At 50.2% G+C, this 65308-nt stretch overlaps 2 protein-coding genes across 2 annotated transcripts; both read left to right on the top strand.

Moving 5' to 3' along the window:
* Window positions 1–7634: 7634 nt before the first annotated feature.
* On the top strand, window positions 7635–18550 carry LOC119101305 (thioredoxin domain-containing protein 16-like). The gene is made up of 12 exons (XM_037224599.1): window positions 7635–7638; window positions 9103–9271; window positions 9859–9949; window positions 10254–10401; window positions 12283–12423; window positions 13308–13521; window positions 13807–14007; window positions 14316–14427; window positions 15999–16162; window positions 16728–16900; window positions 17325–17450; window positions 18318–18550. The coding sequence occupies exons 1-12, from the start codon at window positions 7635–7637 to the stop codon at window positions 18344–18346; spliced, it is 1572 nt and encodes a 523-aa protein (XP_037080494.1). The 3' UTR covers window positions 18347–18550.
* Window positions 18551–57123: 38573 nt separating this feature from the next.
* LOC119101294 (zinc finger C2HC domain-containing protein 1C-like) lies at window positions 57124–62723 on the top strand (the record flags this gene model as incomplete). Its single annotated transcript, XM_037224589.1, is given in 4 exon segments — window positions 57124–57150; window positions 59972–60154; window positions 60156–60200; window positions 62428–62723. Coding segments are annotated over 4 exon segments (546 nt in total), but the record flags the coding sequence as incomplete, so codon positions are not given.
* Window positions 62724–65308: the final 2585 nt, after the last annotated feature.

Below are 65308 nucleotides of genomic sequence, written 5' to 3'. Positions count from 1 at the left end.
ATATATATAACATACTCTCTCTCTCTCTCCTCTATTCTCTCTCTTCTCTCTCTCTCTCTCTCCTCTCTCTCCTCTCTCTCTCTTCTCTCTATCTCTCCTTTCTCTCTTCTCTCTCTCTCTCTCCTCTCTCTCTATATCTCTCTCTCCTCTCTCTCCTCTCTCTCTCTCTCTCTCTCTCTCTCTCTCTCTCTTACTCTCTCTCTCTCTCTCTCTCTCTCCCTCTCTCTTCTCTCTCTCTCTCTCTCTCTCTCTCTCTCTCTCTCTTCTCTCTCTCTCTCTCTCTCTCTCTCTCTTCTCTCCTCTCTCTCTCTCTCTCTCTCTCTCTCTTCTCTCTCTTCTCTCTCTCTCTCTCTCTATCTCTCTTTCTATCTTCTATCTCTCTCTCTCCCTCTCTCTCTCTCTCTCTCTCTCTCTCTCTCTCTCTCTCTCCTCTCTCTCTTCTCTCTCTTTCTCTATCTCTTCTCTCTCTCTCTCTCTCTCTCTCTCTCTCCTCTCTCTCTCTCTCTCTCTCTCTCTCTCTCTCTCTCTCTCTCTCTCTCTCTCCTCTCTCTCTCTCTCTCTCTCTCTCTCTCTCTCTCTCTCTCTCTCTTCTCTCTCTTCTCTCTCTATATCTCTCTCTCTCTCTCTCTCTCTTCTCTCTCTCTCTCTTCCTCTCTCTCTCTCTCTCTCTCTCTCTCTCTCTTTCTTCTCTATCTCTCTCTCCTCTCTCTCTCTCTCTCTCTCCTCTCTCTCTCTCTCTCTCTCTCTCTCTCTCCTCTCTCTCTCTCTTCTCTCTCTCTCTCTCTCTCTCTCTCTATCTCTCTCTCTCTCTCTCTCTCTCTCTTATCTCTCTCTTCTTCTCTCTCTCTCTTCTTCTCTCTCTCTCCTCTCTCTCTTTTATATGGTCGCGTTTCATTTCAGTGGTAACCTTATACTAATGGTAACTGCATCGGCTTAAAAGATTTCTTAGAAGTTTGTATTCACTGACAACCATGGTATTATTGCGACCTGCAGTGATTTTAAGAGGTATCTCTTTGCTTGTACTGAACAATTGGTTGTTCATTTTTCTACAACTGTGCGAAATTTTGCGTTGCCACGCCCTGTCGTTCTGGATTAAGGTTACCAAAACCACAGGAGTGACAAATTGACACCTGAGCGCGGTTAACTTTTGTGGACCGATCAATCCCATTGCTAAGTTATGTCGAGTCTCGCAGAAGTTCTCTCTAGTCATAAATCCAAATCCGTTCCGGTCCTATCCGATTAAAATCTGTTTTCATTTTAACATAACTTCATCTGCATGGAAACTGGGGCACCCATGTTTTGAATTGTGATTGTCATGACAGAATTGTCTTCCTCTTTGCTGTTTAAGCCTTCCGTGTTCCAATTTATTTGAGCTGGTCAGATCTCTAGCCCCACCGAGTCTTCAGGAGCATCCTTCATAATTGATCTGACCGAGCTGAGTCCGACTGATCTACAGTACGTGGATCGATCCTATCTGGGAAGACGTCTCCTTGCGACAGCGTCCGTCCAGGAGAGGCTCATCAGGAGATTTATCTGAAGGTGATACAGACAGTGCATGGTCCGGACAGACATGCTAATTGTCCGAGCCGAACCGGTCCAGGTCCGTTGGGTCCTCTCGAGCCAATCGAGCTGTAATACTTCCATCGGCCGAGACGTCTGCCGGGACCGTTCAGCGTTGGAAGCGAATCTATCCTAAGCTGTCGCCTTGAGGTCACGCCTGTCCCCGACCAGTTGAGTCCGAGACCGTGTCATTACAAGGACTTTAGCTGCAACCGCAGATCGCAAACTCACAATGGGTGTAATTTCCCCGTTGAGCGGCTGTGGCAAACCTTTCCGCTAATGAAACTTTCACGAGTCCCGCTTTGTCCGGAGTGGCCTCTGCTTGCTGAGTGTTCCCATTCGCATGCAGCCGGCCGTCCCAGTTTCGAAGCTGACGTGAGTACACGGTGCGGCCGTGACGACAGCCCATGCATGCGAAACATCGCCGGGAGGCTGCGCCAGCCCCCACCGCACCGCCAAAACGCCACGTCCATAATCATGGGAGACGCGAGTGGAGCGGCCTAACGCCCCGCGCCCCGCGCCGACATCCGCCGCGCCCAATCTGCGTAGCGCCTGGCCAGGTCCCCCGACCGCACCGCGTAACTGGGCACGGACGGCCGCCGCTGGCACGGCCCTTCACGCCGGGAGCCGGCTGGCTGAGGCCGACCCGCCCGCTGAAGCCTATGACAAGGATATGGGCCGGGGGGCAGCTCCGGGACAACTAATTGATCAGCTGGCCGTTCCCACGGTAAGCTGGCGGCGCTGTTCATGCCCGAGCTGCCTGCTATCGGGTGCAATTTGCTCCTTGAGTAGGCCGCTGGGATTGGTTCGCTGTCGCCTGTCTCGGGCGCCTCTGGCGGAATTTGCAGGAAAGCTTGACAAGTTGAAGCACTGGTGTTAGATTCGTAGCAAGTGGTCTAAGGACAGGAAGTGAATTTGCCACGTTAAGCAATCACTTATGAATTGCATACGCCGATGCCAAGTGAAATAACCTTCACCCTGATTCGCCATTTTTTAAACACGGATTCACAGGTGGGAGGCCATGCCACCCTTCCCCTAAACGTTTCCAAGCTAAACAGGATGCAGCCTCGCGAGAGCGAACAGCGGATTGGTCTTCAAAAATATCCCGGTTGGTGCTACTATGGTTTTGCTATGTCAATAACTCGCCCCACTATGCCAGGTCAAGAGCCAATTATTCCTGAAAGTCAACTTTCTCAGTTTGCTGGGGTTTTATATATATTTTGTATATATATATATATATATATATATATATATATATGTGTGTGTGTGTGTGTGTGTGTGTGTGTGTATAAGATGTGCCCTGTAACAACGCAACCAAACTGGCGGTTTTTGTTTAATTTGAGTACAGTGGTACGTAGTTGTTTGTTTTTTTAGTGTCTGTCGATGATTTAGGGTTTTCGTATTGTAACGGTGTTGGCCTGTTACGCGGGCCGCTGAATCGGCTGCCGCCGTGATCGCCACCCCGACCCACGCCGGCAGTGAATCGCCGTGCAGTGCTCCTGCATCTATAACGCAATGCACCTCTAATGCCCAAGTAGTTAAATCAGATGTTGCGGTGAAATGTTAACCGTGTCCCGTTTGGTGTTATGGCCAGGCAGACGTCAACTGATTTTCGATTACTTTTCCAGCACTCTATGTTTTCTCATCTCCACCCATGTCCACAAGCACGCATCACTTCATGTTTGGCTGAGACGTCAAAATAGACCGAAATGTTTCGAATTTTCCCTATGTGACGACAAGAACAGCAATGTGCGGATCACTTTCCGTTTGGTCTATCGTGCAGAGGTTTGCGCCCGTTGCAGCCTAAACGCCAAGAAAACCTGACTTCCCCAATAATATCGGCCAGTGATGTTGAAAATAGTGGCGTCTCCTGCTTATGCGATAGTCGTGAAACATTGTATCAGCCTCCACTCAACTGCCCAACTACCTGCACCCACATCGTCACACTACAAAGCAGCCCGCGCCGGAGCCTTAGCAGTGACCTGACCTGGTCCGACCTCTGACCTCCGCCGCCGGACAACACCACAGGGCGTCACGACCGTGCCCCTCCCGCTGTCTGCAGAGCACCGCCTGCTGCTGGAGGCGGTGCTGGAGCACACGGCGTCGGCCGGTGGCGGCGACGGGCAGGGAGAGGCGGACGACACTCGGCTGCGGTTCGCCATGACATCGGCGGCGGAGGCCGTGGTGGGACTTCCAGCGCCGCTCTATCAGAGCATTGAGGGTGAGTGATCATTGACCTTTGATGCTTTAGTGAATGAGGTTAAGCTGTTGTCGTCAGATAAGGAGTTTGCGATGTTCCACGTGGAGATTGGGTTCAATAATGATGTCGCCCAATGTTCTACTTAGCACATGAAACCTATAGAGAGGAATTGTGGGTGCGGTGCAAAAAGATTTCGCAGAAGGAGTGAGACCAGATTTATGCTAGGTCGTCAAATTTGCGATGAAATTCGCTGAATACTTAAAGTGCTGACTGAAAAACCCAGAGGGTTGCGATAACTTCTCTCCTTGGAGGCTGGTTAGGATGTTAAGGAGGGTTTTCCACATTTGAATATACTGAACCAAGTATCGGATATGATGAAATAAGCCCACTATGGGTACGACTTCATGCTTTTGACTAATAAAGACAGCTTTAAACAACAAAAGTTCTCCATTAGTACAAATGCTTTTTAATACGTCATTGTGGACGAATCGACAGTTGTATTTTTCTTGGCTTTGATCGCCGCATGGCCAATGAAATGACTGTATTTGAATGACGTTATTATAGCGTCATGGATGCCGGGGTGCCCTGAAAATAGTCTGCACGAATTAGTCTGCACATCTTTGCGGGTGTGTAGCTCGGAAGCTTTTACCTCTGTATGGGGTTTTACAGCGAGAGACGGCCATAGTGTAATACACTGTGACATGTCTTGGGATGTAAGTCCCAAAACCCTCCACTCCCTGAGCCTGATTGCAACTGAGTTGCTTTATTTCGTTTGAGACAGCGTCCAGTGCGACAGCAATAGCAATATTGATGCACAAGGATGTCATAACATCACTTAGAGCTAGAGCGGCACTTTGAGTGAATTGAAAGGTAGAAAACAAAACGTGATAAAGTTTGACCTTGCATACACAATTTGATGTCACCCACGCCAGAGTCGAATACAGTCGCGCATTACTTAAGATTGTAGAGACGTGGCGTTGTATTGCAAAATAATGGGGCTAAATCTTCTCCTAGCTTTCCTTTCCAATGTTCGCGTTTTCTCACAAGAAATAGCCGAATCATTGTCAGTACAGTCGTGTTGTTTTGTAACGTGTTGTGCGCTGCTAGGAGCTACGTTGCAACATTTTCACGTTACTCAGACTTAAGAATGCTAGTCCCTGGGTGAAATCCCCGAAGACCGTTTAAACGCAGTTCACTTTACCCGCAAAACCTCCTATTCTAGTTCAACATTTTTACTTGGCAGTTCTGCAGCAACGGGGCTTTTTAATCACCGAGCTTATGAGTATGCCTATTCCGACGATTTTCATTCCATTTCCTGGAAAACTATAACTTTATCTTGCAGTACACAGAGTACATGGAGTTTCAATTTGAGCTTAAAGTACATGTACATCAATAGAACTGAAACTGTTCCGCTTTTATCGACATTGACACCAACGGCGGCACTGGAAGGTCTAAAACATTACTTATTTTTATCAGCTAAGCCGATGGATGGAAGACGGTAGCCCCACGCAGCGAGATGGTGCGATTTTTATATTTCTTTTTTCGTCTGCCATGCTTTTTTATGAAGTATGACGTCAACAGTTATGACGTGGCAAATGAGGGTGTTTGCAGTTTGCACAACACATTTCTTTACCGCGCCATTATCCCGTTGTCTAAAGCCTGTTGGTCGGAGTTGTCGAGCGGGCACCCTTGACATGCTGTCCAAAGCGCAGCCTGCAGGGGCATGCCACACTGGTACGCCACAGCTGGTATGCCACACTGGTACGCCACAGCTGGTATGTCACACTGGTATGCCACAGCTGGTATGCCGCACTGTACACCACAGCTGGTATGCCACACTGGTACGTCACAGCTGGCATTGCCACACTGGTACGCCACGGCTGGCATGCCACACTGGTATGTCACACTGGTACGCCACAGCTGGTATGCCACACTGGTAGGCCACAGCTATAGGCACGGTCTACCGTAACTATCGCATCGTTTGTATCGTATACCGTATATCGTATATCGCATATCGTATATCGTATCGCATTGCATGGAAAAAGGCCGTGAAAAATGTTCTGTCTTTGCTTTTTTGCCTGCATAGCACACGCTTCCCGTTCCATGTATACTTGATGCCATGAGACACAAGGAAAACGGCAAGGGCCTGCTGTCTCGCGCAATCTTACCAGTCGTTATTTTGCCGATAGTGCTATCGATGTTTTATCGATCAGCGGCGGATAATCCCTCGATTGGAGTCCGACATATTGAGGAAATGTTTGAGGGGAATGAGGAAAAAGGGAAAGAAGGAAAACGGACCAGGAAAAAAGGAAAGGGAATGTTTGAGTCATCTGAAGGTATCGAAGCAAGCATCAGATATGATGAATCAGCTTAAAAGACTGCTCTAGACAACAAAATTATCTAGTAAATATGCTCCTCAATACGGTATTTTATTGCGTCATGGAACACTTGTTGCTGTTAAAACTGGCGTGCGAAATCTCACCCTAGCACGCACTTTCATCACTTCAATCTTCCGAGAGGTGGCGCGTGGCGACGCTGGAGGTGTTTGCTGAACCAAAATATTCGTGTGCTCGTGTTTTGAACGCCCTTTCTAGTGGCGTTCTTGCATTTTTATCTGTGAGTCTGAGGTGTTTACCTGCATTCATACGCTCGGTTGGGGCGCAGTTCTTAAATAATTCGACGGTATGTTTATTTCCATAATATCTAGCTTCCATGTCCAACTTCTCGTATTCTGTGACACAAAACGTGATCCCTGATATGATCCGACACTCTGATCCTCATTCTTGCTTTGTCCTGAATCCTCGCGAGTCCCCGTTTGTCCGGAGCAGACCGCGTGGTCCGGCCACGAGAGGGCTGAGAGGCCCCCGGGAAGGGGGCCCCGACCGGGCGCCCAGCGCACATTTCGAGGGGCCCCTGCGCGGACTGAGTCTCGGTGGTTAAGCCCCCAGGCGCATGTAGTCCTACCCCCACCGCTATCCATCCTCCTTCATCCCATAGCCCTGAAATGACCATTTCCGGCCGAAAGGCCTCTAATCCAAGCAACCAAACAACTAAATCGTGTTTAAATCTGGCAGTGCTCGCCCAGCGTTGATCAAGAGCCAATTGAATTGCATATTACTTGTAAGCCGCGCTCACGAACGCCAGGCATGAGCGACTCGACGATTAAATCATTGTTGGCCTTGAATGCCGCATGACCAATGTGCTGACAGGAATCGAATGACCTTTCTATGGCGTCATGCATGCCTGATGTACCTTGAAATAATCTGCACATCTTCGCGGGCGTGTGGCTCAGAAAGTAGGCGGTTCTAGGTCGTGAGGTCGGCAGGGCTGTGAACTGTTCCGAATGGTCTTCAAGTAAGCTATTTCAGTTCAAACCCCAATAAAAATGTGGAACATCCCCTTTAAATGGCATCAATGCCTGAATGACTGAATGTCATGCGTCACGAGTTCGCAATGTGCCGTGTGGCACCGGGGTCGGGGCTCAGCCCCAGTTAAGCAGCCCTAGTCCAGAGAAAACGAGACATTAGATCGGGCCATGAACTTAGCGCATAGAGACGTACTGATTCCTAGATTTAACTGCCGACATTGACAACCGCAAATGGAAGGCCGAGCCGGCGTCAGCGCCATCTAGCTTCCACCCGCGCGGCCCCGGATCTGTATCCCATCCGGCAGCTGACGGGCGGTGGCAGGTGCCGACAGATGGTGACCCCTGACCTCTGCGTGCAGATCAGACGGAGCTGGTGCAGCCTCGACTTTGGATGCTTCTGTGCCTGGAGACGGAGCCGCCGGCCGAGCAGTGCCGCCGAGCCAGCTTCCACGAGGAGATGGAGGCGGTGGAGCTGCGTCGCTTTCTGGCGGCGCAGACCCGGCCTGGATGGGTGAGCAGGTGTTTGGACCTGGCCTGGAGGGACGAGAGTGGGGTTCAGGCCGAGCCTGGAGCCAGTCCCATAAAGCAAAACAGTACCTGATTCACTTGCAATCGCAGGTTGTGGATATCCGTATCGCCATACTCATCAATGACTCATACAACCTTGCGGAAGTGGTGCTCTTCCCTTGCCGTTGTTTTGTGAATGTTTATTCTTACGTCGAAGGTCCCGCACCCGCTTAAGAAAGGGGCGCGCACTCGTGATACCTCCTTCCCCAGTTTTGCTACTTATCCGCCGTCAGTTTTTGTAAATTATCGGGGGGGGGGGCAAACCAAAGGCCCGACAGCCTACCCCTTCCCCACCCCCATTTCTTCTCACAGGACTTAGCCCACTTTATTTTTATCAAAAGTAATATTCTTTTGCAAGGGCAGGGCCCTCACAAAAGAATACAAATCGACACCCGTGTGCGTTTTTCCGTTGAGTAGCGGGAGGCTGAGCAACAGCTGGTCGCAGTAAGGAATTGCAACGCATTTTCAGCGAAAGAATCATGAAGGCACGGTTATAGGACAATTACTATTAAAAACGCCATGTGGATCGAGAACTAGCGTAATGTGTACGAGCAAAAATTAGAGTTTTGTCCTCATCTGCCTCAAAATGAGTGGCCAGCTGAACCCTTATTGCTTACCACACCAGTCAAAACATAACAGCGAGAACCCAGATAACAGACAAGAACGTTATTATGAGAACCCTGTAGCAGCTGATCCATGAGAGTATTTTATCAGTGTCGGCCTCGAGATCGGCCTCTCTCCCTCCAACCGTTGTGCGTACTGGCCTGTAGGGGTGCCTAGGAGCCCATGACACAAGCACCTCAAAGATTTCCAAATGCTTAAGCACATTTCATGTAATATGCATGCCCTAAGACTACGCTTGTAATATAATGAAATGCAATCGGTTTTATGCTTAATACATTTGACACACTTTGTAATAAGCCAGAGTTTTGGATGCGAAGTCGTACTATTTTCGTCCTTACCTATCCTTAAGATACGACAGTTGGAAAATTTGACCGCGTTTTTCGCGAAAAAAGTTTCATCGCATCCACAATGCTACTGTATCCCCCAGTCGCCCCCCAGTGGCGCTTCAAGCGCGTTCCCAGCGTCCCTAGTTCTCCTGGTCGCTCCAAGTGGTGAACCCACCGTGTTCCCCGCGTCCCTGTATTCTCCAGTCACCCATAGATACTGTAAGTGTATTTCCGGTGTCCCCGTCTACCCTAGTCGCACGCAGTGGTGCTGCAAGGCGTGCTCCCCAGCGTCCCTGTTTCCCCTAGTCGCCCCAATGACGCCCCTTGAAGCGTGCTCCCAGCGTCCCTGTTCCCTCTAGTCGCCCCCAATGACGCCCCTTGAAGCGTGCTCCCAGCGTCCCTGTTCTCTCTAGTCGCCCCCAGTGACGCCCCTTGAAGCGTTGTCCCGTGTGCCGCAGACGATTTGCGCCGCCGCACCCCTCCGCCATCGAGGTTGCCGTTCGACCTGTGGGAGACGCACGTGACGCTGCTGCTGACTGGGTCGGCCGACCTGGCTCGGGTCACGGCCATCGCGCCCACCCTCGCTCAGCTCTTCCGCGGTTCGGTCGGCTTCGTTGTCGTCAATCTGTGAGTCATTGTGCTGCATGCGGGATAGCCTCACATAGGTGCGTTTCGAAGCGCCCCGAGACATCACGCTCGCGAAATATCGCCTGGCTTGATTGATGATTCTTCGAAATATTTATAGAAAAAGGAACACCGCGGCCCCACGCCATATATCTACCAACAGCAAGGGCTGCTACCGCATGATGCAGCAGTCAATACTTTACGCCACGAGCGCTCATAGGTCAAGTTATCGTGCCAGTCAAGGAATAGGTTACCGAACTCGTTTCCCCCTTTGATTTCGAGTGGGCTAGCCTCCATTCATTTTTCAACAGGACATTTGTCATATGGATCATCAAATACGATCATCGGTAGCTGTTATTTTGGTCCGAGACGAGTACGCCGTGTCTGTAGAGCTATTTTTGTATGATGCTCACGAACTATTTGGCGCGGCATGGAATAGCCTCAGACACAATCAGAAAGGCCCTTGCGCCGCAGCGCACCAATTATGTGCTGGTCAATTGCTTCCAACTTAGATTATCGTCGACTGATTTATCTGCCTTTTACGTGCCCTGATAACTGGCCACTTTACTGAGTGAAGCTTTGGATTGCAGGGCCGTCGTACCCCATGCATCATTGAACCAGTTTGGGTTGGATGTGAATCGACTGTACCTGCCATCTCTTGCGTTCATCACCAAAGGCACGGTAAGCCGGCTCTCTTAAATCACCACATTTTGGGCCGGACAGTGATGCTAATGCCTGGTTCAGCGCTTGGTCGGTACGCACTGCCAATTAGGAGCCGGGCAAACATCTGCGTTATTACCGCCGCGTCGCGAAATTCGCAGCATTGAATTACAACGCTCTATGTAGCATGCCAGTTCATTTCAGTTCCGGTCCGCGCAAATGGAACCTTCCATTGTGGCTGTGTGTCAAGTCATCTGGGTATGTTGGTGGTGACGTTTGCGAAGTGTCGACTATCGCATACACCTCATGGTGCTTCCACTTCCAGACGACAGTCTCGGCGCTGCTTAACCAGTATGATGATGTCGTCGGCTTTATCAACGATCAGCTGATTAAGTATATGAAGGCGATGGAGAGGCACCAGAGAGAAGAGGTGGACTGGGAGGATCTCGAGGTGGAGATGGACAGTGTTCCCGGTTAGTAGGCTCTTGACTGTTTGAGCGATATTGGTACACTCCAGTGTTTTGCCGCAACTCATACCAAGTGTTATTCCGGACAAACGGTTTTCGCTGAATTCGCGAGCGTCGTTAGAAAAACAACGTTCATCATTCCCGCTACATATTTCCACTATTCCTATGGTATGTAGCATTACCATTTTATCGCCGATATATTTTGCAGACCTTGTTCTCCCCCGTGTGTTGTTGCGATTCTGGTGTGTGTCAACACGTAATCGGAAGGGTACGGGCCAATTTGATCCCCTCCCCCAAAGGTTTATATTTCAGAAAGGCATGGCGTGCTCCAAACTAAACGAAGAGCTGAAGGTAGTTAAAAAGTGAATGTTTTGGTGTAAAAATTAGATGTACGGGGTAAGGTCGCTAACCCATGGCAGGTCAGTTAGGCCGTCGCTGTCAGCGAAGGGTATTTCTGGGAAATCGTCCAATCTGATGCAAAAAAATCGAATGTTAGGCGAAGCAACACATCTGGGATATTTTCACAGGCGACAAAATAATTGAATTTAGGATTAACACAATTGCAGCAGCCTTGGAAAAGGTATCAAGGCTAGGCCGAGGTCAAAACCATCTGCTTTTTTACTTGATGATTTGCCTCTAGGTCAGAATTGGTTATTGACCTAACATGACCATGTCAACATTTCCTTTTTAGGAACAAACCGCCCAGCGAAGCCCTTCTTGACGCTTATTCAAATACAAAACACAAAGCAGCTTCGTAATAGTTTGGTCACCATGACATCATTAAGGACAATTAGGGTCGCTGACCTCGAATGACATCCTTTTTCTTATATTTTTCCTTAGAGCAGGTATCTAGGTTCAAGGCAGGTTGCATGGCTTGGTCTGGGTGCGCTTGGGACACCGATCTGGAGATACAGCTTTTTATCTGTCTGACTTCAAGCTGATTGCACCTATGTGCCTCAGATTTAACACAGATGAGTTCACATATAGTTTGGCCCATTCTGTAAATTTGGTGTTTCTAAAGTTATTGGTTTTTGAGATATCAGAGGATCAACCTAACTCTATCCCCACCTGAGCAAAGGGCACTCAGCTGGTCACCTGGGCGCGTGTTAATACAGCTTTGCGTGACCCATGAACAGGTTCAGGGGCGCTCCCACAGCCATGTGTTCACGGGTGGGTAACGTACCCATGCGTCACTGGAGGGATATTACTTACTCCTATCCCTTCTCCAGTGACTTATGGTTTGACTTCTGGGAGAATTGCACCAGCATCCGGAAGCTTTCAGTAACCGTAAATGAGTGTCAGGACTGTTGTGGGCCAAAATAGGGTTGATCATGCCATGTAGGTTATGCGGAAATAACGTCAAAGTCAGTATCGAAGATACCAGATTTAAAGTCTAATTGCCGTGCAGGCATTGTTTTGCACGCGACCAATTCCTCATTACGCTGGATTTGTTTACGCGTTAAACGACCATTAGAGATCCAGTGGGGCAGACATGATCTGCTGGGCTATCATCAATTGATATATTGTTTCAGCGGCTTCAGAATGTTTCGCTGTAGTGCCATGAAAAATATGCTTGATGCAACGGGAAAACGACGTTTATGGTTTTGAGGAATAGTAGCGAAGTTCATGAATGACCATCCTCATTAGCCCACGCAAAGATAATTAAATGTCAGGCCAACAAAGCTTAGCTTCATTAGTAGGCATAGGTTAGCTTGATATCAGAGATTGAGGGCGGAAGAAGATGAAGGATGCATACACTGCAGAAGTCTTGGGTGGAGGATTAGCCCAGCCGCCACCGATCTGAAAAGGACCTCCGCTTTGACCGGCACATCTTCCAGTGTCAGCCGACTGGCAGCTTGTGAAGTGAGATGTATTGTAACGTTTCAGATGTTCTGAAGCATGACGATGAGCTGGAACTATCACTACCCGAGGGAGACAACTTCGAATCCATTCAGGATTTATCTGCTGACGATTACACATCATCTACCAAGTCTCGGGACTTCTTCGCTGTGATTGCCTATCTACCCTGTGAGTCACTGTTCCCTGAAGCGTACACGTAATCACGAGCACTTCAAACATTTCTGATCACCGCTCTTTCCTGTAAGCTGAGTATTTATTGTACTTAGTGATGTACCTAGTGTACTTCTTTCCTGAGTACTAAGTGTCCTGCTATGTGCTTCACGGGGTCGTTTCACATCTCTTTCACCGCATTCTACTCCATAGCCCGATGACCCGGGGCTCCCGGCGCATCCCATCTGACTAATGGTCCCGACAACGTCATCTCATCCGACTTGAAAAGTCGTCCCATCCGACTTGTGGTGCTGTCAAAGTTATTCCGTCCCAATAATGGTCCTGACGACGTCACCCCGTCCGACCAATTGCCCTTACCACATTTGGTACATTGCGGTTGGCTTTTGAAAGTTCAAAAACCGATTGACTGCGCACATCAAACACCGAACGTCAAATCGTATGCCAAGAAGATAAGGGTCGTTCTGGCCGCCGGTGGTGAAGCATTCCAAAATGCATCTACCTTTCCCCCCCCCCCGCCCCCTCCCTGCGATCTTGCTAAATGAAACGCGCATGGAAACAGGTGCGTGTCAGTTGTAAATTAAATTCAGACCAGAGCCGCAGAGATGCTTCGTTGAAATTGTTGTTCCAATCGAAGACACCAAATCCTGGAAGATTATTACAGCATTATATTTCATCGGGAAGTGATGTCTGCACAACGCGAATCGCGATGGTACAATTTCTTCAATTTCCAGTCCTCCTACACTAAATCTTTAAATCGCAATGAGTGGTTATTGACAACGCAAAAGCAGTGGGCTCTTCGCTGCCTGTCCTTCGCATACGCGGCGAACAAAGCTGCCGCTGCGGATGGCCTTGCAGTGAGCCGCGACGGGCCTGTTCTGCAGGGGACCCGGCCAGTCGTGCGCTTCTGTGGGAGCTGGTGACGCTGTCGTCGCCGCTGCGCCGCCACCTCGGGCGGCTCAACTGCCTGGACTGGACGGACCTGTGCGACGAGCTGGGCGTACGGTCGCACCCGCAGCTCATCACCACCGCCGCCGGCCACGCCCGCCTCCACAGCACCAGTCCGACCCGGGCCCGCCTGCGGGAGCTGCTGTCCGTGTGAGCTTAGACGCTCGGCGGCGGCTGGTCGCGCGGCCTGTGCGCACGCCAGCCGCTGGCCGTCTCGGCGCTGGCTGGAGCTGCTGCACGCCGCGAGAGCACACAGCCAAAGCAGGTCACGCTCGATGTGCTGAGAGTCGTTGGCAGGAGGGAGTTTTGGCATGGCGGCCGCGGTCGGTGGTCGGCGGTCTTTATTAAATCGACGAACGTATACCGAGAACGCGTGGGTTTGGAGAGTTTTGGCATCCGCGACATTTTCTTTATCACTCGCTGTTTTCACTGCAGAGGCCCGGCACCTGTGCCTTTGGTCGTGGAGGACACTCAGATCGAACTCTGGACGACCGGGCAAGTAACCGGATCACCACTAGATGGCACCAGCAGAGCTCTGGTGCTTCCCACCAGCTTGCGGCTACCACCCAACGCCTTGACTCGCCTGAGAGGCACGATTCTGGTTGCCTCGCTGGAAGACAGCCAAGTTTTTTCAAGGTGGGAAGCAACTCATTTTTCCGTCCTCCACTGCGTCATATATGTGATTCGCTGAACATAGTCTGTCAATGAGCCAACAGTAATCTACTGCGGTCTGTCAGACCAAACGCGTGCCCATCCCGAATTGCGACGCAATGTGATCTTGGCATTCTAAGACCACCGCCACGCCTCACATTGCACATAACAGCGTATTTGACCGTTTTTATGGCTACGTGGCTCGCTGAAAACGTCATTTGACGTTAAATCTGTTCAGAGATTGGCTTACGACATCAACGGAGCTTTGAAGTTTGGTCTCGTCTCGCTTCCAGGTTTGGCAAGAACGCTGCACACTGTCTGAAGAGAAACGACCCTTTTCAACCGGCATTCGAAGTCGACTTGATCAAACTGGAGGAGTCGATAAGCCGATGCGAACCAGTACTGGTGAGCGGTTCATGTCCCATTCGCATCACATCCACAAACACCATCAGCATTCGGTCACAAAGTCCTCTCTTTGGGAAATAGCACTAGTACGGAGTTTTTCGGCGTGGTATAAACGAGACGTTCACAGACGTGACATTTGCCAGGTGTCATCATGTGGATAATGCACAAAACTGAGCTAGTGCGGCCATACACCTTTGGTAGAGGACATCAATGGGTTTCATCAGTGTGTTATTTTTCAGGAGTAGATCAATCGACTCACGCAGCATTCGCGCATCCATTCACAACTAACGTTGCTTCAAAATTTACAAGATATGGGACCAGTCAACCTTGACAATTTCCTGAACACCAAATCGGTGGCGAGACGATTCATAGCTTGTCAATGTAATCCAAATCATCGTAAAAAACGCAAATATTTGGGGTGGACGCTGGTCACGGCACAACCATTCCCAGTTTAGGATATAGTGTCTTGTATTCGAGATGGGTTTCAAGGAGGGTAAAACCAGCCGCTCTCCGGTCCAATGTTGCCACACCTAAAAGCCGCGCCGTTTTGAGTTACGACGGGTCGCGCAGCCGAGTTACCGGTCGTCGAGAATCGGACCCAACTTCGGTCGGTGGTCCTCAGCTTTTCTGCAATTTGAAAATGTTTTCTGTTCCGTGTGTTTCGTGTATGTGTTTCCAGGCGTATTTGGATGCTAGTTGAGTGGGAAATGCTTAATTGTGGTGGCATTAAAGTTTTGCAGGAAACGCCGCTCTTGTCAACAAGTGCGCACGCAGAAAAGCAGGGCAAAATGTTGCGCCTGCAGAACGTGACATGCAGCGTATGCGCGCTTAAAATTCTCGCCAAATGCAGAGTTACACAGATCTGATATGGTGCGAAAAAGATCAAACCCTCCCGAACCTAATCCCGAAAGAAGACTTAAAGGAGGGTGACGGACAGAGTCAGACAGATATCGCGCTGTGTTTGGAAAATGAAAAGGACGTCACTCCATCCTCCTGCAAAGGGCACACGATACATACGATTCCCTTCACGTACAATTTTGGGTGACATACCAGTACTTTACGATTGCAAGGGCTGCAACTTTCCTTAACTAGCTGTGTTCAAAATTTGCGAGTTGTAATAGCTACTTATATGGGTATGTCTAGTATTACGGCTTACCGGTTTTATTTCCAAGAGAGGAGTTGATAAGCTGTGTACGGAGACCGGTTTTAAATGCGTAAGTTCTGGTCTCGTGGGGTGATCTCGATGTCATTAATGACATGAGTAGTGAAAGATAAGTTTCTAAAGTCTCACGGCATCGACGCTACCATTTCATATGTCGTAAGCAAACATGGTCATACATTGTAAGAGACATGTCCCCCTGCAGCCGTTCCTGTAAGTGATTCGCCAGCGGCAGCACCGCGCGCTATCAGATCAGCGCCGACGTTAGTGTGATCAGCGCCGACGTTAGTGTGATCAGCGCAGAACTTTCACAGAGAGCCCATCGGCAGGGACTCGCTTGGGCAGTTCAGCTTTTCTAGTACATCCGCAGAGCCTCTTCTGGCTGCGTCGTTCAGGCGCGCCGCGCTTTCAGTCCCAACTGACGGAGGAAAACTTCGATCGTCTCCGACCGACGCAGTGGACATTCGTTCTGTTCTGTACGCCCCCGGCCTGTCCGCGACCGGACGTCACGGAGGCGCTGGTGCAAGCGGCCGGGCACGTGGCGCTCTCAGAAGCCGACTTCTACTGGATGAACAGGTGGGAGGATGAACAGGTGCTCATGACTCAAGTCACGAGCTGCGCATCTCTGGCGGGCTGGTTTGGTGGGCATTTCCAGCTGTCCGTGCGTTGTGTAATGTGTTCCACGCCCTGTTGTATGGCGCCATCAATGTGATGTATATGTTCTACGCGTCTGAGTCGCCGCATCTGTCAAAGTGCCCATGCTGGTGAAATGCCTTCGCTTTTCCCGCCCAATATTGGATGAATCACAGTGACCTTAAGATGGTGCTATCGGGTACTGCTTCGAATCTAACAGCCTTTTTCACGTCCCGCTGCGCTCTGCATAGGTCGCGGTGACGTCTTGTCAGATGGCTCGCTTTGTGCTCGGCTGCGCAGCATCATCAACGTAGCGCGAACAGGCGTACTTAATACCTTCTTCTGGAAACGATTTGAAGAAGTCAGTGATGACCAGGGAAGACCATACAAACGGAAAAGCACACCTCCGAAGCTGCACGCGAGCCATTTCGCCTGCTGCATCCTTCATCCTATCCCACACGGCGACAAGTCTCTACAATCAGTTTAGCGGCTGTCTTTTTGGCTGCAGCTCCGACCCGGTGGCCCGGCTGGCGCGGCAGCAGTACGAGGTCACCGCCGCGGTCGCCCTGGTGGCCGTCAACATGACCTCGGGTGAGGTGGTGCAGTTTTCGGGGCGGCCACAGCTGGACGAGCTGCAGCAGTGGGTGACCGCCGTCCGCGCCGGCCTCATCACCGGGAAAGGTCAGGACTGAGCCTCGCTCGGGTCAGCGAGAGCGCTGCACCGGGAGAGGAGAGGGCGTAACTTTGCGGTACGAAACGGCCGCTGGTGGTGAGTAGTTTCAGACATCAATTTACGGCAAGAACTTCCCTTCACGTCACAGGCTACCACGACAAATGTCCTCCTGCACAGATGTTGCAAGAGCCCACGCAAAAGCCATACGCATGAAAGGTCAACTCTGATATTAAAAATGACTTAATCATGCTCTTTTGTTTCCTTGGTTTTGACACTTTTATGAATCCGCGAGCTCATCAGGTGTTGGTGGGTACCACTTAAACGTCAATCACCCTGTCAGAAAACAGTGACGTCCAAGTAGACATCGGAGCTGATGGCACATTGTCATGTGATGTCCTGTGTTTCAAGTCCCGTCTGTTCTCCGGCTTTCAGTGCTTCTGAAGCCAGAGCAGTGGCATCCGGTGCTGCCACCTATCGACTTTGGTTCTCCGGCAGCGACTCTGGCTCCAGGGGGCGACGCTGCCGAGACGCTCGCTGGCTTTCAGGGTGCTTCCGATGGTGAGTGCTGCAGAACCTCCCGGCCGCGGAAGTCATGGCAGGCGTTGGTGTCGGTGGTGAGTGCTGCAGAGCCTGGCAGGCGTTGGTGTTGGTGGTGAGTGCTGCAGAACCTGGTAGGCGTTGGTGTTGGTGGTGAGTGCTGCAGAACCTCCCGGCCGCGGAAGTCATGGCAGGCGTTGGTGTCGGTGGTGAGTGCTGCAGAACCTGGCAGGCGATGGTGTTGGTGGTGAGTGCTGCAGAACCTGGCAGGCGTTGGTGTTGGTGATGAGTGGTGCAGAACCTGGCGGGCGTTGGTGTTGGTGGTGAGTGTTGCAGAACCTGGCGGGCGTTGGTGTTGGTGGTGAGTGTTGCAGAACCTGGCAGGCGTTGGTGTCGGTGGTGAGTGCTGCAGAGCCTGGCAGGCGTTGGTGTCGGTGGTGAGTGCTGCAGAGCCTGGCAGGAGTTGGTGTTGGTGGTGAGTGCTGCAGAGCCTGACAGACGTTGGTGTCGGTGGTGAGTGCTGCAGAGCCTGGCAGGCGTTGGTGTCGGTGGTGAATGCTTCAGAACCTGCCGGTCGCTGCAGTCATGGCAGGTGCCAGTGTCGACAGTGATGCGAAAATATGATTGAGCAATCTTTGCGGTACAATAGTCAGACATGACAACCCAAACCACCTATGCATGCACATGCTGGGTGCAAGGAAGGAACAGCAAATGTAGGATGACGCGCATGAAGAACGTGAAGTACACCACCATACGAGAATGACAATATGACTGAGGCACAGGCCGGCCAACTGATGTGTATAGTTCTGCGTTTGCTTTGTTTCATTAGCTCTTTAGAACAGCCTGCGGTTGAGATCACATGTTCTAAACGCATGTCATCTTCCTCAGGCTCTCACGGCCGCCGGGGGGAGCTGTAACGACGGCACATGTCCTCCGCGGCGTCGTGGTGCAGCAGCCTGCTGCTCCGGTCGGAGATCAGAACAGAACAGAGATCCGTGTACAGAGGTCTCCAGCATCCGAGTATGGCTTTCATGTGGCCGACAGTTTCCTCGGCAATGTGGATCTCCTCGGATTCTAATTAGACAGACAAGTATGTGTATTGCAATGTGCTCTCATGTGAAGATGTTTTCTTTGCAGGTTTGCGTCAATACATGAACGCACATATGTCTGCTAAATACTTATGTCCAATATATGCAGTCTGCCGGCTTTAGCTTGTCATTTCCACAGAAGAACCAAGTCTAACTCCGAATCCACCCGTTGATTGACTTCTATTCTAAACGTGTTCGTGCAACTCTTGATCAGTGTATTTTTAAGCATCTGGAAAAGACTCCGCTCGTACCTCTGGAATACTCGCCAGTCGGGGTTGCTTACCACGTTTGTCACGCTGGGGAATGTGGTAAATGTAGGTTTGCGTGTGGCTTAGTGTCGAATCGAATTCACATAACCATTGCAAATATCGTACACACTTACGTGACCCTCAGAACTAGAGGACTTCACGGGATGGGCAAAGCCATGGGTACCCATGTGGGCGGTAGCGGGTACATCGGTAGATCGCTATACGACACATGGATAGATTTTGGGTACATTGCGGGCACGGGTATGGTACTGGTAAAACGTTTACAAAATATCAGATAGATACTTCAGGAAATACTGCACAATATTACTGGTTACGCTTCTTTTAGTTACGATTAGAGCAGACTCTCAGGGGCGAGGCAAGAATTTTTATTGTGGGGAGGCGGAACTGGATGAGAACGCATCACGCTGATTTTGAACTGTTATTTTCGGCTAGCTGCTATTTAACCGCTATTTTGTGATTATTTAACTCCTATTTTCCCACTGGGGCTATTTATGGCGAAAAAAGACAAATGCAGGCCTAGGGGTGACGCCTCCCACGCCTTCCACCTGCCCACCTCCGCCTTTGACTGTGGCCTGTGTGTCACACCATGTTTGCAATCATTAGTGCGAGAGGATGAGTTTGGATGTAACAATTTCTGACAGCATTTTTTAATTCAGAGCTTAAGACCTCGGAAAATGTAAATGGGTGGGTCATGGGCAAATTTCACTGATTTGGAATGATCACGGGCGGATATGGGAACCGCGTCATGGCCGGTGGATCTACTGGGTAAAGGAAATAGAAGAAAGCAAAGGAAGTCGAAGGAAGCGTAGAAAGTGGAAGGAAGCAACGGAAGACCTCTAAGGCCTCAAATCCAAGCCATCATAAGTTGAGAGTTCTCACACTGACAGTGAGCAAACGAAGCTACGGCTTGGTGAAATGGCCTGAAAGCTAGTTGAAAATAGCATCCCCAGCGAATAAACTTTGCCAAGTGAGATATGTAAAATGGGTCGCAATCTAAAAATGCATATTGAGTCCAAATTTAGTTATCATTCCGAAAAGTCCAGCAATCGCCCTCAAACCATTATTTTAGGCCAAAAACACAAATATAATGTATCAAGACGAGTACAACTGTAGTTTCCAAAGACGCACACTGAAAAACATAGCGTACGTTGCAGCATCCTTTGCATCAATGAGCACTTCAATGAGATTTATCTGCTGCTACATTAATAACGCTGTCTTGTTTCTGTTTGGCATGACAGACAAGCATATAAATTCACGTTATGTGTTGGCGTCGAAAGAGGCATCTATGGCAGAGAGAGGCATTAATGCTGTATCTATGGCAGCGTTAATTCTGTTCTCATTTCGCACATCGATGATCATAGCAAAGGTTTTTGGACATTTCTGGTTTCGAATTGCTGAAAGTTAGTGAAAGGAACCGATCCTACGGTGCGGTCCTATCCTACTATCCTACTACTATCCTACGACAAAATTGTATGCATTGAATCGAGGATCCCACTCTTCAGTGCCTCCTCCGAAATCTGAAATCAAGCGCGGGCTGGTTGTCCTAGCGTTGCGTTTGCTGCGCATATCGCTCACGTTCTTCAAACACGCATCACAGATTATTACGTGCAGGGGTACAACGCGAACGAACCCGGTCCTTCCAAACTGTGACGTAAGCGGCTCACGCCATCCCGATTGGTTGAAGTCCAAGTTCATTGCCCTGAAGGCAGTATTTGTTTGAAGTGTTTGAGCCGTGCAGATTGACGCCGAAACTGCAAAGTGGTTGTAGAACAGTCCATGGGTTTATTTCCCAGCCTGGCACTGAGCTGCATCTTTCCCGCGCTGCAACATGTAGTGTAACATTGCGTTCACCCTTGGTTCGCATGCGACCTTGCCGTTGATGCCCTACTTAATCTGCAGTCATTAATCTGTGTTAGGTACCAGCCGTGCAAGCAAATGCAGCGCACATAGTCTTGATTCTAAGGACACCTGTCTTTTGTTTTTCGCATCGTTAATATCAGCAGCCATAACTAAAAAATATTGATCACGCTGGCTAATGGCGAGCAAATCACCTTCTAAACGTCGTGACCAAGATTGTGCTGCTTGAACGGCCCGGCCAGACCAGTAACCCCTTTTTCAGGCCAGCAGCGTGCTGTATTGTGTTTGTTACTTGCATCACTCATCCCATCCCACATCGCTGTCATTAACCCAGCCGTTCAGCCGCGCTTGGTGCCCTGTGCCCTGTGGCTGCCGGCTCCTCAACCAGCAGCCTCTCACTACCCGCGAGCCCAGTCCTGCCTTCTTTGCCTGCGTTTCTTCCGCATGCTTATCCTAGATAACCCGCCTCCATGCTATGCATTGAATTATTACGACGGGCCGGTTAAAAGTCGCCTTGCGTGCTGGCTTGAACGCATGAATTGTAAACGTAACGTTAGTATTTCCATCCAAATGATCAGATATTGGCGGAGAGAGCTTTTATGTCTCGATACACTTTGATCGTGGTATGAATAAATTTTCCAAGGTATGGCTGTACCCAGACAGTTTGCATGCTCTGGATCCGGTCTTCTGGATCCAACCGCGAGAAAGCCTTCAACTTGATCATCCCGGTTGAGCCGTCACCTGTTTCAAGAGTTCGACTGGTGCAGCCACATAATCATTACTTTCCATAACAAGCCACTCATTGCGTAAAGGGAATGTGTCACAGTTGCATATATTGAGGCAAGCATCAGATATGATAAAACAAGGTCACTTATAACTACTGGTATACTTTGCAAGTAGAAAAGACTGCTCTAGGCAGCACAATTATCTGTTTTCATCGTACCTTGCGCAATATTGATTGAGAGCCAATTGACGGCCGTTATAACTAGAAATCGTGCTCACAAACGTCAGATATGAACGCCTCGGCAATTTTATTTTTATTGGCCTTGATCGCCACATGCCTTATGGAACGGCAGAATTTGAATGACGCAATTATGATGTCATGAATGCCAAGTTGACTTGAAATGCCCCTTCCGAAATACACTTCCATTTTCGGGGGCGTGTAGCTCAGAAACTGGAGGGCTTTGGTCTTAAGAAAGGCTGGGTTGTGAGCAGCATTGCAAGGTTTTCAAGATGACCATTCTTGTTCAAAATCCCAATAAACGTGATACACTCCTTTTAAACATTAGACTGCAATGCATTCATATACGAGCCTTTCAAGACGTGACTTTTCCGCAGTATTGCAATGTTAACCAAATCCACCTTGCGAGCTTCTCAAGTCAAATCGCTTTATAGCCAAATAACGAAATTATCAGCACGATACACTGAAACCTGTTCGCTACTAACAAGTTGTATAACACGGATCTAAACATGTGCCTGATCTCGAAACCTCTCCATCGTAGCGACCTGAAATCAGCACGGCTCGAAGAGAAGACAACGGTCAATGATGCCGGCTAGGCGCGGGATGGTGTGTCCAGCCAGCCAGGCGCACTCGACATCACGCCATTGATGGGGCTTTTAACGTACTTAAATGAATGCCAGATTTTGACAACCGGAGCAAACATGTGAACCCAACTGAGGAGTGTAGGCAACTGTACTGCATAGGGCTATTGGCCTCATGAACCCTCCATTGATCAAGCTGGGAGCGGCCACCATCACGCTTTCGAAACCTCCAGCGTGTCTGGAAGCTTTTTACTCACCCGGCGCTGACCGGTTGGTGACCACCGGAGGCATATTTCGAGATTTTGGAGAAGGTTGGCCGAATCACCTACCCAAGAATTCATGAGGCGATAGAATATAAACCTTTCTACTGGGTCATTCCGCAACAACACAACACACCGGTGCTGAGGCACCCCCCAGATCGACATCGTTTGTTGGAAGGTCAGCGTCATGATCCGAGGTCACCAGAAAACTTGGGCTCATCCGTCTGTCCGAGGGGGGCACGAAGCTGACCACGACGTGCCGAGGGTCGGACCGGACGTCACGGACGAGATTTTGGTCCGTTGCAACATGCTCATCAGCCACGAATGTTGAAATCCTTCGTCTTCGCCTTCAGATGGGAGAGTTTAACAAAGAAAGGAAGCAAAGGACAACCAGCCATGAATGGTTGGAGGGAAAGCCACAATCAATGCAAGCACATCTAAGTAGCACTTCAACTCGTCCAATGATATATACAGTATGCCTCCCCTCAGCCTCCTCTAAGAGGCATACTTTGGTGGCAGGGCGCAGGGAAGTGCCTCCTCCCGCTGGCCACAACTCCACAGAACGAGCGACGCCGTCTGCACCCGGGAAAACTCTCACGACTCGAGCCAATGGCCAAAATCCTCGCGGGCATCTGATTCATCATCAATACAACGTCCCCCACTCGAAGGTGTCTGACGTCATGGAGCGACTTCTGACGATGCATCAATGTAGGCACATATTCTCGTCTCCACCTCTTCCAAAAGTGGTTTGCCAGGACTTGGGCTTGACGCCAGCGGCGTCTGCTGTTGATCTCCTCGGGCTGGAAAACTCCTGGCGACTTGTTGACGCCGGCACATCCGAGCAGGAGGTGACTCAGCGTCAGCGACTCAGATCAGTGGCGTCAGAGCTGACGCATGTGAGGGGTCGTCCGTTCGCCACGGACTGCACTTCTCTGTATGCTGCTGCTTTCTGTGGTTGGCGCAGCAGGCTCTTTTCCAGGGATCGAAGTCGGCTGATTGCCACTGACTTGTTGTTCGACAAGGTGACGCCGTCACTCTTTGATGAAAGTCTCGTCTCGTGTCTATTGTCCAGCCTTCACGAGGTGCTTTCTATGATTTGTACTGCTCTGATGTCGTCTTGTGATCTGAAGTCTTCATCATCGAACTCACTCCCAAATGCTTCAGTGCTCCACCATTCTTGGAGCATTGCTGACATCTCATTATCAGCTGTCATCTTGTTGATGAACATCATTTGGTGCGTTCTCTCTGGTACGAAGTCCTTTACAAAACCAATTATGGTCCATCCAAAAGCGGTTCTGAAGCCCACTGGTTGACCGGCTTTGCCCTTTCTTACCTCAAACTGAAGAACAGCTTCAGTCACATTGGCACCGAGCAGAAGCTGCACTTTCTTCCCTGCACAGTCTAGGAGATCAAGCTTCTGAAGGTGCTTCCATTCGGGTTTCTTTTTCTGGAGTCGGGGGACTGTGACATTAATATCGTTCACCGAGAAGACCTCGGGAACATCATTTAACATCACACTATCACAATGGAACATCACACTATGGTCAAACAAATCCTGGTACCATCGTCTCCTGATGTCGCAATCTCCAGCTTCAGTTTCGTCGAGCTCTGTCCAAAACCATGTCCTTCAACAGTTTGCAGACGGAGTGTTTGCCGTTCTCCACGAAGATCAAGTTGTGTCATCACATCCTCTGACATCAGGGATGTTTGAGAACCAGGGTCAAGTAAAGCACAGACTTTCATGGACTTGCCGTGACTGCCGATGATGGTGACCTGTACAACCTGCAGAAGAGTTGCTACAACATCGCTTTTCAGTGAGGCTGCAGCCACCACACGACTATCTTCAGGTTTTGGACACAAAACCTTACGGTGGGTCCGAAGGGTCACCCTTGTGTTTCAATGCAGCACATGGTGGTGCCTCATCTTGCAGTTATCGATACCACATAGCTTTGTGAAGTGGCAATTTCGAACACCATGTCCCTTTTTCAGGCCAAAAAAGCAGCAGCCAGAGCTGGCAATGAATCATCATCGACCGTCATCTGCACGACGGCAGGACACACGCTTACTCCATGCTACCCGTTGCAGCTTGCACAGATCCTGCCAGCGGCCATGGCCTCCGTGACCAGAGCAGTTCGCTCGACTGCCTTCTTCTCACTCTGGCACCGCTGCATGTGTCTCATTGGGTTCCTCTCAGCTCAGCATTAAGCTCTTCCAACTTTTCTAAAGCGTGATCAAGTTCAGAACTGATGGAAATTTCCTGCGGTCTACTACCTCTACTGTCGATCAGCACGGAAGCTCTTCTACGAGCTCTTGTCAGGACACTGAGCAACCTACCACGTTTCTGTTTCAGCTCCGTAACCGACATTGTGGCCAGAAGACAAACAATAAGTAGAGTGCAGAAACAATGGAAGTAACGTAACAGTAATTCACTTCACCATCAAACTTCAACGTCCGAATTGCGTGCTTCAGGAACGTTTTGTTTAACACGGAAGCATGGAGACTAACTGAACCGCACTGCTGCACTGTGAACCCCTACCAAGGTCCTGTGACGGACTGTTGCTAGCAGGCTTACAAAACTGAAACAATCCAGCGAATCGAAACCCTGAGAAACCGATTTGCACGACAGCATTGGCGGAAGCGACAATATCATGCGACCTGTGCCACAGAAACATAGAAAGCAGTGAAACAGCAGACTATGATCAAAAACCCTCACACTCGAGTCTTACACTCTCTCACATGCGGGTCTTAACCGTTTCGTTAATTTTGAACATGCATGTTTGCACTTTACGAGCTTTCATCATACCTTGGGTACATGTGTTGCATTGAATGTGAAAGGAAATGGCAAATTAACATGGTCCATGGGAGATAGTTATTGAGGGCAGAAATACAGGTGGACACAGGTAGCAAGTTTGAAACTGTCATCGACAGCGGAAAAAAAGACTTAAAGACATTTGTCTTTTCTCTTAAATACTTCTTTTTCTTTTTGTTTCTGAAACAAACACAACATTGTCATCCAGTGAAGTAAGCACGTTGGCATACGGAGCCAGAACACAGTAGATCTAGAAGTGACAGCAACGTTATCGTTCCATATCACTTGTAAACACATCGAATACTAAATTATGACAATGCATCTTGACCTAAGTAAATGCACACATAAGATGATACACTAACTAAATACAGCTCTCTTGCCAAGTTGCTCCTACTATCGTCGTTACCGAAGCAGGCGGCTTCCAGAGTCGCACGTCAAACCTCGCGCCAATCGCCATGCCATCTGACCCCGAAGTAAAAGGGTTTGCTCAACTACACAACGGCCTCCCAGCGAGGCAGCGCCACTTGCCGGTAGTCCTTGTCGCTGCACCATCTATCGTCCCTGTTCGGATGTCATCTACGGAACACGCAGACGCAACCGTTGTGCACGCAACAAACAGGATGATAACTCCGCGACCATAGCACATTTGTTAATAAGAAAACGGCACTAAGTAGGCAATACAATGATGCTCTGCGTTGGAAATGAAAAGGAAAGTTGAATTACAGTCACCTTCATTGAATAACTATGATGATGTCTAGGATATTTCATTTGTTCGACCGCAGCAACGTAATTTGTTCTTGAGTTGACGTCTCTTTCGAACCATCAGAGGCTGCAATGTTCTGAATCAATGTTCGATTCTACATCGAACGCCACCAAAAGAAAGGCGGAACTTTCTATTCACGCGCACAGGGCGGATGTGATTACACTCGTGTGGACCGGCGAGGCGCGGCGCCCTCGGCCGGCCGGGCCGCGCTCTAACTGGTCCCCTGTATGCCAGCTGGCTCGGCCCACGCCACCAGTACTAGTGCACGCTAACACGTTACCACCTTCTTGCTACCAGTAATTGTCGGCCCCTCCCGAGCTGGTCCAGAGAGGTGACTCCAGCATTTAGAGTCATTGAAAGACGACGGTGTCGTGGCTATCAGCCTGCTCTCTGACATTCAACGATGTCGGTCGTCCCAACTGTGGTTCAGCTTGAGGCATGAGCTTTGTCCGGATGGACGGTCTAACGTGAACAGCGATTATGAAGTGCTCGTACAATTTAAAAGACGGGGTTTGTGTTGAGCCGTTTTATCTGGAGCACAAAGCGACCAATAAGTGACTGAAGGCTGTGACTAGCGTGTTCGATGTTGATCACCGTTCGCGTCTGGGACTTATATCAATTCGCTCCAGAAGCATACGAAGGCAAACAACGATCCTTCTTGCTCAAGTAAAGTGCGCATCCTGTGCGCACTATTGCGCACCCTCCTGGTGACAGGCTGCAGCTCCTTATTGGTCGATTTAAGCCTCGGGCTAAACGGGCTAACACAAACGATGCCTGTTTCTAAAATCTGTACTATCCAGGCGAAGCCCACTCCGCTCACTGAACCGCAGCTGAGACGACTCATCGGGTACGAGGGAGACGGCTGATGACAGCGACGCAGTCATCTCTCGAACAATGACTGCTGCCGTCTGAGTCGTCTTTCTAGACTAGCACGGGAAAGGGGCCGACTGCTGCTGGCTCCACCAGTGCGGGAAGGGCTGACCGGCAGGTGGCCGGGTACCGCGCGAGGCCCGCCGGCCGGGAGCGCCGCACCGCACCGTCCGGCTGTAGTCGCAGTCGCGCTGCGCACGTGAATAGCGGGTCCTCATTTTTCTGTTCATTTTTTCCGATGTTTAATGAGATGGCAATTTCAAAAGTCTAGGGCTCTAGCGAATCGAAAATGTCATTAAAATTGGAAATTGAATTGTTTGTGGCGGAAAATCCTTCTTATCCAGTGATCGTGCTACTAATCTAACATTCCAGTCTCGCCACCCAGAGCGTGGTAATATCTAAAAATGTCGTTTTTATTGAAAAATATGCTGTGGCTGCTGAGCCATCATCACTTTAATATGCCATTTCCTTCATCACCTCATTTTCTGATGCCACCAATGAGGGTCAACGTTTAGGCGCAAAAGTACTGAAAGCTTCAGAATCATGATGAAATGCGTTATAATCATAAAATCACGATCAAAACCAAGTTTCGTTTAGTTCTAAGATCGAATACGTGAAATTACACGTTAGAGGTTGAGTTGACGTGTAATGACCCTATTCCTTCACTTTGTTTTTAAGGGAGACCTCTAGCACCCTTCACGGGTTAGATAAGCTCAAGTGCGCGCACTATGCATATATGATAGCTAATGACCTTGATCACCTGCGTAAGTTTTGTGGCATGTATATCAAACCGAAAGTCTCATGTGTTTCTTAGAATTGGAACCCCCAAAAATGATGAACTAAAGGGATAATGGGAGGGTAGCCTTCATTCGCAATGGGCACTTGTCGGGCGCACCTAGGACCCCCACGGGTGCTGGTGGGATGGGTGAAGAGGATTCCACTCCTGCAGGCACCAGGGACCACTGGGCTCTTACCAACATAACGTGGCTTCCATCGAACTTGCCGACACGACACCCAGCGCAGCAGCAATATTAATTCATTCCCGGGGCGTAAGGCCTGACTCCGTTGCTATTTCATTTGCCAATGGGTGCTACGGTGTGCGCAGACGCTGCCCTGCGCTGACGTGCTCGGAGTCTATCATCGCGCCGGTCACGAGCTCTTTGAAGATGACCGCGGAGGTCGATGCGGTGTGCAGTGCGAATGCGCCTTCATTTTCTCATTACCGTTCGTCAGGGTTACTGACTTAGATACATTCATTGCGGCCTTGGCCACTATTGAAGGCCAACTGTGCTGGTAGCTGTAATGTGTTAATCTGTGGTCACAGGCTGGCTTCAGGATTTTGAATATCTAACTCATTGGTAAATAAACTGTTCCAAATGAAACTGAAGGTAAAACCAAGCATCTTATCGGGCTAACATTATATTTAACTTCAAGGACCGATGGCTGGCGGATGTTATGGCGTAAGCCGCTGGACAGCCATGGCAATGGACCCGCATATGGGATTCCGCTACGTGCGATCGCACAGTCGCGCGGGACGCATGACTCGTTCGCACACTTTGGGCGGCTCGTAGCTGGTACTACCCGTCCACCGATACAGCAGGATGGACACTCCGTTTTAGAGAATGCTTCACCTTCGGGCTGTGGGGCGAAGGAAGCAGCACGGCTCAACATATTATCGTGAAAACGGTTGGTATTTGTGTTTTGGATTGCCGCAAAAATGGAATTCAACAAACGAATCCAAGATTTTTGCGCTGTAAGCACAAAAAGGACAAACGGCGCACGGCGCCATCCAAGTGTAACATACGACCGCGCCGCGCGGCTGGTAAGACTGTGCACCAGCCCATCTTAGAGCTAGCTATCCGTCAGACAAACCCTCATTGTTCAATGGTAAATACAATAGCTGATTTTGGCATGTGGAATGTGAATCCCTCTTTAAGGCGACAGGGCCATGTCGCTCTACCGCACGGGACGCTCAACAATTCCGCGCCTTACTGGTGTGGCCGACAAGGAGCTTCGGTAAGCCTGGTGCGAGAATTGGGTGCCCTTGTGTATGAACTTCACAGCTATGCTGTCCCCCCCCCCTTCTTCTATCACCCCAATCGGCAGGCGCACCGGAGTCACGACCTCTCTACCCCTATTCCCCGGGCCAACTCCCCGGACTGCGACGGCGTCATCAGGCGGCGTGACGTCACGATCACGTGACGGCGGCCAGACCGACGCCACCTGTCCGTTCTCCTTCCCAGGAGCGGTGCCGACGGGAGGCGTCGCCGACGCCGGGTGTCCGCGATCAGTCGGCCCTGCGTCTGCCTGAAGTCAGCACACAGCGACCCGCCGACGCAGGTGTGGGTCGATTTGGGCGCCGAAATCGCAGGTTACGCCGCGCCGCGCGGTTGTCGTCGTTACGACCCCACTGCAGGTACGACAGTGTGCCGTGCTGGTGACGTCACGGGCGGTAACGATCGGCGTGCCGCGAGGAATGTTGTGAAAACAGGTCAGCGCCCACCGCTTTGTTACAGGCGGCCGCCGGCGCAATGGGCCGCGGCTTATCAGTGGACTTGTAGGTTGTTTTCGACGAGGACACTGTCCCGCTATGGGCGTACTGCAGGCTCGATGGCGTTGAAACGGCATTCGTTAAACTGTGAAACGTGTTTCCCAGGAGAGTCTCCTCGCGCGTTTTGGAAGGTTTCAAGTGCCCGCTGCAGTGAAATTAGAGCGGAAACTAAATGTTTCAATAGTGGCACATTACAACAGGGGGCCACATTTCTGGAGCAATAGGCCTTTCATGCATGCGATGGCTACGGTTACAGATCATGTTGCCTTGCGTTGGCATACAAAGGCCCCTTGGCTGAATTTGGAAGCGTCCTTCGTAAATCGGAAGCATCCTGCTTTGGATTAGGAGGGCCCTCTATGCATCGGGAGACCCCTTTTTGGAACAGGGTCCCTGTTTTAGGGTAGCGAAGCCCTTTCTGCATAATCAGAAAGCGCCATTCTGGATCTTTTAACCAGTATTTATTTACGTGGATGTTAGGCATGCAGCAGTTTGATGAGGGGACACATGCCGTCGGTTGCCCCCCCCCCCCCCTCTCCCTCCCCTCTTAAAAACAGCACTGTGCAGGAGCATCTCCCCTGCAAGGAGGCTCCCAGGACCCCCCCCCCCCCCCCCCCCCCAGCTCGCAATCCGTGGCGCCGTTCCTGGACAGGTAGATCCACGCAGCAGACCAGTCGGCTGGTCAATGAGCAAGGCGTCCGGAGTATATTCAGAGAATGTACGAAAGAGAACGTTCCATATTTGAAGATATTGAGCCCATTTATACCACCTTGGAGATATTGAGCTCACCTAGAATCATTGACATAGTTATAAGTGGAGTGAACTGCTCTAGACAACAAAATTTCCTATTCACTTTTTGCTTTTGCTAATACAAATTTTCGTATTCTATTTCTCTAAATAAATTCGGTTAATTTCCAATTAGGAGATATATTTCAAGGGTCAAGGTGGTGCACATGTCTGAACCAGCGCAACCCTGCATCATTTGCACTATTCTAAAACAATGCAGCAGTATCCCCGGGGGTTTAGAATTTGGGCCCTTTTTATGCACATCTCACGAGGTTTCCAGTTCAATTTCACGTGTCTGGTGTTTTCCGAGCGTCTGCAAAGCCGTGCTATTGCCATGGAGAGGACTAATTGCGTATATCAAGCACGGGTTTCCTTAAGTATGACCACCTAAAAATACACCAGGCACGTAGGCATTAAGTCACCAGCAGGTTCCATCGGTTAATCAGATCCGTTAAATCATTGCCGGCTCTTCAGCTGGGAAATGATCGAGCACAGGGGCGCAGTTTTGCAAAATGAGTTGGGAACAGGTACTGAACAGCGAAAAACTACTCAAGCAATCACGAACAGAAACACCAAAAGCGGGTTGCTGTCCGCGTATGGGCCTCTCTCTTCTCGATGTTGTGGGAGCTGGAACCCAACTTGGGATGGAAGGAGTGGGTCTGAATAGGGTCTTGTGAGATAACTTCTCCGAAGGTCTATCAGACCAAGTTCGTATCGTTAAAAGATTAGGCTGGAGCATATCTTTTTCCTTGCGTTTTCCAGATTATCCTCTGCACAGATTAACGGCTACAGCACTACAACACGGAAAATATAGATTTTACCGTTACTCCTCCAGCTCCATCATCGGATTCCAGCACCGCCTCGCGGTGCCGTAATGATGGCGTAATGCCGTAATGCCGTAAATTATTATCAATCTTAGAACCGTACAGGTACAGCTCGAGGTACAGGTACAGACGAAAAGTACGATCGGACCTCCGTCTAAATGCATGAACTGATGTCCTAAAGGGCTTAAAGACACTTATTTCAGATGCGTCATCATTGTCGTTCGCCCATGGCCACCGCTGCTAGCCGCGGGGGTCGGGGCGGGACTGACGCCGCGCGGCCTATGAGGGCTGCAGCGCCGGGTGTGGGGCGTCTTCGTTGCTAAGGTTTGCAAGCGCGCATGTTAATTCAAAAATCAAGTGTCGATTCTGACTGAACGTTGAAAATTTTCAAACGAGCATGGAGATTGACCATGCTACTTCCAATTGTTGGGGTCTGGAAACTCCCCGGGGGGCATTCGTCAGCCATTTACCCCCCCCCCCCCCCCCGCCCCTTCAACAGGCGTTAAACCTCTGACTGCGTCCTTGCAGTATATGTAAACAGAGCATTTATCTGAGGTAGAACGTCACATTGCCAACTGCCCCAAAAGCTTGAGAAGAGCAAGGCACAGATCTGGAGAGGACCCTGTTTGTTGATGGCTTCGGGATAGGTTGGGCGATTTTACGCTGTTCAGTACTTCCTCCCAACTCATTTTGCAAAGCTACACCCATGCGCTCGGTCATTTCCCAGTTTAAGAGCCGCTGATGATTTTACGGATATTTTTGGTCGATCGGAAGTGTCGATGACTTCGTGCCCGTACGTAGTCCGCAATCTACCCGTAGGCAGCAGCTTTAGCTTGTTTGCACGACGCCCGTGGTGTATTTTCAGGTAGCCACGCTTATCGAAACCAATGTTTTCAGCAGCCGAATATTGCGTCCATGTGGTCCGTCGTATTTCGTCATGCGAATGCCCCTGCCCAATGGCCTCCAGCCAGTCGATAGTCAATTGGCCTCCTGATCCAATCATGAAACGCTCACTGGAACGGCGCTCGGACAGTGTTCGTGTGCTCCAAGGATAGCTCTACGGAACTTATGGAGCTGAAAGGGGCTAAGGAGCTGCAACCATGGGGTTCAGATAGCGCAGTGTTCCACATTTGTATGGGGTTTTGAACTGAAATGGCCAGCTTGAAGATCATTGGCTGCAGTTCACAGCTCTGGCCTTGGCAAGACCTAAACCCTCCTAATTTCTGAGCTATACGTCCGCGAAGATGTGCAGACTTTTTCGGGTAGACTTTTTCAAGGTTACACAGACATCCATGGTGTAATAATGACGCCATTCAAATCCTCCTACTCCAATAGCGGTTATGTGACGGTTAATGCTAAGAAAAGTATAATTGCCTTGTCGTTCATATCTGGCGCCAGTGAGAACGATTTCAGATAAAGCTGCCGTCAGTTTGCTCTAAATCAATGTTGTGAAGGTACGATGACACAATCAATAGCGTATTGAGGAGCGTATTTACTAAAGAGAAGTTGTACTGTCGAGGTCAGTTTTTTCTACTTGAAAGTATGCCAATAGTCACGGTTGACCTTATTTCGTCACATCTCATACCTGCCACAATATCTTCAAATGTCCCTTTTTCCATTTCCTTTAACCCTCGCCCTGATTCACCGTTTTTCATAACGCGAACTGTTGAGGGTGGGCTTTGATGGCACCCCTTCCCCCTGTTCCTTCCGTATCAATTAAGATTATTTGAAGAATGACTTCTCTGAAGTCATCAATCATGCATAGTCACAAATATACTTCAAATACGTTGAGATTTGAAGAAATAATGCGATAATCTGATATCAGGTAGTATGTCAGCTGGAAAAACTATTTGGCTGTGGTTGTTACGAATTTGAGACGCTTGCCATGGTTTGCTAACTATGAAAATGGGGGTAATCAGCTTGCTCGGCCAGTTGGTTTCTAATATATTTACGGGGAAGGGTTCCGCCCTCAGTCTATGAAAGCTGACGAACATGTTAATAAATGTCGGATTAAAACGAAATAGTCGAATCGGATATTTGGGTTTTCTTTGGATAGTATCAATCCCATAATGACCCTATGTTATCGCACCGTGCTCGTGTCTCCGGCTGTACATCATGTACATCGGAGGTACATCTCTCCGGCTGTACATCGGAGGGCCAGCGGCATTCCTCAGCCGATCACCCCAGCCGGCTCCCGAACTCCCAGCCGACTCGGCGCCATGCAGGTCAGTGACGCACATTGCAGCAGCCCAACGCCATGCAGGTAAGTGACGTCTACTGGCGACCTTCCCTGCGTCCCGGACTCACCAAGCAGACCGAGCGCCATACAGGTCAGTGACGCCTACTGGCGACCTTCCTTAAGCCCCAGACTCACCAAGCAGACCGAACGTCATTCAGGTTGGTCACTTTCGCTGGATCCCGGGTTTGTTCAGCGGACTGGATGCTGGGTAGAATAGTGACGCCACCCGAGACCACTTCTGCAGAAGAGATCACTTTCAGGACTCATTGGTGCTGAACTACCGCACATGCCAGCGGCGTCACCTGGTGCATTGCATGCTGGGTGTGGGAATCCTTAAGCAGGCTGGGCGCCACGTGCAGTTGGTGATGCCTGGCGAGCTGAACTGAATCCCAGACTCACCCGGCTAGTTGGACGCCGTGCGGATCGTTGACGCCTCCTGGCGTCATTTGCTGACACTCACCGCAGACTGGTCACTTAACAGGCTGGTGACGTTCACTGCGTGAATATGTGGTGGTGGGCGGGGGGGGGGGGAGCTCAACTGCCCGCGGGACGCGGTGCAGGCGCTTGATATTAGCGGACGCGAGATGCTGTTGAACTGCACCAGTCGGCTAGAGCAGGGGAACAGCCAAGATAGACCGAGTGGTTCGTTTTTCATCATGGACGGCTCTCAACAGAAAGTTAAAAATTGACGTGAGGCATGCTCTCTTAGATCCATCCTCCCCCTCCCCCTAAGAAAATCTTGGCTACACCCTTGAGCAGGAGCGTTGCAACGGCTGCACTGGCACAACGGCACAACGGCAACGGCAACCAGCATGCTGACGGCTGTGGCAGCTTTTTATCTACAAACATTTTTGTGGCTGGCTTTCGTGGCCGGCACATTCTTATTTTTATATTTGTTTATATTTTATATGTTTTAAAAACATATTTTAAGGGGCTGTCATCTGATACCTGATACCCTGAGATAAAGATAGAAGATCCTCTTCTCTACCAGCTTGATCTAGCACGGGACATCGTATTTCAAACTTGTCTTGTGCCAGGCTATGGTTTTACTTCGCAGCCAAAGGCGTAACAACTTTCCATCTTAAAGAGTGCTTGAGCGTAAATGTTGCATGAAAGCTTTCTTAGAACTAAGAGTGAGGCAGCAGGCCAAGAGAGTCTTATAAGCCGCCTTTACGCTTTACATGAATCCGCTGCCTGACCGTCAGCTGCGGCGTTCGTTTCATATATAATTATCCGTGAAAAACACGGCCGGTTATTTTTTATTTTTTTAGTAAACTTGTATTGGTGATCGAATAAAACACATCTGATCTAACAAGAGGAAAGTGCAAAAAGGTGGCATGCTCACTTTACGTGAGGTTTAGGGAAATAAAAAATAACGCAACTTAAGTTTGATTGTGGTGTATGCATCGTGTATTTTAAACAGAATGAGGCGGCTCAACATCCATCCATTCTTTACTTCCATAAAGTGCTGTGCTTGGAACACACGCACGTCTACAGTCGTTTCAAAACTTCGAGAGCCATTCAGAACTAATGAAATACTATACCAAAGGAACCTTTTGGTGTCAGTTGCCGAAGGCTTCTGGCTTCACTGGCTTAGCTTTTGCCGTCAACAACATAACCCGAAAATTTTCGCATCCCGTATCGCCTCTATGTCACACGCCGCGCAAGGTATATGTTGATAAATGTTAGCATAGAATCGCTAAGAACAAACACAGATAGCTAGTTATGGATTACTAGCCAAGAAGTGTCTATTAAAAACGCATGAACACAAAAAGTCAGCATCCGTGGCCCGCTTGCATTGGTCCCTATACTGACCGTACATCGCAAGCAAATACGATAAGTAGACGGCTCTAGCATCGACCCAAATCTGGACCACCATTGCTAGCGGGTCTGTCAGGCCACAGGCGCTCCGGGCAGACACTGATCCGCCAGTGTGCTTGATCGGTCCTACGCGTAATTTCCTCAGTTGGGGGGCCCGCTGCCCGGTTATCACGCAATGGACGATGGCGTGCATTGGCGCACGCGTACCCACGCGCCGGTCATGCGCGTAATGGCTTGGTGGCGGCGAAAGCGTCACGCACTTCTTGACATTATTTCCAGGCCGACCGTGTGCAGCTGCCATTTGGCACGTAAGGAACAGGTTGCCGAGGTATTGTTTATGTATTATCCGTCTGCTTATCTTGAAACATGACCTGCTGATCAGGACGCTGGCCCGAGATATAGACCTTATGGCTACGAACCGAAATACCTGATCTTATAAAAATTGGGAGAGAGAGGGGAGAGAGAGAGAGAGAGAGCAAGAGAGAGAGAGAGGGAGGGAGAGAGAGGGAGAGAGAGAGAGAGAGAGAAAGAGAGAGAGAGAGAGAGGGAGAGAGAGGGAGAGAGAGGGAGGGAGAAAGAGCAACAGAGACTTCCTACTTCCAAGTAGATGCTACCTGCAAAGGTGGTTAAGTCGAAAGTACATCGGAAGTAGGCAATAACTATGCAAGTTTTTTCTCATCTCAGAACAACTACACCTAATATTGTGTGAAATATTCTGGGCTATAAATACCGTTTGACAGAGCAAGAGCACACGCCATGTCATTTGTAAACGTCACTGTGTGGGCGTTGGATTCAAGAACTGTTCGTGTCCAAGTTATTCGATTCGTGTGACCCAAGCTAAGATACGGTTCATGTAACGCAAACTAGTATCGAAGTCAGAATGACCCGTTTCTGATACGCATGCATGCGGGGCGAAATTCACAAGGAAATTGGTTTACGTTCGTGTTCTTGAGCTTGGCTGTTGTGTATTTACATACACGAACAAGTTAATGCTGTCGACGCACTAAAGTTTTAACGATGCCTTCATCCTTGCTACACCACGGAAGTTTAAACGCTCTAAAAAGCTGTGGCTCTGCCTGGATCATTTTGGCTCAATCGGAGGTGCTTTGGTCCACTATGTTCGCCCGAGTAGTCGCCTTCAGCGGCCTGAGGGAGGGGAGGGGGGGGGGGCACCACCAATGAAAACTCTATCATTGATCGGCCTAGCGCTGGCAGCCCCAGTGCGCACACACAAACACCGTACTCGAGCGGTAACGCGGCCAGGCTAGGGCCGCGGGCCTCCTTAACCTGGGTCGGGTTGTGTCTAACACGCTCATTGACTTACGGGTGTAAATGTTGCAGTTTCGATCAGATGCATGCTGCAACCTTGCACTTGAAGTCCCAATGTTATAACTGTTGGTATGCCTTTAAGTGGAAAAGACTCCTCTGACTAGCACAGTTTGTTTGTAAAGCTAGTATGCTCCTCAATGCGTCATTATTTCACTGTGTCGTCGTACCTTGCACAATACTGAGCCAACTGACGGCCGTTGTATCTGGAACTTATGCTCACGAACGCCAAATATGAACAGCTTGAAGATGACATTTTTCTTGGCATTTATCTTCGCACGGTCAACGAAATGACAGAATTTTAATGACGTTATCATGGCGTCATTAGTCCCTGGTTGACCTTGAAACAGACTACGAAATAGTGTGCAAATATTTGCCGGCGTTTAGGTCAGTGAATGGAGGGCTTTGGGTCTTAAGAAGGGAATGACTGCGAACTGCAATGTATAATGTTCAAGATGGCTATTTCAGGTCAAACCCCATACAAATGTGGAAGACTCCCTCTCACGCGTTAAATGCAAGGCTCCATCAGGAACGCCGTTTTGTGACGCATAATACAGGCGTTTGCGTGGTTCGACTTGTGACGGACATCACGCTGGTATCAAACAACTTGAGAATAACGGCGTAAACGAGAATATGATTGTACGCAAAACACATGCCGTCACGACCAAATATACAAGAACACAACGAGAAATGGTCAAAACACGCACAAATAACGTTGGTCAACTTGTTCACACGCATAAATGAACAAGTCACCCTGCGGCAAGTATAAGTACCACAGCGGGCCAGGTCGCTCGCTACATTGGCAGTATTGACGCAGCCAGCCTGGCAGCCACTCTGATGTGAACGCTTCATAGCTTTGTTAAATGATAACGCACAGAGCAGAACATTTACTAAATAGTAAAGTTGTGTTATTTGGAGCGATCTTTTGCACCCAAAAGCATAAAAATAGTTACAAGTGAGCTTTTCCATCATATCTGATGCTTGCATCAATATCTTCAAATGCGAAACATTCCCTGTAAAAAATTAAGTCTCTGTACCCTTTTGGATTCCCTGTGGCATAGACGCTCACGTTTCGGAACGCACCGGCCTGCTTCTGGGCAAAGCATGAGCTACGGCTATTGCTGATATTTTGGTAATGTCAATGAAAGCGCAAAACAAAAGAATTCCAGTGTCATGGTTAAACGCTTTGAAAACATCATCCGTGGCCTCATCAATGGACTTTTGGAAGTCCATTTATAAGGTTGCGGATGACATTTCCAAAGCGTTCAACCAGGCACTGGAATCAAAACACGTTTAGGCAGATCGAACTCGGGGCTAATTACGCCCAATTTATCTGCGATAGGCGCCATTCCTTGGCAAAAGGGCGGGGGACAGCTCGCTCGAGACCGGTGGCAGTGGTGTTCCAGCACCAGCAGCTGGCAGCGTACGGGGTGTTGCGGCGGGACGTGGCAACGGTCACCAGGTGGCTGCCTGGCTCGGTCGCACAAGCAAAGGTCAGCGCAGCACCCAGCTCATGTCTCCGGGGTCCGTGCGATGTTTTGCAAAACGCCGGTAGCGCTACAACAACAGTCATTCGAAGCGAGCGTCATACCTTCCCCGCACAACACCAGGGCGCCTGTGCGAACTCCAAATGCCCCTTCGCATCCCTGAACGCCCTCTCCCGCTGCACCCCTGTCGGAGGGGGCCCGGTGCGCCCCTGACCCGCTTCGGGCGTCGGTGGCGCCCGGGTCGACGCATCGATTCCGACGCGGGTTGGCCGTCGCCGCGCCGACGGCGACGCGGGCCGGCCGGCAGTCACCGGCGGGCGCGGACGGCGCGGCCGTGGGAACGACGGTCGGCGCCGCGAACGCCGGGGCAGCGGGGCTAACGAGCGACAGGTGAGTCAGCTGGTGTGGTGATCACCCTGTGACGATCAGCCGGACGGGAGACGGGGGACAGGTGAGTCAGCTGGTATGATGATCACCCTGTGGCGATCAACCCGACGAGAGGCGGGGACAGGTGAGTCAGCTGGTATGATGATCACCCTGTGACAGTCAGCCGGACGAGAGACGGGGACAGGTGAGTCTGCTGGTATGATGATCACCCTGTGACAGTCAGCCGGACGAGAGACGGGGGACAGGTGAGTCAGCTGGTATGATGATCACCCTGTGGCGATCAACCCGGACGAGAGACGGGGGACGGTGAGTCAGCTGGTGTGGTGATCACCCTGTGACAGTCAGCCGGACGAGAGACGGGGGCCAGATGAGAGCGACTGCTAACCGATGAAGAGCCAGCTGAGGCAAATCAGAATCCGCTGATCACCGTCCAGATCGACCGATGGCAGAGGAGCGAGCGACCTTGTGGAGATCAAAGACTGGGCCATTTGCGTGCTTTGAGAAATGAGACAGCACGATGCTCTCGTGGTCAATCGCCACGAAGGGGGTCAAGGATTCACTAATGGAGAATGGGTAGCGGGGGTGCGGTGATTATGATATAGAAGAAAAAACCGACGAATTGCTGGAAGAGGAGACAGTAGCCATGTCAAACGATCAGTGTAGAGAACGATGTGTAATGACGTATCAGTGAAAAGCGAGACTGACAAGCGATGGTATCCTTTGATGGGGACACTGAAAGAAAGTGAAGGACCGAGAAGCGGTCTGTTATACCGGGAAGGCTGAGTGACAGTCCGATATAACCGAGGACCGAGTGGCAGTCTGGTGTAAGTGAGGGACCGAGTGGCAGTCTGATGTAAGTGAGGGACCGAGTGGCAGTCCGGTGTAAGTGAGGGACCGAGTGGCAGTCTGATGTAAGCGAGGGACCGAGTGGCAGTCTGATGTAAGTGAGGGACCGAGTGACAGTCTGATGTAAGTGAGGGACCGAGTGACAGTCCGGTACAACCGAGGGACCGAGTGGCAGTCCGGTATGACCGAGAGGCCGTGTGGCAGTCCGGTAAAACCGAGGGACCGAGTGGCAGTCCGGTATAGCCGCGGGACCGAGTGGCAGTCCGGTATAACCGAGAGGCCGAGTGGCAGTCCGGTATAACCAAGGGACCGAGTGGCAGTCTGGCGCAAGTGAGGGACCGAGTGGCAGTCTGATGTAAGTGAGGGACCGAGTGACAGTCCGGTATAACCGAGGGACCGAATGGCAGTCCGGTATAACCGAGGGACCGAGTGGCAGTCCGGTATAACCGAGGGACCGAGAGGCAGTCCCGTATAGCCGAGGGACCGAGTGGCAGCCCGGTATAACTGAGGACCGAGTGGCAGTCCGGTATAACCAAGGGACCGAGAGGCAGTCCCGTATAACCGAGGGACCGAGTGGCAGTCTGATGTAAGTGAGGGACCGAGTGACAGTCTGATGTAAGTGAGGGACCGAGTGACAGTCCGGTATAACCGAGGGACCGAGTGGCAGTCCCGTATAACCGAGGGACCGAGTGGCAGTCCGGTATAACCGAGAGGCCGAGTGGCAGTCCGGTATAACCGAGGGACCGAGTGGCAGTCCGGTATAACCGAGAGGCCGAGTGATAGTCCGGTATAACCGAGGGACCGAGTGGCAGTCCGGTATAACCGAGGGACCGAGTGGCAGTCCGGTATAACGGAGGGACCGAGTGGCAGTCTGGTGTAAGCGAGGGGCCGAGTGATAGTCTGGTGTCAGTTAGGGACCGGGTGGCGGTCTGGTGTAAGTGAGGGACTGGGTGGCAGTCTGATGTAAGTGAGGGACTGAGTGGTAGTCTGGTGTAAGTGAGGGACTGGGTGGCAGTCTGGTGTAAGTGAGGGACTGAGTGGTAGTCTGGTGTAAGTGCGGGATGAGTGGCAGTCTGGCGTAAGTGAGGGCCTGAGTGACAGTCTGGTGTAAGCGAGTGACCGAGTGGCAGTCTGGTGTAACCAAGCGACCGAGTGGCAGTCTGGTGTAAGCAAGCGACCGAGTGGCAGTCTGGTGTAAGTGAGGGACTGAGTGGCAGTCCGGTGTAAGCAAGCGACTGAGTGGCAGTCTGTTGTAAGCTAGCGACCGAGCGGCAGTCTGGTGTAAGCAAGCGACCGAATGGCAGTCTGGTGTAAGCGAGTGACCGAGTGGCAGTCTGGTGTAAGTGAGGGACTGAGTGGCAGTCTGGTGTAAGCAAGCGACCGAGTGGCAGTCTGGTGTAAGCGAGTGACCGAGTGGCAGTCTGGTGTAAGTGAGGTACTGAGTGGCAGTCTGGTGTAACCAAGCGACCGAGTGGCAGTCTGGTGCAAGCGTGATTCAGGAGTACGAGATCAGAAGGCTAGGGTGTCGCCAGGCCCCAAACGACGTTCAGGATACGGAAGTGGCTCTGTGGTAGGTCGAGAGATGCATAACCAGAAAATCAGTGACTGCTGGAATGCAGTTAGGATCTATGGTCCTCTCGTGTCACGGTAACTCTCGGAACATACCGCTTTTTGACTTCATGAGGTGAAACATGCCGAAAGAGGGGCATTTCAGCGGGTCGCTCAAGGTGAGTGAGAGAGGAAACTCGGAAACGGCAGGATATCCACGTGAAGAGGATGAGGAGATATAGCGCATGATTACTGTCATTTGAGGTGTCAGGGCGTATAGCCGATGCTGGTATTAGTGAAGAGAGGCCGAACCAGTGGAACGCCATTCGCCAGTATCAGAGGCTGGGTCTGGAGACGCATCACAGCAGGCTGGGGGTCACATGGGTGATCGTGAATTATTGACGTTAGGTAGGGAGCTGGAACGCAACGGTATTCGTCCCTAGAAGTGCACTCGGGCTTCAAATGTGCTGGAGATTTGTTGTACTATTTTAGTCGTCTCCTATGTTGTACGGGGAACAAAAAAGGGAGATCTACTGCTTTTAAAGCCGTATTGACACTATATTTTGGTGGTTGCTCGGCATGTTTTCTTTAACCAGTATTGCCTGGTGTATTAAAGGAAATTTATTTGCACCGAAGTAATTCCAAAGTACGTCGCAATAGGAGCTTAGCGTTTACTTGCGAATAGAAGTTGAAGATTACATTATTTTTTTCTTATTCAGAAGCAGTTCTGGGCTGTGCAGTGCGTGGGTTGTTCCAGTTGTTTGTAATGTTTTCGGTTTAAAAAGCGTTCTTCCTACTTTTTAACTTAGCATTCTGACAGAACGCTGGCAGGGGCGCAGAGGTCATGGCATGTACCGAAGCCTAGTAGCCACAGGCCTCCCTAACCCAATCACAGTGTTGCGCCTTAAATGGACAATTGCAGCCGGCAATGTTTATTGTTTAGTTTTGTTTGTTTTATTATTATTATTTGAATATTTGTTTTATTGTTATTATTTGAATAGGTCACATAAAAGGCTGCTGGTAATGTTAGGTAGGAACGTTTCGTAAAGTAAAAGGGCCAAACCTGCCTTTGAAGTAGATTCATGCCATATATTTTTATAGGTTTTATTACTAGCTTTCAGCAAAAACCAAACAAGCCACTGGCCCTCTCCCCTCCTCGGTTACATTACTTTGCCCATAAAAGCTTGTGGTGAGACGATTGGTTTGGCGTTAGTCTGCTGAAATACAGGCACACAGAAATGTTTAATGATGACAAGAGCATCATTTGCCGCACATGACAGAAGCATGACCAACTTACGTAGGACTTTAAAATGATCGTGCTGGGTAAATCACTGGATTGTCATCGCCAAACTTGGTAACGGTAGGAGTAAGTTAAGAACAATTAACGCCATTTATGCACCATTGCCTTCACAATGAACTCGACCGATGAGATGCACTGAAACGAATAAGTATGACCGCTGCCTTTGCATGGGGAATGTTGGTCTTTGTTCATCCCTGGCTCTAAGCACACAACTTCGTAGTTCGGATGCATGTTTGTCCACAGGTGCATAGACTCAGCTTCCCTCAGGGGATTCAAATTGTCAAGTTGTCAAATTGTCTCCAAAATTCCGCGAATTTGGACCATTTTAGCAAAATACTTGCAATTGGTGCAGATTTCTTCGGTGAGGGAGGGGGGGGGGGCATGTCCCCATGGCGCCATTCTATCTGGCTATGTTCCTGATCCTCTAAGCATATTGTGTAGCGTATTCTAAATATTGAAAAGCCGAAGTAACGTGTTCGTCTGTCTCGGGTGGCTGCTTTCTCCCACGGAAGTAGCAGCATTGACATTTTAACTGCATGGCAGTTTCAGGTAACTCATTCCATGCACAGCGTTTTAACAAGCTTGCTTCTGAAGTCCGATTATGCACCGTAAATTTGTTCACTCTTTCCTTGTTTTGGCACGCGAGAAGTCTGAGTGTTCAGCGTAGGCAGCTCGTCGACTTATTGGTTTCTTGGTTGTCATAACATGAACTGATTAAGCAGCTTGGCGATACAGGGTCTGACTCGCCGCTCGGAATTCATGCAACGGGCATTTGACATCAGTTACCCAAAGCTTCGTTACGGTGCCCTGTGGCACGTAAGAAATCGACTTCGCAAAGCTGCTGTGACAGAATTCTGAGGCTAAAACAGAAAACGGGCTTTTAAACCTGGACGATTAGCACGCAAACAAGCTTGGTGGTGTTTTGCATAAATAACACACTGGTAGGGTACAGTAGTACTACAATCGGCTTAAACGCTGGCAGCAGGGAAAAAAAGCGGCAAGTATCAAATGCAAGTGCATGAACCTTTCTTCTTCTTCTAAAGCACCCCACCTAGCCGAGCTCAGGACGCTCAGGGCAAAGGCAATGGTGCGTGGATGGTTCGGATATTCTGATGGCATTGCCTTCATCGAGGCTGGTAATCATAACCGTTTGTTCATCAAGCTTATTCTAAAACTCGGTGTGCCTTGCCCGGGTTCTAATCACGTGCAATAGATGAGGCTACTTGTCACCTCTCAAAAGGTGTCGGGTGCTGGTTATTGTCTAGCAGACCTGGTCCGGTGGTTGGTCTCCCCTATGAACTATTGCTAGGGCACAAGGGAGGAGAGTGGTATGGGCCATATAGTATTTGATTTTTTGTAAGCTTTTAACATCAACGTTGCGGTGGTGCATAGCACGAGTATTAATCGCCTCTAAAAAAATGGGTCAGGTCCCTCACTTTTTGGGACGTTCCTACATCACTTAATAACGGCTTAATCTTGAGGTCTTCAAGATGCAATCAAGAAACGAAAGCGCATGCCACCATCGTCCACGTTGGCAAATGTCATATGAGCACACCCATTGGAAGAGGGTGAACGGATTGCACTAATAATCCATTATAATAGCGGTTTTTTGCAATGCGTACCGCTGCTGTTTTAAGCGTTGCCTTGCTTTTCTACACAGCGCGACATGCGCGAAGGTTGACAAGCTAGACGCTGAGTTTGTGTCATAAAAGTAGCTTCCAAACACCTTTAAGGCCATGACCTAATGGAGCAGACGATCTTACCCGTCATGGTCGTTGCACTGTCTTTCACTGTTAAGCCACTCGACTGATTTACGCTGGAAAGCTGTGTTGTATTTGGGCTTGAAATGTCTGTAATTATCAAATGGCTCTCTCTCCTGCAGGCGCAGTACCAGCAGAGATTGACATCTGAGCGTCAAGACAAGCGCTCCACGCTTTCTCTGGATCGCCACGACGCCCCAGAGTCGCCCCAGCCCCCCGCGTCGACCGGCCGCACCTCTGATTACCCAAGTCCCCGCCGGGCGGCGCCAGCATCGCCTGGCTCCAGCAGCACCGGTAGCGCGGGGTCGGTGATGAGCAGCTTGTCAGCGTCGCTCAGCATGAACAGTTCGCTGGGACCGGGCAAGGTGCGCGCCATGTTCCAGGCGCGCCGGCAGGGCGGCAACTCCGCGCAGGGCTCTCCCGTCGGCTGGGACAAGAGTTACCCGCTGGAGCCCATCCAGAAGGGCACGCCGCCAGCCAGGAGCGGCAGGGGCGGCGCACGCCGCTCGCCGCCGCAGCCGACGGTAAGTAGAGGCCGCAAGCCACCGGCCCGCAGCGGCGGCGGCTGGCGGTGGCGGTGGACCCAGCATGCGCAAGGCTAAAAGTCACAACAATCTGGCGGCGGCTGCCGAGCCGAAGCGCGGCGCAAGAGCGGCGCGCAGTAGCTCGTTTGACGGCCGCGCCAGGCGCAAGCCGCCCCACAGGCAGGAGGAGCGCAACACCGCATCAACGACGAGATGCGGCGGCGCGATGGGCGAGCTGCTTAACAAGATTAAGGGTAGCACGAAGGAGCCGGCGGGACTGCAGGCGCGCGCGCCGCGCAGGGTGAGTGCGCGGCCGGCGGGCTGTGCGACCGACGGTGACGTCACAGCGATGCCGTGGGCTTGTCACCTGGCATCGCGTGCCAGCATGGCGTGCCGTGCAGGCTGATCCTCGCTTTCAGCACAGGCTTTCGTGGAAGGGTCTCAGCTTCTGGATGTCGCACACATCGGAGACACTGGCTATGATGGATATCGATTTTTACTTTGAAGGACTGGGCCCGTCAAAATGCTGCATTCAGTCTCATATAGCTTCATGGACGGAACTCGGAAGCTCCTAAACCTTTGTTACTTAAAGTGTGAACCACTCAAGGTAGGTGCTGAAAAGGGCACATAAGGCATGAGTGCAGCTTCCAACTTGTTCACACCTGGTGTAAAAAATTGAAAATTTTGTCGTTAGATCTCATGAGGGATGACCTCTTTGTCCGGACCATTTTAGGCGCGCTTCACGATAAGTCACTCACAAACGTCAGTTTGTCAAGAATGTGTTTCTGACAGGACTTTAATTTATTTTGACATGCTGCATGATGGTGCGTGAGATTCCACAAAATGCAGTGCGCTTAGTTTACCTAACGTTAAGCTCAGTCAGTTGCGCCAAGGAAAGAAATTTACTTGCATCGTTTTTTACGTTGCGGGATTTTTTCTGACTGGAGACATTAATGCTCACGTGAAGCTGTTTTCTGTGCACCTTTAGGTAACCAAAATGGCGTGGCTGCTTTGCAGCTTGGCAATGCTTTTTGCCAGATAGAACAGACCCAAATTTTCCGCGGTATCTGAGGAACAATACCGTCATGCTGTAAAGCCGTCAGAAGATTCGGTCTCATCAAATCTGGCGCAGTTATATAGCATTGGTTTCAAAGATAACTGATTTGTTGCTTTTTATGCATCATCTATACGTGTACCACATCTAGTTATGCAATTTATCAGACCCCTGTCATCCCTTCAGCGGCCCAATGACCTCTTATTTTTTTCTGAAGTCAGCAACTCTTGTCCAATCAGAGGACTCCTACGTACCTCGTGGTGCAGCTTTCAAACCAACATCACGGAAAACCAATGACGTCACGGGACCACATGGCTGAGCGGTCAAGTCGCTGAATCACCGGGCCTGGTATACGTACCCTGATATTTAGGCCAATTGAGATCGCATTAAGAGGTAATTCATGCCACTTGACAAGTGCTTTGCAGCGTCGTCGGTCTTTTCGTCGTGCCATACATTCTCTCGGAAAAATGGCATGGATATTACGCAATCAAGATCGAGGAAATTACGCAATCGAGTGCTGAATTGAATGACATCATCCGATGCGCCACGGGTTACACTCGCCGCTGATTTGTTTTATATTCTGTAACCAAATGTGCCAAGGTACATACACTAAAGCTTTCTTGTACAGCTATAATGCACAAGTTCTGAACATTGGAAGATGCCTGCAATCACCATTTCTATTTCTCTGATCTGACCTGACCTATCAAGGGTCACCCGTAGCGATGGAAATGAACATTTATAGGATGCAGCTTTACGCGAGCTGTTGGGTGCGAATTTCCATTTGGTCTGGTTTTTGTGACTGTTTTGTTTCGTTCATGAGACTCTTTGAAGCTCCTTTAGTGGTTGGTATTAATTGTTGATCAAGCAAGGACTTAGCAGAAGCGTATGCACGGTGAGCTGAAACAACCAAAAATGACAGTAGATCGTTGTTGTGTATCTCTTGGGGTTGAAGAACCAGGTTAAGACCCCCGGTTTTCGTCGTGTTTAGAAAAAATAGTGGAGAACTATTTTGTCATGTGCGCTGTTTTGGCTTCCAGGGCGCCATTTCAAACGGACTTGTCTCAATAGGTCACTAGACAGGAAAGACGCTGCTGGATCACATCCAGCTTGATGCATTATTTATGCCATTTAGTCGTGGTATTTCAAGAATACATGAAGGTAGGGCCCTCGGTGAGATGCATTCGCCATATTGTTAGAACAAAGCCAAAGATCTGGAATGACAACTATTCTTGCAACCGAAAAGCAAAAAAAACAGTGAGATATGTCACCTGCCCCATCTTAGCATCTGCAATGGCTTTTGCAGCCTGAAAGTATGATCATTTCATGTTTTGAATTACTATTATTAACGTTCCTTTTACGTACCTTTTAAGTTATTTTATTTCTTAACTTTATGGTCATTTACTTCTGTTAACGATAAGTTTTTGGACCTCGACCGTCTAGAGGTTCACGAACATTACCCAAGTTTCTTAAATGTTTGCAGACTTATCCCAGTTGGTCTAAAGGAGTTTAAGCGCTTGTTAGGCGCAAACTCGACATGTGTTGGAACAAAACAATGTTTTGATGCCACATTAACCTCTGAAGTTGCAATGCAGTCCGCGGTTATGTGTTTCTATAAATTCGGCATTGTGCAATTCTCTATCGGTTTTAGAGTTATTCTGTTGTAATTAGTTTAACAGGCTGACTGCGGAGGATCTATAGGGTCGTCAGCGGCCACGAAAAGGTTAATATGAATTTACATTATAATTGTCGAACCAAAGCGATCTGTGCCGCACACTTGCGTTGATAAGTTGTCCAAGCTGATGCATTTTGGAGCTCAGCGATTACCGAACGAGTCATGTGAATCGGTAGAGCAGAACCATCGTTGCCAATGGGATTATCTGAATTTTGACCTGACTTGACCTTGGCTTAAACTAGCCTTGATCTTTTACCTTCGGCCCATGGCTCGTTTCTGACGAGGTACAAAAGGTTCTGCTGTTCAGCGCCAATTTACGAAGCGTTGCGACCCTTATTAGTGAGCGGTCCGACCTGAGGGTCCCCAGAAAACTCGAGCGATTCCAAGATGTGCCGCGCCACAAGCCATGCTTCATGGGTACCGTGGCCTTTTCTGTTTTTGGTTCGCCAGCAGAATGAATAGTATTTTGAACGTTTTCATCCAGCGGCCAGATTCTGAGGGTAATCCACTCGAATTTGAGTGAGGTTGTGCTCAATTGCTAGTGCTAGTCGTGTGGCTTTCAAGTGGCACACAGCGTCTTTCTTTCTGGCATTTGCGCGCTCCTCCCAATTGCTGATGAACGCTTCCCTTGTGTTGAAACTTGCTCACCGTCTGACGTGGGCTCTGAGTCTGGGACCGCCAGGGGATTTAAAGTCACCGCTCCTGTTTGTTGGAACAACTTCTGAGTCGTTCAAGGCAGATCAGCCGGATGTGTTGCATATGATATGGAATTCAGTCGTCGTATTCTTTTTTAAGGGAAAACCGGCTTCACGGCCGGTCTCGTCGCCGGTTATTATGCCATCAGTGAAGTTTTTACGCTATTTGTGCTTCTGAAACCTAGAGTTACTGGTGGAGTTATGGATTTATTCGATGTAACTCATCAGTTACATGAGTTAACATTAAACATTAAACATGAGTTAAAATGAATGAGTTAAAATAAAATGAGTTACATGAGTTAAAATTAAACATGTAGACATTAGCCTTCTTCTACGTAAACTTACTAAATATGGTATTCGACGAAAATCTCATGAAATCATTTCTTCATATTTGTCTGGCAGAACTCAATGTGTAAAATCAGGAATGATCTATCAACAATCAAAAACGTAACAATGGGGGGTACCCCAAGGATCCATTCTCGGCCCAATCTTCTTTTTAATGTACATAAATGACCTACCTAAATTAAGCAGTAACATGATTTGTCTGTCTTATGCTGATGACACTGCGATTGTTTTCAAAAATAAAAGTATTGTCGAACTTCAAAACAATGTCAGTACGCTTTTGCTTCTAATGACTTCTTGGTTTGCTGCTAATTTTCTCTCCCTGAACGTATCAAAACATTCACACAGCATTACACAACCCTTTCTTCGCATTTCCGACTAAATGTGCAAATTATGATTCCACTGTTGAAGAGAAAAAAGAAATTAAATACATTGGTGTAATCATTGACAAATCTCTTAAGTTTACAAGCCACACTAATTTTGTTGCAAGCATAGTAAGTAGAAATATTGGAATAATAAGTAGGGTTAAGTACTTCATTGATAAAACAACGTCACATCTACTCTATAACACTTTGATTCCTCCTTACCTAAATTACTGCCTGCTTGGTTTGGGGCATAAATTATGCTTCTCAACTAGATCGATTGGTAATTTTGCAAAAAAGGGCTGTGCGTCTTATAGAAAATGTGTATCCTCCGCAAAGCTCAGAGCCGATCTTTAACGATACAAAATTTTGAAACTATCGGATATTGCCTAAATCTCAAATGTTAATTGTGATGCACAAATTTTTAACTTCACAGCTCCCTGCATCATTCGATTTTATTTACAGTCTCTACGAATCCAATGACATGGATATGAGGCGAGCAAAACATTTAGAACAACCTTTCTCTTATCGTAATTATAGACCTATTTACAGCATCCTGCCTTGGCCCCAAGCTGTGGAACGACATTATGGTTCCATATTTTCCAAGAATAGCTGATATCCCTGTATCGAAAACCATCGTTAAGAACATCATCCGCAAGCATTTCGTGAACACATATTAACCGTAACAAACATATTTGAAGACATTGCCATCCTTGTGCTGTACATATCCAACGCACTTCATATTTGACCTCCTTCATGTGTCATAATCAATTTCTGATATAAAGTCATGCACATGTACCCAAATTAATGGCGCTGGCTCCGGGAGTTCTCCCAGCAACAACCTCTGCTTAGCTGGGTGGACTCCCTGGAAATCCAGCCCAAAATCCAGCACAAAAATAAAAAAGTTAGCTTGGCTGTGTGCCAGTCAGCTTCAATCATGGTACAGCGGAGCACTAAATGTCCTATGAGGTCAACTTATTTCTGTTGAAATAAGAGGTTGTGTGCTGTCCGTGTTTGGTTATTATTCGGTGCTGGTAAATAGTTTTGGACGAATGGCTGACATAGGCCATATGAGCCGGAGGAACACAAGACAAAATGTTCAATTCCGACTTGACCACGACTCGACTTGATCCTGATTAGACCTGGCCTGGTGCTTTGACCTTTTCTCAGTATCGTGGTATGATTCAAATGCGCAAAGACGTTTTTTTCGTTTTTTGACGCTTACGAATATATCTGTCCATCAGTAATGGTCACTGACCATTATTTCAGTGACTAAGGGATCTTAAATTTTGCAGTCGGGGATTAATTCTAAGTATTTTTGCTAAGTTATGGCACAATCAGTCGCTTTGGAAATGTTAACGTATTAATTCCTGGGTGAGATTGACTAGAAGTATTGATCACTGTTCAAATTTTCCCGGTACTATGATCGCCCGTAGAATAGCAGAGAGCAGAGTAAAAAAAGGCTAAAAAAATGAATAAAATAATTTTGCTCCCCCCCCCCCCCGCTTGGACGCCAAAAGACATCTAAGAGTGCCTGGACAATCCCTCGTGCTCGTGCAGCGCAGAAAATGTTACATCAAAAGTCCCGCTGGAGTATCATTACCATCTGGCAGGCATTTGATTGCATTATGCAGTGGGTCGGACCACGGTACAGGGTGCACGAGTGTCACGCACAGCGGCCTGGAAGCTCAACAGCAGGTGTGGATTCCGTTCACACATGAGGCGCCGCATTTCGAAAGTACTTGATTTTATAGCTCTTAGCCGGAAGTATTGCTAAACGCGCGCTCTGGTGGGAGGTCAAATTACCCCTCCCCCGAAGATTTCTCCAGAATGGTTGCCGAGCGTCGTAGGCGCGCCAAATATGGCATAGCTGTCGATACTTGAACAGTGGATCGTCTGACTTTAAAATTCAGACGTACGTTGTAAGGTCGCTGATCTTTGGCAGGTCAAATTCGGGCCATGGTTTCAGCCAATGCAATTTGTAGGGAATCGTTCAATCTGATCCAACAGTGGCGTGTAAGACGAAGCCATACATCTCTGAGATGCTTTCTCAGGTAGCACAACAATTGAATGAACAAACTACATTGACTTAAGGTCAGTTATAAAGGTCAGACCACCGTCAAAATCAACCTGCTTATTACCCTAGGGCTTGCTGCATGGGGTAGTTTTAGTTGCTCATTTCGAATTTATTGATAACAGGAACCGTATTATACACCTTCCATAGACTTCCTAAAGGTCAGAATAGTTCACTGACCAAGAATGACCCAGGCCATTATTTTGTTTTGAGCTGCTTAATGCCTGGCGTAATCTATGTTTCTTATCCAAATGCAAAACCCAAAGCGGTCTTGTGTGATTTTAGTCACCATGACATTCAAAAGGTCAAACAAGGTATCTGACCTTAGATGAGCATGCGATATTATGCTTAGAGCAGTTATGTAGGTTCCAGGGGCCCTTCGGGGACCAACCTGGAGTTTGATCAACCTGGGGACCAACCTGGGAGGGGGGGGGGGAGACAATTTGACCTCCCACTCGAGCGAAGGGTATCCAACCCGGGCGCGTGTTAAGTCGCGAGAGTGGGTTATGCCGTCACCGGTCAGCTGGATTCAATATTTCAAATTCAGTAGGTGGAAAAGACGAACTTGTGATCTCTCGAGGTGTGTTTACAAAAGCCAGTTTGAATGCCAATGGTATGTGGGTGCTGACCGACGTTCGCACTGCCCGATCTTGAACGGGCAATCCTCACGTGTACCAAGCTTGCTGTGAACTTACACTCTGTCACTGGTCGTTTTAAACGGACTTCTAAAAGCCGTTTATTTCTTCTTCGCAAGGCGGATGCATCGCAGACTGTTCACATGAACTTAATGGTGTGCGGGGAGTCAGCTGTTGCTACCACGTCACGGTCCACCAACAGCCATCTGTGCAGTTTTCAGTTCTGTGCCGGCGTGACTGTGGGAACAGAAATGAATGCCGTGATCTGATTAACAACGCCACGCGACGCGTCATGAATGCTTCACCGTGCAGATGGCTGGAACGTTCATCCCACGTCGTTTCGAGTCCGATAACCGCCCTTGTCGCTTGGTTACCATCGACGAGGTCATCAGGGGTCAACCGCTCACGTGGCGATTTTGCCCAGCCGCCTGGGTCGTGTGGTTACCACCAACAAGCCCTTTGGCGTGGTGGCGCTGAACAGTGATAGCGTCGCCAGGGAAACACTCCTGTTTACCACCGCTAATGTCACCAACGCCCTGAAGCAACTGCGGATAGCGGTCGTCCGGGTTCAATGTGGCGGTTGTTGACGACATCAGGGTCAGGATGTGTACGCGTGCTCACAGACACGGCCATCGGGGTCATGGTCATGGTGGTCACTGTTTACGTCAGCAAAGGTCATATTTGTCTTCCCCGAGTACATGCGCATTGGGTCTCAGTTTGTTTTCCCGCCATGAGATGTGACCACGGTTTTATTTGTATTTCTCGGAAGTAATGTTCGGGTTTTCGGCGATTGTCCTTAAGCCAGCTTTCAGAACTATCACCGATTGTAAAGTGGCCATTTAGAGTAAACGCTTTTAGATTTGTTTAAATAATTATGTCGTTTGTAATGTAATGCATATAACCTGAGGAGTATATACAACATATAATGTCTCTAAAATTGCATCGTATTATCAATAAACGCGCCAGCCTTGGTTTGGTTCTATCTGTGCCTCTACGACAGCATGCAATCGTAAAGCGCAAACACGCTGCTCTCACTTGTTTGCTGCTGCTGCTCTCCATTGTTGTCGGCCTGCAGCCAGAAACAATAGAGCAGCGAACCTTAGTTTCCTTTCCCTTCACGCTTTCTTGGCGCGTGCCCTGCCGACCTCGAACCCAGCCGATGATGGACCTGAGCCCTCAAAAGACCCACACGGCACGGCTGTCTGGGTCGTCAGGACCCCTGAGGCTCAGACTTACGACCCCGCGGGCTGTCTGGGGCGGGACGCACTGAAGCAGCAGGCGCGCTGTCAAGGTGCCCGGATGATACGAAGAGCGGACCGATGGCGGTGATCAGTCATGCCGCCGCGTCGTCATCGGTTCCGCCGCGATAAACCGCAGCAAAGAAGGAAGAACGCCGTCACGGTGGCAACAAACAGCGCCGTGGCGGTGCCCGACGCTGTGTGTGGTGCCTGGGGCACCCGCCGTGGTTCCGCGTAGGGCTCGGACCATCGCCGGACCGCCGGCTCGATACAAACACGGCCGCCTGAAGTCAGCTGTGATGTCTGCAGAGCCGACCTCGGATACCAGGCCGCCGCTGAGGCAAGTTTAGGCGAAATTCACCAAATTTACCCACGATTAAGGCCCACCAAAAAGGGGGAATCAAACAGAGGAGGAAAAAGTCTGGTCTTCCAACGTCGTTAACAGTGCGCGGCATTTACCAGTCCACAATGTACCGCACGTAGGTTTGTTGGAAATAGAGTTTACTTAGGAAAAGCAGCGAACTCGATTCATTGTCAACAAAACCTCCATACATGGCGGTATAAATCGGTAGCCTGGCATATCTGGACTGTATGGCCGTCAGACAAAGATAAGCTTTATAGCCAGGTTTCCGTGGCCATGTACAGGTTTGTGACTACCATTTGTGGTTATCATTGAGAACAAGCCGCCGCTGTTTCACGTCGAGCAGTGTGACTCTGCGCTACCGTGCAGTCACAAAAATTCCTAACGCGGAAAAATGCAAAAACTTCGTTGTTTATACGTGGTATTTGTACGCGCATGTGATTGAGTACAAAGCAAAGCAGGCACAAAAGCAGAGTGTTCACATCATTGCAAGCAAAGCCCTCATACATAACGTCATAGTTCAGAAATCTAGCATAACTTCTGACCAAGTTATGCTTGCTAACATGTGTGGTGAACGCGCCATCAGTTATGCCCAATTTTACAGCGCCGTCCGTCATCGTGTTTCCGCCCGGTCCCATAACTGGTGCCAGGGTGTGGCATCTAACCACCTCCTTCGCCCGGCGACAGGCTAGGGTGTGGCATCCAACCACTCTCCCGCCCAGCGACAGGGTAGGGTGTGGCATCCAACCACTCCTTCGCCCGGCGACAGGCTAGGGTGTGGCATCCAACCACTCCTTCGCCCGGCGACAGGCTAGGGTGTGGCATCCAACCAGTCCTTCGCCCGGCGACAGGGTAGAGTGTGGCATCCAACCACTCCTTCGCCCGGCGACAGGCTAGGGTGCGGCATCTAACCGCTCTCTCGCCCAGCGACAGGGTAGAGTGTGGCATCCAACCAGTCCTTCGCCGGCGACAGGCTAGGGTGTGACATCCAAAACACTCCTTCGCCCGGCGACAGGCTAGGGTGCGGCAATCTAACCACTCCCTCGCCCGGCGACAGGCTAGGGGTGCGGCAATCTAACCACTCCTTCGCCCGGCGACAGGCTAGGGTGTGACATCCAAACACTCCTTCGCCCGGCGACAGGCTAGGGTGCGGCATCTAACCGCTCTCTCGCCCAGCGACAGGGTAGAGTGTGGCATCCAACCAGTCCCTTCGCCCGGCGACAGGCTAGGGTGTGACAATCCAAACACTCCTTCGCCCGGCGACAGGCTAGGGTGTGGCATCCAAACCACTCCTTCGCCCGGCGACAGGCTAGGGTGTGGCATCCAACCGCTCTCTCGCCCAGCGACGGGCTAGGGTGTGGCATCCAACCACTCCCTCGCCCAGCGACAGGCTAGGGTGTGGCATCCAACCACTCCTTCGCCCAGCGACAGGCTAGGGTGTGGCATCCAACCAGTCCTTCGCCCGGCGACAGGCTAGGGTGTGGCATCCAACCGCTCTCTCGCCCAGCGACAGGCTAGGGTGTGGCATCCAACCACTCCCTCGCCCAGTGACAGGCTAGGGTGTGGCATCCAACCAGTCCTTCGCCCGGCGACAGGCTAGGGTGTGGCATCCAACCACTCCTTCGCCCGGCGGCAGGCTAGGGTGTGGCATCCAACCACTCCCTCGCCCGGCGACAGGCTAGGGTGTGGCATCCAACCACTCCTTCGCCCGGCGACAGGCTAGGGTGTGGCATCCAACCAGTCCTTCGCCCGGCGACAGGCTAGGGTGTGGCATCTAACCACTCCTTCGCCCGGCGACAGGCTAGGGTGTGGCATCCAACCACTCCTTCGCCCGGCGACAGGCTAGGGTGTGGCATCTAACCACTCCTTCACCAGGCGACAGGCTAGAATAAACTCACTCCTGACGGGAAGGACAGAATTCTGGTAACTCAGCCATGGATGTTGAGTTATTTAGTTGAGAAAGTAGATCAATTTAAGGGTACGTAACTTCGCTCACATATGCTTCAATTACCGTTTTGCTTGAAGTCTTTTTCAGCTATTATGGATTGATCCGGATTATTGCGTTTCATGATTGTGCTCAGCTTAATTTGATATGCTTGCATTTTTAGCTATGTAGGAGGATGAAGTTTTTGCAGGTTCTGTAGTCCAACATGTAGTGCCTTTACAGAAATAATAAAAAGATAGAGAATAGTGAAATTAATTATTTCGGCAATGACGATAACTCGCATCCATCCTTTTGTGCAACTGTATCGCAATGAACGGCTTCTCGATGGCTTCGACGTGTAGGTCCCTCGACTGCGGCTGCTCTACTGATGGTTATAGGAAATCAAAGAGCTGACCTTCAGCCGGCAGCCAAATCACGGCCCAGCTGTCGCCGCGGCAATCGACTGCGAGGCACCTGGTGATTGGAATCCACGGCGACCCTACAATCAGTGACGTCAGCACCACTTGACAATTTATGTAAATGTTCGTAACTAACCAGAAAATTGGACTCCTCGTGCGATTTCGGGTCTGGTGATGGTCAAATATGGGACACTCATTCATCGCCATTTGTTGCATTGCCAGCCAGTTAAACACTGCATTCACAGGCCTTGGTGCTACGCAGTTGAATTATGGTGTTTTTTTGCCAAAACCGGCACTTCATGGTAAGTGTCACACACCTTCGAAACTGAGCCGTTAGTACATCCGCCGAACTGCTGAGCTTGAGCGGCATGCGAGTGTCCGTGCAGCCAAGGCGACCGTGGGTCATTAAATAGGCACCGCCTGGTCCGCGTACTCGCCCACCGCCCATTGATCCACATAGGCTCTTCCAGGGATCGGCTGATGTGGTCTGCAAGAATTCGCAGAAAGCACCCGGGTGGAGGTTTTACTGCAAGGCAGTTGGAGAAGGTATACAGCAAGTTTACATAATGCTAGAAGGTCGATGGAGTAGTGAGAAACGCGGAAGCTCGATGGGGTTGCCGCAGTTGATGTCGTCCGACCATGTAGCAGCCCCGTTTGTCATAAATAGCTGGCTCCATTACAAGCGCACCCGTGTCCATTCAACTACCAGGTTGTTAGATTTCCAGCAACTCCAGCCTCACCCACTTCACTTCCCCCGAGTCAAAAATTCCCAAAATCCCTAAAACGGCAAAAGCGATAGAATCCTTCCATCGCGCGAGCACCCATCATCACACTGGGCGAATGTGATGAAACTCGGCTTCTAGTCTCAAACGCTCACCCGCTCCTGCCTCCCACATTCGGTGCGGTCGCCCACCCTCATCGATTGCCTGCAGGGTGCGCGCGTCAGCCGCGTGCGTGTCCCGGCACACGTGCCCCGGGGCTGCGCCACAATCGGCCGCTCAGCGCTCGTGCTCAATGCGCGCCTTCTGTTTGGCCTTGTCACCATAGCGGCTGCGCGACGGCCCGGCGCCGGGCCAGGTGTGACGCAGCGCGGCCTATACTGGCAGCCGGCGCGCGCGGCCATCAACATGGGCTCCGGCTCGGTGCGTGACCCCGCGACCGTTTGACCTCGCACGTGACCTTCGGTGACCTGTGACGCTGTGCTGGCAGAAGCGTGGTGTGGGCTTGCGTGCGTTTGGCTCATGATCTTTGCAGGCCTGGTTGCCTTGTGTGGTTTGACGTGGATGAGCCGCTGGCTCTGTTTGCTTTTGGAGTGTAAAGTTGTTTGTAGCTGTGTGACCGCTGACCGGTACCACGTGTTTTTGAGCCGTTTTTGTACAATGTCAAACACGCCTGCGCCGGGAATACGTGATTGTGCTTTGGTCCCGACGTGCCCCGACATTTAACTAAATTGGTCATAGCTTGTCTGATACGACCATTTTTAAAATCGTTTCCAGGCATTAAGTTGTCGTTGTGTTAAAGCTCTTATCATGACTATGGGCGCTATTAATTGCTTACGCCATCTTCATTCTGTAGTACTTGTGGAGCAAGGAAGTAGAAAGGTGCGCTGTTCTTTGACCTGATCGTATTTCTCCCCACATTGGTCCTCAACCAGACGGCCTTCCCCGTTTCCCTGCTGCCCGTACCGAACTATCGAGGGTAAACCCCTGCCGTTAGCGCCCCACCGTCATACACCCCGCCCGGTGCGCAGTCTGAGCAGGTCTCGTTGACGGTCCACAGAGTAAGTCCCGGTCCCGGTCGCCGGCGCCGCCGCCGCCGGCGCCCTCCAAGGCGCGCTTGCAGCAGGCACCTCCGTCCAAGAAGGGCGGCGGGTCCCGGCGACCCTCCTTCAACGGGGCCGGCTCCAGGAGACAGTCCTTCAACCCGCTTAAGGAGAACAAGGTACGGATCCTTGGGGGGGGGGTGGGGGGGCAGGGAAGAGACGGTTTTTCAACCCGCTCAAGGAGAACAGGGTACGAACCCGTGGAGGGTGGGGGGGGGGGGGGGGGGGCAGGGAGGCAACAGTCCAGCAACCCGCTCAAGGAGAACAAGGTACGGACCTGTGGGGGGTGAGGGGGAGCAGGGAGGAGAGTCATTCCACCCACTGAAGGAGAACAAGGCACGGATCCGCGGAGGGGGGTAGGGAGGAGACAGTCCTTCAACCCGCTCAAGGAAATAAGGTACAGAGGGGAGGGGGGGGGGGGGCAGGAAGGAGACAGTCCTTCAACCCACTGAACGAGAACAAGGTACGAACCCCGGGAGGGGGGGGGGGGGGGCAGGGAGGAGGCAGTCCTTCAACTTTGCTCAAGGAGAACGAGGTGCGGACCCGTGGGGGGGGGGGGGCAGGGAGAGACAGTCCTTGAACCCACTGAAGCACGAGGTACGAGCTCGTGCGAGAGGGGGGCAGGGAAAAGTCTTTTGGGAGAAGCAGTTGTCCGTCGAGAGTCGCCGTGATGAACAGTTGGTGACTGGCGCCTGGTGTGGAACTGCGGCTGACAAGATACGGAATCTCAAACAATGACCACGTTGGTCTTGAACGCTTAAAGAATATAAAAGTTGATGGTCTTGCCTTATCAGCCTGCCTCACATTGCTTGCACAATATGAACAGAAATAAACAGTCAGGAATGGTTTCATGACCTTTGCAAGTTTTCTCCTCAAATTCAGTTTTGTTCGGCTTGAGTCCCCTGAGCAGCCCCGATCAATGCGAGAAAGAAGCTCGCGTGCTGTCGTGTGATGTTCAGTAGACCAACGCCACTCATCACCCGGCAGCTTTAGACTTAAGGGCGGGAATATCAAAGCGAAGTTCGCAATATTCGATGGCGTTGACGTGCTGATCTACGTAGGAATCCCTTTGAAAAGAGATTCGCGAAGAATTCTAGCAACTATGTATGCAGAGAATGTGTGTATGCATGGCATTGAATGGAATTTAAACGCTACGCTAAAATCACGATGCGGAATAAGTCTTCCTAATTTGAGTGTTATTTTGAGGTTGCATGACATTAGATGTGGTATCGACTAAAATGGTGAATCACTGAGTGAATAATCTATGTCCACAAACAGGCGTTTCAGATAAAGTTCGGGCAGTTGTTTTTTTGTAATTTTCACATAACCGAAATTGTTGGGTGTTAGGGACAACTAAAAGCTGCCGTTAGTCGTATCAAACGCTAGATCGAATTGGAATGAAATCTCAGCTTGCAGAATGCTGGTAGGTATGTCCGGTAATTCATAGGTGTTCCGCTTCAGAAATATATTTTTCGCCGCGAAACGAAACGGCCGAGTGGTCAGGGTGGTTGGCAGCCATGCGAGCGATCCGTGTTCGAATCACGGTTGTATCGCGTTGCCTGGATGTTTACAGGACCCCCATAGTGACTTGCACTCTATAAAGGTTTAGTGAATATGTGTGTCGCGTATTTTTCGATTCCTTCGCACAGTATGGATCGTTACTTCTCCGTACTTTGAGTAGTCAATACGGCTGCTATGCATACAGAAATGTCCGCAGGTGTGCATACATGCATACTCAAATTTCCGTCTGTAAACCATACTATTTGCAGGAATTTAGCAAATGGCCATCACGAACTGTCAAAGTAATCACACAGCTTGGTCTAATCACCACCGACGTCATATATCTAAAAGTTTCTATATTTGCTGGTGATTACACTCATACTTGCTACCTTCTGTAGCTAGAGGTAACTTTCGCAGCTAATCATATTTTTGTACCGCGAAAACATGCGTGATGGAAGTATTCAAAGTGCTAAGATGCAGAGAATCCCCCCTCCCCCCCCCTCCGATGTCCAATCTCTTTTAATGCCACATCAATCTCTTTCACTAAGGGAGACGCGTTCCTCCATGCCAATGTCTCTCTACCTGCCCAGGTGTCGATTGGATGACCCCAAGCAAGATCCCTTATCCTTATCCCTTATCCCTTATCGTGTCGCAGCAACTTGGAACCACCTGCACCCGACCACCACTATATCTCTATCTTGAGTGATTAAAAACTCATGAAAATGCAAACGTTAGATCATGCACCTCGGTTTTAAGCCTGTACTGGGGTTTATTTGACTGTACGCCATATATATGTACCCGCTTGAGCTTTGCGTGTCAATGTGGATTCCATGGTACTTAAAGCTTGTTTTCATCCATCTTTGTATGTGTGCTCTGGGTTTCGTACATTCTGTTCCTATCAGTTTGGGACGTTTATGAAATTCATTGGTTGACCATCGTACGCATTTTAAAGTGTTGTATTTTATAGCATCATATTTTATAGCATCGTATTTTGCACTATCGTATCTTGTAGTACAAAGGATGTTTCGTAGCATCGTATTTTATCCTATTTTTTTGCAATGTGTTGTAACGAATGGGTGAGGGTTATAACAAACCGAGCCTAGTGAACGTTGTACCAAGCCGAACACCCGAAAGCCACATCATGGATGGATTCGACCAAACAAATACAACGTACGTGAATGTTTTTATCCCAGGGAAGGTACCTGGGGAGTACCGCATGGTAGGCGTTATGGTTGGGTCCAACTCGCCTGCCTGGGTGTAACCGCGCCTCCGAGATTGGTGGGAGGGTTTATCAGGATTGCGGATGTTATACTAGAATACTAGACATTAGAACTAGAACACTAGACACTCCACATTGACACAACTAGCAGACTAATAGCATTTTGAATGGCAAAAAAACATGAAAACGTACGTTCTACAAACATTCCCACTGCAGGGGCCTCAAACTTATTATGGAAAAATTGAATGGGTATATCCTCAGCTCAGTCCCCTCCCCCCCCCCCCCCCCAGTGGTTATACCCCTGCCTGCCTGAGCATTCCGGTTCCGCTCCTGACCCCACAGGACAGCTGACACGGCGGTGTCTTTCTCAGCCGCCTGCGACGCCTACGCCGCGACCGCCGCCGTCAGACCCCAACCTGGCGCAGTGTCCCATCTGCACGCGCGCCTTCGCCAAGGATCGGCTGGAGAAGCACAAGACCATCTGCGAAAAGAGCAACAAGAAGAAGCGCAAGGTGTTTGACCCGATTAAGATGCGGGTCAAGGGCACGGAGTTCTGAGCAGTACATCAAGAAGATCAAGAGTGGTGCGAACGATGATAAGGTGGGACGCGGCCAAAAGGTGAAAAACAATGTCTACTTTACGGAGCCGAGAGCACAGTCGCGGACTTGGGTGATCACTGTCTTTACTTGGTCACTTAACCTCCAGTTTCGAGGTGCAGTGAACGAGCTTAACAGCCCACCAGGCGATTTTAATCACCAAAGACCAGGACAGCCTGCTACCCGATCCGATTCATTTATTAAGACCGTTGGAGACCTTTTGTCAGTCGGCATCACACAATGGATTGCTCACAGCACTTGGCACCGTTTTAATTCAGCGCATCCCCACGAACATGCCTGCCACTCACAACACCTGCCTGGTGACGAAGCACAATTGCCCCAGACGGATGTCGTTGCTTCCAGATTCCTTGTGGCCCCTGTTTTTTTCTTCTCCCTCTAAGCACGATTGCCTCAGACGGATGTCGTTGCTTCCAGATTGCTTGTGGCCCATGTTTTTCTTGTCTCTCGAAGCACAATTGCCTCAGACGGATGTCGTTGCTTCCAGATTGCCTGCGGCCTATGTTTTTTTGTCTTGTCTCTCGAAGCACAATTGCCTCAGACAGATGTCGTTGTTTCCAGACTGCTTGCGGCCTATGTTTGTCTTGTCTCTGGCGCTTTCAGTGGCAGATGAGGTGATTCTTGCGTTTACGGTGGACTGTGCGTCTGGGTTGTGTGATCATACATGATTTGCTCTGCAGCTGAATCCGCAAGTTGTTACGGTATATGACAAACTGTCTTCGCAGTATGTCATTCTGAAACCAAGGGTGTGCCTTGCAATCCATTATCTTTGCAAACTGCGTACGCAATGAGCGAAAAAAAATCATTGGTATATTTACAACAAAGCGTGTTGCAAAGGGATTTTGTTAGCGATCATTCGTGACCATTCTGTTGACTGCTAAGAAAACATTTTCTGGACCAATTAACATGGTGCAGTGTTCTCGGCGGCATCGACCTGCTTCAACCTCCCGATGTGGAGCAATGCATCAAACTTGTATTTTAATGACGGAGCCTTACGCAGGACCCAGTAAGACTTAACCAAATACATAAATATTTCTGCCAGGGGCTGATGCTTTTGTGATGAAAACAAAACGCGGGGATATGTGCGAAAAAACTGCGGCTGTTGCTGCGCTGGCCAGGGCGGGCCGGCTGGTTGACAGAACCCCTGTCGCTGCCACCGATGGACAGCTTTTTTTCTTTAGTGGCGTTCGGTTTCACTGGCACCCTACCCGGTGGTATGCTGATGACCCCTGCATATGCAATCATTCACCTTCACTATTCCAGCCTTAACTTGGCATAGGCAGGAAGAACCTTGAACCCCTGGCTTCTCACTATAAACTAACACTATAAGTCCTTAGTCTCATAATGCTGAGAGAGTCCTCAAGCTTGCAGTTATCGACCTTCCGTACTCAAGAGATACTGTTTTAAAACGGCGCTGTCAAGCAAACGTTATGGCGTCAACGTTGCAAGTTGTGCTTTGATTGTGACTTATTATAGCCACTTGGAATAATAAGTCAAATTTGCAATATCGCGTACCCGAGAATGTAACTAACGTGTGATTGATAAACGCCTTTTAACTGGTGCTTCCTGGTATACTGAGGGCTGATAGCTCGTCAGCGTAACGACTCTGAGCCCAACCAGAGCTGGTTTATTTTGTTGCCTTTCAACTAGTGCTTCCTGGTATACTGGGGGCTGGTAACTCGTCAGCGTAACACTCTGAGCCCATCCAGAGCTAGTCTACTTTGTTTAAACCTGGATTGGGGACCGCTTGATTTCTAAGCACCCACGTTGGGTCAAATGCGGATCTCATTAGAATTGCACCGGGGAAGCTATCCTGCACATTTTGGCAAATGCCCAGCCTATACATGCTCGTGGTGCATACTAACAGCCGCTCCGAGTCGCCATTAACGATGAGATGCCACTTCCGATGAATTACCACGACGCGCATTTGACAGCCCGTTTGGCAGCCCATTTGGCAGACTTAACCCCGTTCGCATCCTTCGACTGGACAGTGACCTGGCCTCCGTACGACCGATATGACCTCCACCACGGTATGACTGGCCGGACGGTGACCTGGCATCCGCCCAGCGCTGCATGACAGGCCGGACAGTGGCCTCCTCAACCGACCCTACCCCCGCCCCCCCCCCCCCCAAACACCACGACCACGATGCTTGACGAGGTGGTGACAGTCTCCTCTTCTCACAGGACCCTAACCTGTGCCCACTCACCCGCAGTCTCCGAAGAAGGCCGACTGGCGCAAGCAGCACGAAGAGTTCGTGGCCAACATCCGGGCCGCCAAGCAGGCGCAGGCGCACCTGGACGCGGGCGGCAAGCTGGAGGACCTGCCGCCGCCGCCGCCGTCCGACACGTCTGACTACGTCGAGTGTCCGCACTGCGGCCGGCGCTTCAACGAGGCCGCCGCCGACCGTCACATCCCCAAGTGCTCGTCCATCTCGAGCAACAAGGCGCCCGGCCAGCCGCCGCCGAAGCAGGGCGGCCGCGGTGGCGGCAGGAAGCGCCGGTAGAGCGCGGAGAGGGCGGGGGGTAGAGCGGCGGGAGGGCCGGAGGAGCACTGAGATGACAGGCTGAGAGCGAGGAGCGCGCGCAGAGAGCAGTGGGGGTAGGTATCTCAGGTACCTGCAGCGAGCAGAGGGGTATCTCAGGTACCTGCAGCGAGCAGAAGGCAGTGGAGGCAGGTATCTCAGGTACCTGCGGCAAGCAGAGGGCGGTGGGGTAGGTATCTCCGGTACCTGCAGCGAGAACAGGGCGTTGGGGCAGGTATCTCTGGTGCCTACCGCAGGCAGAGGGCGGCAGGGGAGGAGGCAGAGTACCTGCAGCGGGAAGAGGGCGGTGAGGGGGCAAGTACCTCAGATGCCTGCAGCGCCAGACGGCAGGAATGTCGCTGGTGGTGGCGGCTTGTGTTGCGGGAGGAGGCGCCGGGTTTGAGCGCTGGCAGGCGCGTGGTCCCCCGCGAGGCGGGACAGTTGTGGCCACTGAGGGCATGGCGTGGCAAAGTGCTGCTGTTCGTCGCGTGGCGGGAGGTTGCTGAAATCGTCTCATGATTGAGTCAGTGATTGATTGGGGAAATTGGGGCGTGATTGAGTCAGTCCTGCCCAATGATGCGCTGGTGTTCATGTCTTGTACCCGTCTTGTGTGCGGGCACACCGCCGCCGGACGGGTTAGGAACATGTCTTTGCGGCTACAGGCCACAGTAGAAACGAATCGCACTCGCTGGCCTATGACGGATGCAAACTGTTAAAGCAAAGTCAGCGCAGTTAGCGGGGTGGAACACATTTGGACGCTCGGACCACGGTAAAATGCTTTACGAGTACACCATTAAGCGGGCGAAGTTGTGCAAGTGTTGAACGATGTGCCTGATAGTTTTTTGATTAAATGTTGGTTAGTACTGGTGATGCCGGCTTATTTTCGCACACCAACACGCTTTGCATTACTGTAGAATGACCCAGCAATACTATAGTTTTGTTAAGACCAATAATGGCCCGGCTGTCGTTGCCACTTCCGGAGGTCGTACTGATAATCTAACACCGTGCCTATACCGTTCCGCTTTTCTGTGATAACATATATGCTGACGTCGACAAGACGATCAGTAATATGCCGCGCACGTTTGCGGCTGTTGCACGGGTGAGGAGCCCTGTGCGAAGTGTAAATGCGCCACTGGGTCACTGCAGTAGCTGGAGAAATATATAGTTCTTGATCACGGTTTCTGGAGGAAATTCTGCCGTGCAGTGCGGCATGGTGGCAAAGGTGCTGGTTAGCGGAAGGCTGGGACTACAACGTGTTCGATAGCAGGTATGTATTTACCGTGAACGACTGTTGTTTGCTATGATGGTGCGTGTGTATAGAAAGCCTGCATGCCTTTAAATACACCCAGACACATTTAACGAAACGTAAAGGATGGTTAGCATTCTGATCAATTCCCAATTCGGTAGGAAACAAAGTCACGGAAGTCTTGAACGAGTCTCAAAATTGTGAGTTGACAAACTTTACCGATAGGGTGGTCAGGTAGGTACACTAAAAATGGATATTGGCCGTAACACATTTCAAGGCAACACGCATTGCGCTAATTGGAGTTTGAATGAGGACGATATTTCATAAGAATTGAGTGCACAGCGGTTTGCAGTTGAGAAAGCGGGACATAGGACATAGCCAGGACATAGCCAGCCCGTGTAGGTGCTCCCCCAGAAAGCATTTTGATGGATTTGAGACAGGTGCATTTCGTGCCTAACATATTACTGGGAGCTGCTCCACGAAATGAAATAATCGGTGAAAATTACATTTCTCTTCATAATTTGATCCGATACCAACCACAAACAATAGCTCTAAAACCGTCAAAGCATCCATCACGGTCCTCTGGTTCACGAGTCTTGCCTGGCACGTCCTCCCTCTGCGCCGTGTTCCTCACGCACATACCACACACATGCAACGATCCAACATATTTATTTCGTAATCACCTCATTTAACCGGGACAACGACTTCACATAAAAACAGTGTCAACCCACGCACTCGGCAGCCTCTGGCATGGCGTCGCGCATGCAACGGACTACCTGGCTAAGACAAAGCATCCTCCACGAAGAACGTTTGTACAGTGATGTCAGCACCGAAGCACTCTGATCGATGACGTCACAGGTCGGCGAGAGCGTCAGGTCACGTGGACAACGGCAGACCCAGTGAGCCGATACAGGGTCGCACCAAGGCGTGCCACATGGCGTTGGGCCGGCCCCGGGCCGGGTCGGCCGGCGCTCCGATGGTTCTCGCTACGCGGCTCCCCGATCCGTTTAAACACACGTTGCGTGCGAAAACACGCGGCTATGCGTCCACAGACCACGCAGTATTCCGGGGGGTACAAGATTGTCATACCACGGGTCAGTGCGGGGCCTCATACCTAGCCCCGCAGCATTCCGAAAACGGGTCATGATTTCCGCCATGCTCGAGCGTACAGAACGAACAACGGCAAGCCTGTCTCGAATTAACGGGGTCGGAACCTAGCTAGCTCTCTCCCTGGTGCATCCCAAATCCAATCCAATCCCGCTGGGGCATCCGAACACTCGGGACCGTGTCTGACGCCGCAACACGCGGGTAAAGGTGTGGGTTTCC

The sequence above is a fragment of the Pollicipes pollicipes genome, unplaced genomic scaffold (genome assembly GCF_011947565.3).
Source record: "Pollicipes pollicipes isolate AB1234 unplaced genomic scaffold, Ppol_2.1 Scaffold_2555;HRSCAF=2994_pilon_pilon_pilon, whole genome shotgun sequence".
NCBI lineage: Eukaryota > Metazoa > Arthropoda > Thecostraca > Pollicipedomorpha > Pollicipedidae > Pollicipes > Pollicipes pollicipes.
The sequence above is the reverse complement of the archived record's forward strand: the minus strand, read 5'-3'. Positions and strand labels throughout refer to the sequence as shown.

What these genes read in the sequence shown, in the direction of transcription:
- LOC119101305 (XM_037224599.1), top strand. An exon ending in GACAGCCAAGTTTTTTCAAG is followed by an intron (nt 14,008 to 14,315) that starts GTGGGAAGCAAC and finishes TCTCGCTTCCAG; the next exon opens with GTTTGGCAAGAACGCTGCAC. An exon ending in GACTTCTACTGGATGAACAG is followed by an intron (nt 16,163 to 16,727) that starts GTGGGAGGATGA and finishes TTTTGGCTGCAG; the next exon opens with CTCCGACCCGGTGGCCCGGC.